The 70447-nt window shown below is 51.3% G+C and overlaps 3 protein-coding genes, 1 long non-coding RNA gene and 1 pseudogene across 5 annotated transcripts; 3 read left to right on the top strand and 2 right to left on the bottom strand.

The window, feature by feature from the left end:
* Positions 1-2510: 2510 nt before the first annotated feature.
* On the bottom strand, positions 2511-5628 carry H2AC25 (H2A clustered histone 25; the record flags this gene model as incomplete). Its single annotated transcript, XM_082724033.1, is given in 3 exon segments — positions 2511-4272; positions 4694-5257; positions 5260-5628. Coding segments are annotated over 2 exon segments (771 nt in total). The 3' UTR covers positions 2511-4272; positions 4694-4855.
* A 288-nt stretch (positions 5629-5916) lies between these two features.
* LOC309861956 (histone H2B type 1-L pseudogene) lies at positions 5917-10937 on the bottom strand (annotated as a pseudogene). The gene has a single exon. The product of its transcript is annotated as a histone H2B type 1-L pseudogene (transcript).
* LOC309861257 (histone H2B type 3-B) lies at positions 5942-8007 on the top strand (the record flags this gene model as incomplete). Its single annotated transcript, XM_082724045.1, has 1 exon — positions 5942-8007. The coding sequence occupies one exon, from the start codon at positions 5942-5944 to the stop codon at positions 6320-6322; it is 381 nt and encodes a 126-aa protein (XP_082580171.1). The 3' UTR covers positions 6323-8007.
* Positions 10938-34347: 23410 nt separating the features above from the next.
* RNF187 (ring finger protein 187) lies at positions 34348-44065 on the top strand (the record flags this gene model as incomplete). Its single annotated transcript, XM_082725225.1, has 7 exons — positions 34348-34463; positions 36080-36181; positions 40563-40737; positions 41033-41674; positions 42941-43033; positions 43194-43415; positions 43746-44065. The coding sequence occupies 7 exons, from the start codon at positions 34348-34350 to the stop codon at positions 43746-43748; spliced, it is 1353 nt and encodes a 450-aa protein (XP_082581351.1). The 3' UTR covers positions 43749-44065.
* A 4171-nt stretch (positions 44066-48236) lies between these two features.
* Positions 48237-49312, top strand: LOC309861259. Its single transcript, XR_014309829.1, has 3 exons — positions 48237-48364; positions 48551-48691; positions 49085-49312. It is a non-coding gene; the product is annotated as an uncharacterized lncRNA (long non-coding RNA).
* Positions 49313-70447: the final 21135 nt, after the last annotated feature.

Genomic DNA, 70447 nt, shown 5'->3' with positions numbered 1-70447 from the left:
CGGCCTGCGTGCAGCCCCCGGACCGTTTTGGGGCAGCGGTACCTTCAAGGGCTTTGGAACCAGGCAGCTAGGGCTCTTCCAGCCGGACAGCACCAGGCTTGCGCAGATGGCCGGGCATCCCACGCAGATGTGCACCCTGTGAATGGCACACCTATAGGGGCGCTCGTCACGCCGCGCCTCTCCACGTGCACAGGTGTCCTTGGGAATCAGGGCACCTAGGCTTTGTCCTGCCATGGCGGAGCTGTGAGAGTCCATGGTGAGGGGTAGTCGGGCTCACTTGCCTGGGGGTAGCTGGAGGCTAATGTGCTTTCCAGTTCACTGCAGATATTGGCACGGAAAGGCTTGCAGGCCCATCAGAGCACTCAAACAGGTGGATTATTAAATCCATTGAAAACTCCCAGCAGAACCACGAGCAAGAGATGGTGTCAGTGGGGAGGAAGGCTGCCCATCCCAACCCCAGGCACATCTGTCCCGTGTCCCTGTGTCCCTCCCAACCCCAGGCACACCTGTCCCGTGTCCCTCCCAACCCCAGGTACACCTGACCGTGTCCCTTCCGACCCCAGGCACGCCTGTCCCATGTCCCATCGCTCCCCACTGCCTCAGCCTTCCCGTTGATGCTGGGGCCACCACCGGATGCTGGGCCCGTGCACACAGGTGTGGTGTCTTTGCCACCCTGGACAGGCTCACCTGTGGAGAGTCCCAGAGGTGGCTGACTAAGACCTAATGGAAACTGAGTGTCTCCAGGGTGATTGCTTCATGCCTACTGCATACTTACTTATCCTATTTAGTGCCTTCTGTATACTTTACACTCACGAATACTTACTGCCCAGATGCCCCACATTGGACTACTTTGTGTTTTGGTTCTCTTGTATCTTTAAGCCCCACTCACTCTCCTCACCTTTATCTACACTCCCATCTTAGGACATTTATCCATTCCCCTACTGCACCCCAGCTGCCCACTTTTATTTCCTTGTCTTTCCCAGTAGAATGGAACATTCTAACGTCATAGAACAGGTGCTCTCCCTGGGAGGCTGCAGCCAGGCTGAGGAAATGGGAGTGCAGAGAGCGGAATGCATGGCCGAAGGGAGGCCTGGCCTGCCCAGAAGCCAAGAGTGCTTCTTCACCATGGAGTGCATGTTTGTATCTACTGCCTGATCCAGGATGACCTTCTCACCTCGAGATCTTTTCATGACACCTGCAGAGACCCTGTCCCCAAATAAGGTCACACTAACAAGTTCTGGACATTAGAATGGGGTCATATGTATTTTGGTGGTGAGGGCACTACAGGTGGGCTCCCGGACTCTCCACGGACAGGACCTGCTTTCCGACATTCCCCATGTGCTGATGATTTCCACGTGGGCGAACCTGGCTGGGGGGACCATGAAGAGGTGCAGCCATGGGGGTGTGCCTCCGGTGGAGGGTGCAGGCTGGCCGCCAGGAGAGGGGAGCACTCCCTGGTAGCAGGGTGGGAGCCTGCATCTCCAGGAAGGCAGCTGCCAGGGATGGCATTTGGGCCACACCTCTGCCCTGGCTGGAATGAGAGCAGGAGGAGAGAGGACACCTCTCGTTGAGCCCCAGGACCTGTGGTGTACGACAGCATGGCTCTCATGGACGGTGGAGATTTCTTCAAACTGGGTACTCAGCAAGCCTCAAGACTTTTTGTGAACCTCAGCATGGGCCATGAGTCCCATTGTGCAGGCTGGGCCTCAGGGGACTCTGTCCTCAGGGGACAGCGTGAGGAAGTTGAACTATCCTTGGAGAGAGCCTAGATACAGGAAGACACAAGGCCCCCAGGGTTGCAACGGGGGCTCTTTGGAGCAGAGCTTTCCTAGGAGACTTCACATCAACCACTGACCTACCAGATAAACACCCCTCCGCCTCCCCCCAAACCCCAGACCCTCCACGGCTGAAACACTCGGGGCTGTTCCATCATGCTGCAGGAGAAAACTGGCAAGACAGGATCCAAGTAGGGCTGTCCGTGGCTGGGGTGAGCTGCGGACAGGGCAGTGGGTAAGGAAAGGTGTCTTCGAGGCCTGAGGGCAGTGCTGGCAGGAGAGGTGGTCATGGGCCCCATGGTCTCAGGGGAGGAGGGGGGCACCAGGATGTGGTCTCCCCAGAGAGCTGCCTGGGATTCAGCCACCCACACGGAGGGGAGTGGGCAGAGCGGCGGATGCAATTCTAAAGGTTTTGCTGGGTGAGAACGGAGAGAAGACCAAAGTCTTGGTGAAGCTTGGTGACCAGTGCATGGAAACAGACCCTCCTGGGAGCAAGAGGTCAGTTCTGGTGACCAGGCCTGGGACCTCCATGCGCAGGAGAGCAGCATGGGGGTGGAGCAGCTGGGCTCCGCCCAGACCTGACAGCTCTCTAGCTCTCTACCAGACCTCCTCAGGGCATGTCCCCTAACACTCTAGTTCATGGGCCAAGTGAATACGTAAATTGAGGGGGTCCTTTACGCTTGTTCCCTTGAGAGTCTTTTTTAAATTTTAGAAAATTTTCATTTTTAAAAACAATTTTTTATTTTTTAAAGATTTTATTCATCCACTTGAGAGAGAGAGAGAGAGAGAGAGAGATCACATTTGGTGGGGAGAGGCAGAATCTGGGAGGAGAAGCAGCGGCCCCCCCAGCAGGGACCCCAATGAGGGACTGCTTCCCAGGACCCCGGGATCATGATCTGCGCCAAAGGCAGACATTTCACTGAATGAGCCCCCACCCCCGCCCCCCTTGAGAGATTGTTGACCACATTGGAAGTGGACAGAGCAGGGAGGAGCTACCCAATGTGGGGCAGGGGCTAGGACAGACCCATCCAGGCCCAGGAGAAGGGCAGTTTGTGTGATGGAACCTGGCCCAAGGGAGTAGAGAATTCCAGAAGCTGGGAGTACTTTCCTGGCTGTGGTTGTGAATGTTACTGCATTCTTCCTGTGGGACTTTGTACCTCCCGGGCTCACCTTTCTCAATAAACTACTCACCCCACAGGGACGTGGAGAGCATGGCAGAGGTAATCCCAGGCCGGGGGATAGGGTACATGGGAACAGGCCTCCGATCTCCAGGCTCTGTAGAGCCTAGCGGTCTGCCCCATCTCCCCTCCTTCTCCAGCGACTGGCAAGCATGGATCTCCTCCCCACCTGTATGGCCCCATCCATTCTGGCTATTTTTTAGACATGGGATCACACCCTATGTGGCCCTTTTGTCTGGCTTCCCTGGTAGACATGTTTTTGAGGCTCATTCTCATGGTAGCGCAGGCCAGTGCCACAGTGTGGTTGAATGGCGTTCCACAGTTCACTTACACATTTGTCTGTGGGGACGTTTGGGCTGTTTCTGGCTTTGGGAACATACAAGTCACTAAGTCATTGTGGGTAGCTGGGCGTGGGACTGCAGGGCCATGTGCTGCTTTCTTATGGAAGCGAGGGTCCGAGGGGCTTCCTGTTGCACAGGTGGGCAGCTCTGAGCATTTTATCACATATCTGAGCCAGGTAAGCCCTGACAGAGGATCGATCAGACACCAGACCAGAGCTGTGCAGTTGAATTTTCCATGAGGACGGTGCTGTTCTGTTCCCCTGCTGTCCAATGTGAGGCTGCTGGCCACAGGCGGCTAGGACACCTGAGAAACTGCACCCTTGTGTTCAATTTTAAATCACTGACCCCCGAACAGCTCTGGTGGCTTCTTGGTCTCTACAGGGGACAGCTCAGCCTTGGAGATGACGGACGAAGGGCTGCCTCTAAGAACAGTGTCCGCCCCCCACCACTGCACAGCCTCCCACTTCGTGTCCCACTTCTGGAATAAAAAATCGGGAGCTCCCCAGAGAGACTCGGCAAACCTCAGCCCCCTGCCCCTGAAAATTCATCATTTCTTAAATGCCACGGAGGGATTTGACGACATACAATGACCTACATCAGTATCAATGCATAAACACAAATTTCTGCTAGAGCTGAAGACGGTCACTGGACACACAATGGCCAGCTCGATTTCCAGAAGGCTCTCTAGGGTCTTGGACATCCTTGCAGCTTGTGTCCCTGACATGGGGCCTGCTGAGACACGTGCTCTGCTATGTTCCTCCGCTGCAGTGGAGTCCTATGTTCTGGTCCACGTGGATAGGTCAGCCTTGTACTCCCTGGGTGTTTATTTCTTTCACAGCAGGAGGCTATTTTCCTAAGACCAGCAGATGTGTGCTGAGCTCCAGATGGTGTCTAGGGAGCCCTGGTTGAGTAGACCTAATTTTAGGAAGTGCAAATTATATAATACTCCTGAACTGTCTCACCGGCCTGTCTTTACTGCTGTAAAAAATTAATGAAAACAATAAAGACAAAGATAGTAGAAGTAACAAGTGATCAAACTGTGCCAGATGCTGTCTTAAAAGAAATTATTACGAATCAACCAGTGAATCCCTCTGCCTCCACGACTTGGCCAGGACCCTTGGGATTGTCTAACTCCTTTATTACACCACATGGAGCTTGTGGACAGTCCCCTTCCGAAATAGCCACACCCGTATTACATGATCTGATAATACTTTACGCAGACTGAAGTCACAAACCTAGTTTTCCTGACGAAACTCAGGGGACAAATTGTCTTATTCTCTCATTTTAGCTATCAGCCTAAAGGACTCGGATTCATGTTTCACCAACTCAAACTGAACAATTTTAATTCTTTTAAGCATTCTATTTACAGTAACATTTTCTTTAAAAAGTTAACACTCACCTTAAAATTGGTTTCTTAGAAAAGATTGCAAACGCCTCTAGAACAGGAACCCTTTCCGAGACCCTTGTGTTCAGATCAGATGGGAACTCGGATGGTTTCCAAAAACTTCGAAACATCGTCCCGCTCAAGCACCTTCCCATTTTTAAATGTAAATCCTAAGGTTTACGGGGCCCCTTCTCTCGACGAAGGACGCTTCTCCAGTACCCAGCGAACCCACCGGGTTCTGCAGGCCCGGAGTGGGCAAACGGCCTCTTCCTGGCGGCTCAACGTGGCCCAGTAGCACAGGGACAGGCACCTTTCCGGCGAGCGGTAGCCTGGGGGGAGGGCAGCCACGTGTACGTGCGCACCCGCGGCGGCACACCAGCCCGGATCGTGCCTCGTGCCCGGTCCCCCGTGCGCCCGGGAGATCGCAGCCCTAAGACAAGGAACGGAATTGTGCTCAGTGCGGCTCTTTTCTTGAGGCTGGGGGTGGCTCTGAAAAGAGCCTTTGGTGTCACGGGGCCCCTGGGGCGCGCGGCCGCTATCGGCCCGCCTCCGCGGCCTCACTTGCCCTTGGCCTTGTGGTGGCTCTCGGTCTTCTTGGGCAGCAGCACGGCCTGGATGTTGGGCAGCACGCCGCCCTGCGCGATGGTGACGCGGCCCAGCAGCTTGTTGAGCTCCTCGTCGTTGCGGATGGCCAGCTGCAGGTGGCGCGGGATGATGCGCGTCTTCTTGTTGTCGCGCGCCGCGTTGCCCGCCAGCTCCAGGATCTCGGCCGTCAGGTACTCGAGCACGGCCGCCAGGTACACGGGCGCGCCCGCCCCAACCCGCTCCGAATAGTTGCCCTTGCGGAGCAGGCGGTGCACGCGGCCCACTGGGAACTGCAGGCCGGCCCGCGAAGAGCGCGACTTGGCCTTGGCACGCGCCTTGCCGCCCTGCTTGCCTCGGCCAGACATCTCCAAGTCGGGCGCGGGGAGAATAAAAACCTGAAAAAAGACGCCAGTAGCAACGACGCCGCTAGGCCCGGTGAGCCCTTATATATGGTCCAGAGGTAGCCGAGCCGGCCTCGTCCGATTGGATAGCGATATCCACCAATCAGAAGAGGAGACCGCCATCCCCTAATTTGCATGCGCCTTTTTCCAGTGGTGACGTGACGTAGCACTTGAGCCTATCAGGAACGAGGAACTCTGGATCCTTCATTTGCATACGGGACGTATAAATAGAGTTGCTCCGGCTCTCTCTTCTTTTTGTTTGGAGAGATCTGCAGCCATGCCTGATCCGTCCAAATCGGCGCCCGCGCCCAAGAAGGGCTCCAAGAAGGCCGTCACCAAGGCGCAGAAGAAGGACGGCAAGAAGCGCAAGCGCAGCCGCAAGGAGAGCTACTCCATCTACGTGTACAAGGTGCTCAAGCAGGTGCACCCCGACACTGGCATCTCGTCCAAGGCCATGGGCATCATGAACTCGTTCGTCAACGACATCTTCGAGCGCATCGCCAGCGAGGCCTCCCGCCTGGCGCACTACAACAAGCGCTCCACCATCACTTCCCGCGAGGTGCAGACGGCCGTGCGCCTGCTGCTGCCCGGCGAGCTGGCCAAGCATGCCGTGTCCGAGGGCACCAAGGCTGTCACCAAGTACACCAGCTCCAAGTGAGGCGCACCGGCCGCCCCGGAACCCAAAGGCTCTTTTCAGAGCCACCCACACAATCGAAAAAGGGTTTCGAACACGGTCAAGGATTGTTATGTGAACCAATTACGTTTTGTGCGTCCTAGCGGTTTCCTGGTGGTTGGGGATGTGTGCGTGCGCACGTTAGTGTGTGAGTGTGAGCAAGAATGTGGAGCTATTCTGTGCAGAGTTCTGGGACGGGAATCCTGGCCAGGCGTTCAAGGATCCCATGTCCACCCTCCCCTTTTCTTGGGGCTATTCATGCGTCACCAGTCGAAGTCGGAGCCTTGAGCTTCTGCGTCCTCTGGTGGCTGCAGAGTGTATCCCGGCCTTTGCGCGCGTGGAGTGCGCCTGTGGGTGAGGGGCGCGGGGCACCTCCAGGAGGCCCTCGTGTCTACCGTCCCTCCCCAGTGTCCTGATGAATGAACCCCGGAGGTGAGGACTCTGCGATTGCCTGGCCCGGGCGGTAGCGCCTGGAGCTGCTTCCTTACCCAGACCAGATCTCGTCATCTCCCCCCCTCCCCCGCCCCCCCCCCTCACCGGACCAGACCTCGTCATCCCTGCCTGGACCAGGCGTCCTCATCCTGGAGCGGTGAACGGTTCTGGGAGGGTGTTTGCGTGGCTGGATCTTGCAGCGGCAGAATATTTGGAACCGAAAGGGAAATGGAAGCGTCTCTGTGCGCGGGAGCCAGATGTAATAAGACGAAACCTGCGGGTAGCTGTAACCTATGCGGGGATGGGGCGGCATCAGCTCAAGATGTCTGTAATCCTCTGTAATTCCACCTTTTATGAACAAATTAGCTCATTTCCCTCTCAGTTACACTTTTATTTTCTGGGAAGCGTCAGTGACACAATTCCCCTTTGAATTTAGGGCATTTAATTTGGAAAGTGTCATCTTGGCTCAGAGAAAGCGCTTCAGCACAAAGAGTCTTCACTTGGGAAAAGACGTCGCTTTTCCTTTTGCTTCGCTTGGCTTTTCTTATTTGCAAATAAGAGATGCCCAACAATCGCTTTCTTTGAGCCGTTTTGAGTCTTAGATGGATAGAAAGGTAGTGTCTTCAGCTCAGGCAGGGAACACATAATACACAATGAAAGAGAACAATCGTGTTTTTCCAAATCATCTCTCCAAAGGAAGCCGGTTGGGTACCGCCTGGGGGGTGGGGGTAGGGGGTGTCTGAAGAGGGAACGTCACCCCGCCCCAGCGCTGAAGCCCAATCCACCCACTCCTTCTGCGTGGGTCCAGGCTAAAAGGATTGGAAACCTCACGCGTTTTTCGGTTGGCATCTAAAATATTTTTTTCCTTAGTTCTAATAGTTAATAAGGACGCAAATCCCAACACAGGACGTTTTAAAAAGCAAAACCAAAAATTGTAAAGAAATGTCTGAATATTTGTAAAGTTCTTGAGCTTTTATACGTTTTCAAAATCTTTTTTATTGAGGACACACGATCTTTTCAAGGTATCTATTGAAATAGCAATTAGATACCATAATTCATAAAACACATGATCAAATTCTTGGTTAACGCTGAGATAGTCTAGATGATCTTTTTTTCTCCCTGAACTCATTCCCATTGCACTTCTCGGAATTTCATCCAAATGTAAGATTTATTTTTAAGTGTTTTATCCATGACCTTTCTTTATCCAAAAAATAATAAATAAATAAGAGATATGTAAATTGTAGCTTAAAAATTTTTGTAGGTGACAAAAAGTGTTTAAAAAATCATCTGGACAGTATGCAATTGCTGAAAACATGTTTTGGTACATAGACACCAAATATAATTATAAGTAATACTCAACCAGAATATTAGTGACACCTATGTCATTCAGTGAGATTGATGGGTTCTCCCTACCTTGTGGGCTCCCTTTATGCATCCATGGGCACATACAGTATTGTCGTGGTTACAGTGACAGTGGTTACAGTGACAGTGATGTGCCTCCTCACTTTCCCTTTCCCTTTTTTTTTTTAAGCTACATGCTCTGAAACAATATTTACAAACAAAACAAAACAAAAACACCCAAACAAACCCATACATACAGAAATTTTGTCATGGCTATTTTACTCAAATCTCTCCCTCCTAGTTATAATTCCAAAATTTGAAAACGGTCGTTTGTCATCAACATCAACACTTGTTAAGAGATATCTGATTCATAACAGAATCCAGAATCCAGCCCTCCACTGTGAAGCAGGGGTGTCCTGGGGGGGTGGGGTCTGTGCCCTCAGCCCTCTACTCAGGTGGACTAGGAGTCTATCTCGAGCACTTCTGGTAACAGGAAACTAGTCTCCCAGATCCACGATTCTCTGCCTGACTTATGAGCTTAAGACATAGGTTTAATAAAATGAAACTTGTCTCCAGCAGTGTGTGATTGGGCTAGCAGTAGGCAATAAAAATAAAATAGAAGCTGAAGAAACAATTCTCAAATACAATGGTATGAAAGTGTCTTGTTCTGGATAATGCAAAATGCAGATTAATTTCTGTCTTTTCACTGCTCTAGTACGCACACTTCATTATCATGAAAAAAACAAAGAGAAAAAAAAAAAAAAGACTGCATCTGTATGCTCAACAGTAGGGTGGAGGCTACAGAGAAAGCCAGCAGCAGCCCCAGACAGAGAATGGGCCTGGTTAGGCCCTCTCCTCCCAGCGCATCTATAAAGGAAGATGCAGGGTGTTGAGAATTTATAATCAAGAAATGGAGGGAAATTGAGTACAGAGCCCACATTTGTAATAGGGCTACAGAATAGAAACAGAAATGTTATTTACATTAAGCTGGAGGTTGGAGGAAATGCTGACAATGCGGGGTACTGACAGTGCATAGGCTTGGAGAGGGAGGGCCCAAAACAGTGGTGGAATCCTCTGGGTTTGAGATCATGAAATAAACGCTCAGATCTGGAAGGCACTGGAGGAATTTCGCAAGTTTCCTGTCTGACATGCATTTAAGACCACTCCCCTCCCCCCATCTCAGCTAAAAATTCCAAGTCATATTTGCTAATTACTATGGAGTAAACCAGAGATGGAGCGGCAGGGGCTATCCCTTTAATAAAATCTACAAAAGCAATCAATCTACTGTATAAAAGGTTAAATGCTGATGGGAGCGTGGTAGTCACTGGAGATGGCCAGAGTCCCCTGGGGGAGAAGAAAGGGGGCAGTGCCCACCTGAGGGAATCAAGTGTCAATCCAAATCCTGGGAGGCCTGCTGGCTTTCAGAGACAGAATGCTCTTGGAGGTGTTCTTTGTAGTTTGGGAGTCATTAGAACAGCGGGATGTTTTTTAGGGTGAGGGCAGCTTGACCTGTCAGGCCTAGTGCTTTGGTTATGAAGGAGGCAAATTATACCTCCTTTGCATATGGTTCACCTTGTTTTGTTTTGTTCTTAAATACCTTCCTTTCATTTTCTTAAAAAGGCTCTTTCCACTGGGTGTTACATGAAACTGGTAAGTTATTAAAATCTTCATCTGACACTGATGATATACTACATATAAGTTGGCTAACTGAATTAAAATAAACTAAAATAAAAATGCTCTTTCACGGTTTACTGGGCTTCTGTTAAAAGTATACACGTTTTTCGAAAAAAGAATGAGCAATGTCCTACTAGGTGGATTTTTAGCGGACTAGGAGGGCGGAGGGCACAATCTGCCATTTTCCTTTTTTCCAGCAGAAACGCGTAGTCCGCATAAAAAACTACTTAAACCCAAGACTCTTGGTTTTGGCCAGAAGCTTCTGGGTCTAGTGAGGCAACAGGAACAGGCGCCACCGCCAAGGCTGCGCCACAACACCCAGGGCCTCACTTACGTCGCGCCCAGCGTACCTGATCTCACCCATTCAGGGACAGGGGGGTCGCTGGTGGGGAGGATGGTCCGAGGACTTCCTGGAGGTGATGCTCACCCTCACCCCACCGGGTCCCCGCCTAAAGCCAAGGCGCCCTCCCTCTTCAGTTGCTGGCTCGCTGGAGACAGACCCAAGAGGCTTTTGCAGGGTACGCGCCTTTGAAGGAGCTTGGCTTTGGCCGGGTCTTGTGCCCCAGTTCCCCCATGGAACAGCCCCTCACAGTCAGACCGGATGGCACGCTCCCTTCTGCGCCCAGAGGCCGCTCTGAAAAGAGCCTTTGGGTTCTGAGGCGGCCGGCTCGCCTCACTTGGAGCTGGTGTACTTGGTGCCCTCTGACACTGCATGCTTGGCCAGCTCGCCGGGCAGCAGCAGGCGCACGGCCGTCTGCACCTCGCGGGACGTGATGGTGGAGCACTTGTAGTGCGCCAGGCGGGAGGCCTCGCTGGCGATGCGCTCGAAGATGTCCTTGACGAACGAGTTCATGATGCCCATGGCCTTGGACGAGATGCCCGTGTGGGGGTGCACCTGCTTGAGCACCTTGTACACGTAGATGGAGTAGCTCTCCTTGCGGCTGCGCTTGCGCTTCTTGCCGTCCTTCTTCTGCGCCTTGGTGACGGCCTTCTTGGAGCCCTTCTTGGGCGCGGGCGCCGAACAAGAGGGTTCTGGCCTGGCGTGGGGGGTAGGGGTGGCGGGCCAGGCGGATGGGGACGGCAGCGGGGTAGGGTATGGATGGGGATGGCGGCGGGACGGCCGGGGCGGCCACCGAGGCAGATGGGGGCGGCTTCAGGGCAGGGGCGAAAGCAGGACTACGGGCGACTGCGGCCAGGGCGGGGACAACGGAGGCCGAGGAGGGGCGGCCGGGCCCGGAGATGCGCTCAAGCCGGAGGGACGAAGTGGAGGCCCCCACATGCGTAGGCTGGGCAGGCAGCGCTATTGATCGTCCCATATTCAAATGAAGGCTCCAAATCGCTGGAATCAGATTGGGCCGCTGGCAGCGCCCGCCGAGAAGGTTTACAAATAGAAGATGACGGCTCTTCTTTTCTACTGGACGGTAATCCAGCCAATCCGAAGACGGGGCGCCGCGCGCGGGCTGTCAGGTTGAGCTGCTTTGTTCCCGGCCAGAGGGACTTCTTTGTTTAGTCGGAGGTTCTCGATGGGACCGAAAAGGAAGGGTATACGAATAGTAAAATAAAGAAGTAAAACCCGGTCTAACCTTGCGTCTCCATCACCTCCAATCAAGGGGCAAGGGCACTTCTGAGGCCAAAGGCTGGGGAGGAGAAGCTGACCCTTACTGAGCCGAGGGGAACGGGAATAACTCAACTATTTACTTCCCACCGTTTCCTCCCCCACCCCCTCCGCGAGGCCAGTTTAAGGGCTCATGAGCAAATCCAAAGGTATTCTTAGGAAACACTTAAAATACAGTAAGGTACTTCTCTTGGAAGTGCAGCTGCAGGGCGACTTTCAGCTGGAGGGAGGAAATGAATCTGTCAAGGGAAATAGCCCTCCTTCCAGTTGCTTCTTTCAAGGCTGACTAATCCCCTCTGCAGTGACAGGTACGCGGTAAGTGCTTGATACATAGGATCTCTTCAAGTCTGCTAAAATATGCTATGCTTAGGGGCACCTGCCGGGCGCAGTGGGTTGAGCTGGATTCTTGGTTTTGGCTCAGGTGGGGATCTGGGGTCGTGATCTAGGGTCGTGATTTAGGGTCGTGATCTCTGGGTGGTGGGATCCAGGCCCTCAACTGGATGCTCAAGGGGTTGTCTGCTTGAAGATTCTTTCTCCCTGGCCCCCACTCGTGGGCACACGTCCACACGTCGGGGGGTCCACTCTCTCTCTCTCAAAGAAATAAATCTTTAAAAAATCCCACGGTCAAATGCTAGTGTTCTCTAACTAGGCTTCTCACTAGAACACAGGCTTATGGAACTGTTAAAAGATAAGCTGAGGCCTATTAAAAATGTTAATAATTTGTTTGAGCAAAAATGGGAGAGAATCAGGCAGAATCCAATTGAACAGATATAAAGGAGTTCTAAGGAGCAGCACAAAATGAAAAACATGTATAGATAGAACTCAACGTGAACAAGAAGTCACATAAAGCAAAGAAAGCATTATTGCAAGGTCAATTTCCTTTTATAGGACAGCAGGGGCCTATCATCTCACTGGCGCTGATCATGGGATTCCTGACAGGCTCCATCCTGGGAGATCTGACACTTTCAAAACACTGAGTCTTGCTTAGGTGTTGTGGCCCTTAGCATAAGGCACTCCATTTTGGACCTATTGTCTTTTTTTTTTAAATTTTTTATTGTTTATAAACATATATTTTTATACCTGGGGGGGGGGTACAGGTCTGTGAATCACCAGGTTTACACACTTCACAGCACTCACCAAAGCACATACCCTTGCCTACCTCGCCTGGTGTTGTGTTTACCTCGCCTGCAAAACTTTACAATAGGAATTAATTAAATGAGGAGACAACTCAAGAACTGGTAACTTCTGATAAAAAACAAGACAATAGTGCTCTAATTAATTCCTATTGTAAAGTTTTGCAGGCGAGGTAAACACAACACCAGGCAAGGTAGGCACAAGGCAAGATTTATTAAAGGCACTCTCCTGCAAAGGCGAAGTTTCAGGGCTCAGAAGAAGGGGAGACAGGAAAGTCACACTGGGAGGAGGTGGGCACTCTCTGGCGACGTTTGAGGTTCGGTGACTCCAGAGTGGGGAGTCAGTGAGTCAGCGAAGTTGCGCGCTGGGAGGGAGTCGCCCAGGGTCTTCTATCTGGCTAAGGCAGGGCATGGGTTCACATCCATACATGGTAAGGTATTTGGTGATCGGAGGGTATTGGGGGGGGGGCTCCTGATACTTCTGTTTCATGCATAGGTATCCGGTTACCTATGGAGCCTTGACCTAGGCAGACATTCTTCTGGTGGGAGAGTCAACGGTTAAGGAAGGGGGATGCTGGAAGTTGGCGATCCCTGCCGTCATTTCTAGTCATTTCTATTGTTCCGCCTGCATTCCAGGATCCAACACCTATATGTTTTCACATCTGAGAGACCATCAAGGAGCCAAGCACCGATGCAATCACACGAGGGTTTATTTGACAACCTTAAGCTTGGGCCCAAGTATACCTGACACAACGGAGTAGGGACTTGGACCCCAAACCAGATTACAGTCAGAGTTTTTAAAGGCAGAGTAGGGGTGGACTGGGGGTAGGTGAGGACAAAGTGGATTAAGTCTCTAAGGAATTTTGGAAGCAAGGTCTCCAGGACCTTGAGGGGCTAGCATTGTTGGGAGAAAGATTATTTATTACCAATAATAAAAATCTTCTTGTGAGACCCTTTAGATGTCTATCAGTGGGCCATATGCTTGGGAATGATTCTCGATACTATCTTGGAGGTTTAGAGAGAAAGGAATTGTTAAAGTAGACTTACGGGATCCTGGTTGGACCTGTTGGGGTATGGGGTTGGTCAGGCTAGGATTGTCCTTAGCAAAACCTCAAGGTGAGGACACTTAAGTCCCCAGGGGAGACCCACTCTGTCTGTTTCAGGGGCTTGTCAGTAATTAAGGAATTTTAATGATTTTCTTCTGCCTCTGTTTCCCACATTAGCTAAAGTTGAGGTGGGATGGCCTTAATTTTCTCGGCCTCCACACTATAACACTGAGTTAAGTTTCTCTATATGTTAAATGCCAAGAGAAAAACACAAGCTGTTAGGAATTTCACGTTTCTCACTTACTTCCACCTCATTAGCCAGAAATGCAGAATCTTGGGCCCCACATCAAAGGTATTGACTCAGAATCTGTATTTCAAACAGCTCAGATCTGGGGGGTGGTGTCACTTTCCTGGCCACTTTAATCACCCAGGGCATTCTTCAAGTAGGCCAGGAAACCTAATGGTGCCCCCCAAGATGCAATGGCTCACATCTTTAGGGCAGTTAGCAAGATTCCTTCAAGATACCAACACAAAAACCTTCCACATGCAAATATGTCCTCTGAGGTCCATGGGCCTCTTGACTTGTGGGTGCCTGAGCTGCTTTGGACATACTGAGCATTAACCATTTCATCTGTTTACCTTAAAAATATGTAGTTGATTTAGCAAGCATTTTTATAGAGCTCATGATGAGCTAGGTAACCATTTATTAAATACTTAATTCAATGTGGTGCCCATAACAAGCTTTCCAAGAGTGCACTGTCATCAACTCCATTTTATAGACGGGTAGCAGAAGGCTGAAGAAAATATGTCCCAAGTTAAAAAGCCCCTGAGGCGAGAGCTGACCCTGGAAATTAGGTTGACTGGGGCCAAGCACCAAGCTAAGTGCAACCTCGGATTTTAAATAGTTTGAATAGTGAACTTCATTTCAATTTGAAGAAGGAAGGAACGCCAGCCACTCATGATGGGGTGAGTAGAAGAAAAATCTTAAAACACAAATGCTTTGCTCTGTGTTTATGTCTCTGATCAAAAAAAGAGTCAGAGGTTTGTATAATTTCTGCTGCTATAGAAAGATGACATTATAGATGAAATTGCACCGACTTCCACAGTCACTGATTCTGTTAAAAAGATAAAGTCTTTGAATACAAGGCACTTAAGAAAATAGAGAGAGCTTGTTTCTGGATCATTTATGCAAACCACTTTGGCGGATATCAGTACTGTGTCCTCTGGGAGAGTTGCTGGGTAATGCACATATGCGATGGGTCTCACCTCCCAGCACCACTGGAAGAGGCCAGAGGCCTGACCTTCCACAGGAGGTGTGCTCCCAGCAAGAAGGGTTTTCCTTGGGACTGTGCCTTTGGCTCACACTTCTCAGACATCTTCTCACAACTTACCATTCAGAAGCTGTCCTTCCGTCTCAGTGGACACTGAGGCAGTCAGCACATTTGTGATGTCTGGGAGGAGAGAGTTTGTGCGACCAACAACCTGGTTTGGGGAGGTTGTGATATGGGTAGGGCGCAAAGCCAGGGACACCATGTACAGGAACTCATGTAAAATGAGCATCCTGGCATCTCATCCCAAGACTACTGAGACTTGCTGGATGACCAAGCAGGGCACTGACGCCAGCTCAGGGTGCTTCTTGGGGCGGCCCCGATGTGGGCCAAGCTTACAGGTCCGAGAAGCTTGTCCTGGGTGCCCCAGGCTCTATGCGGCACTTGTGGGGGGGGGGGTGATCCTAGCCATTTGCCCCCACAGTCCCCTCATCTACCCTGGGGCTGCCAGCCTTCTGAACATTGGTCCTCCACCAGGTCCTGCTGGGGTTTCTGGCGTCCCTGGGGTGTGGGGTAGGAGGGGAGCATTTCTGGGAGGGGCCTTGTGTAGGAGGCTGGGTTTCTGTGTAGCTGCTAAGATTTGCGAGTTCCTCTACCCGCACATAGAGGCTGGTGAGTGCCAGAAGGTCAGGACCAGACTCTCCTGGTTGCTACTGTGGGGGTCTCCCCCAGATTCACATGCTGAAATGTTATCCCCAGGGGTTTGGTGTCAGGATGTGGGGCCTTTAAGAGGAGAGTAGGGTTACAGGAAGTCATGGTGCTGGGGGCCCCTGTGGTGGGATTAGTGTCCCTGTAAGAAGAGGCAGGACAGCACTTGCTTCTCACTGTGTTCCATGGGAGGGCCTGGTGAGAAGGAGCCCTCTGCAAGACTTGGAGAGAGACATCACCAGGAACCCAATGTCTGGCACCCTGATCTTGGACTCCCGGCCCCTGGAACCTCGAGGAGTGAATGTCTGCTCTTCAAGTGTCCTGGTCAGTGGCATTTATCCCAGCAACCTGAGCTGACGGAGACGCTTGTCCTGGGGTCAAGGGCAACATGGTGTATTGACTGATGGAACACTGTAGGGCAAGCTGAGCTTTTCTAAGAAGGAATGGAGGGATGGGGGAGGGAGGCAGGAGGGAAGAAGGAGGAAGAGGGAGGGGGAGGAAACAGGAAGAGGGAGGAGGAGGGAGGTGGGGAAGGCAGAGGCACAAGGGAAAAGACTCTCTCCAGCCCCCACATAGCAGTCCAGTTTGGATTTCTCCCTAAGGCAGCCTGACTTTGTTCACACCGAGCATATATGGTGTACCTGCTTCATGAATGCACAGCCTAATGGGGATCTTTGCTTTCTCCTTAGGAGAGACCAGTGCCCCCAGGACCAGCATTCTTTGCCACTAACACTTGCGATTGCTTTTGCACATTAATGTCCCTGAGGATTTACACAGACATACTTCCGGCCTGCTGATTCATGGCTCTTTGCAGAGAAGCTGTGTTCCCCCATGAAGGCTGTGGGTTCCCGGAGCCCCTCCGTCCCTGTGGGTGTCCAGCAGCTGTCCTGACTTGGGTGTCATGACATTCTCTATTTCCTGGCAGAGAGAAAGGCCAACAGGAGCACAGACAGAGAAAGAAAACCAGGTAACAGTGCATGGGAGTTGGGCCACCAGAGTCATTATAAAGGGGTTTGGGGGTGCCTGGGCAGCTCGGTCGGTTCAATGTCTGATTCTTGGCTTTGGCTCAGGCCATGATCTTGGGATTGTGGGATCAAGCTCGTGTCCACTTCCGTGCTCAGGGCACAGTCTGTGTGTCCCTCTCCCTCCCTGTCTTTGTCTCTCCCCACCTCTCAGATAAATAAATAAAATCTTTAAAATAAAACATAAAGGGGTTGGGATGATAAAAAATCAAAAATTTTCTTTCCATAACGGTTCTAGTTCATAGCACCTGGCGCTGGGAGCAATTCCAACCTGTGGCATGAATCGTTGAAGGAAAGAAGCCCCTTTTACCTTTGTGTGTTGTTATTATTATTAACGTTACTACTATTATTTTTTGAGGAGGAGACAGAGGGGGGAAGACAGCCGGAGGGACAGAGGGAGAGGGCGAGAACAAATCCCAAGCAGGCTCCAAACCAGCTCAGAGCCTGATGCAGGGCTCGATCTCACGGCCCTGAGACCATGACCTGAGCCAGAATCTGGAGTCTGGCCCGTCCTGGTGGCCTGAGCACCCTGTGTTCTTCTTCTTCTTTTTTTTTTTAATAGATTTTACTTATTTATTTTACAGACAGAGATCACAAGGAGGCAGAGAGGCAGGCAGAGAGAGAGCGGAGGAAGCAGGCTCCCTGCCGAGCAGAGAGCCCGATGCGGGACTCTATCCCAGGACTCTGGGACCATGACTTGAGCCGAAAGCAGAGGCTCAACCCACTGAGCCACCCAGGTGCCCTGCACCCCGTGTTCTTATGCACGCAACCCCATCCTTTCCAGGAGAAGGATGACCTGTGGGGAGCTTTCTGCCAGCCCAGTCAAGAACGCTACTGTGCGTGGAACATTGCGATGGCAGATCCCTGCCTCTGGTGGTAAAGGGGGCTCTGTCCATCCTGGAGGAGCTCAGGCTCTTCTTGCTGCTTCTGGAGGCTTCAGAGAGGGAGGGATCTGTCCCAGCCAGTGCCCTGCAGAGGCAGACGCCCCCAGCAGGCGGGTTAAGGGTTGGGGCTGAGGCAGGTGGGTGGCTGCCAGGACAGAGCCTGGGCTGGAGCCTGGCACAGCAAAGGTAAACCATGCAACATGCATACAGGCTTGTGAGGGGGGAAGAAGCTTAGCTAGCCGGCTTTCTCCTGGAGGCAGTGACTTCCGTGCATCTGCAGACTAAGGCTCTTCTCCTGCCTCTCCCGGGGCAGGAGGCTGGGGACCCTTCCCTCCAAGGTCCTGGCCTCCTCTGCATGGGGCACTGGGGCTCCTGGGTCGACATGTGCAGGACCCCGGATGCGACAGGGGCTGCCCTGCTTTCTGTGCAAGGAGACAGGGTTTTGAGCTCATGCAGGCCACGGTTTCTTCTGTGCACATTTCACGTTATTTCCGCAGGCAGAGGGGAGTGGGTCTGCCGTGGGATCCCAGCTTCAGGTGTGGGTGACAGACAGCAGACCATGGTGGGCAGCTGAGGGGCATGGGATCCGGGAGCTGAATCTGAGAGGGAGCAGCAGGTGGCCCTACTCCAGGCCCTACTCTTCCCATCCCAGTGCCCTCACAGGCACAGCCACCCCCTGGGCAGACCCATGGGTGGCCCCAGGCTGGGGTCAGGGAACACAGACACGCCTTCTCCTACCAGCCTTTGGCTTCCCTGGTTCTTCCATGGGCCTGAGCTCCCCTCCTCATGTGGATACCGTGTATTTCTACGACATCCTCTGTACCTATGAAAATGGAAAAATCTTGCAGTGTGTCAATGGTGTGTTGAGTGGCTTGCAGCATTAGTGGAGGTGCCAGGAGTGGGGGGATCCCCCCAGGTCCCCAAACCCGACATGTTCATGACAGTTTCAGCTCTGCCAGAAATGGAATCTTACACTAATGGGTCAGGAATTAGCTGCTCAGCCCTGGTGAGCAAATTGGCCTGGCAGGCCCCTGCCATCCTCTCCCTGAAGGAAAATGACCTTGCAATAACCAGCCGCTTTTCCCTGCATGACTCCGTTCTGCCCTTCCTTTTGTCCAGCTCCTCAAATGCCATCTGGTCGGCAAGATCAGAGGCCACCTGATGTGAATCAGGTTGTGCTCAGACACACTTTAACATTGTTTACTGTGTCTAGGTTTCCCTGTTCCCAGGGCTGTTGTCAGAAGGGGAATCCCCGGAGCAGCCAGCAGCCAGGCAAGGTTGCCCCCAGAGCCCCTTCAATCCCACCACAGTCTGGCCATGGCCCCACTCATGTTCTGGGCTGAGCTAGGGTACAGTGAGCTTCCAGAACCGGAAATGGCTGAGGTCAGACTGGGTCCAGCTTACAGACCTGGCTAGGCCTGGGGTGGGAATCTGTCCGATGGAAGCTGGGCTGTGTCCTCGGTGGGGCATCAGGCGAATCAGAGTTTGCAGAAAGGCTGAACTTGCAGGTGAGCCTTACTGAAGGCCATCCTTTGTCTTTTTTAAAGTTTTTATTTTAATTCCAGTTAGTTACCACACAGTGTCGCATGAGTTTCGAGTTTGGGGACACAATACAGGGATTCATCATTTCCATACTACAACCAGTGCTCATCCTGAGTGCCCTTCTCCATCCCTGTCTCCTGTTGCCCCCAACCACCCCCACCTCCCTGCCGGACACCAGCAGCTTGTTCTGTGTAGGTAAGTCTGTTTCTGGGTTTGTCTCTCTTATTTTCCCTTTGCAACTTTGCTTTGTTTAATTTCCACATTTGTGTAAAACCATATGATAATGGACTCTCTCTGCTTGACTTACTTCACTCAGCATAATCTCCTCCAGTCCCATCCATGTTGCTACAAAAGTTGGGTATTCATCCTTTCTGATGTAGGCATAATACTCCATAGTGTATATAGACCACATCTTCTTTATCCATTCGTCCATTGAAGGGCATCTTGGTTCTTTCCACAGTTTGGTGACCGTGGCCATTGCTGCTATGAGCATTGGGATGGCCCTTCTTTTCACTACTTCTGTATCTTTGGGGTAAATACCCAGGAGTGCAATTGCAGGGTCATAGGGAAGCTCTATTTTTCATTTCTTAAGGAATCTCCACTCTGTTCTCCAAAGTGGCTGCACCAACTTGCATTCCCACCAACAGTGTAAGAGGGTTCCCCTTTCTCCACATCCTCTCCAACACACGTTGTTTCCTGTCTTGTTAATTTTGGCCATTCTAACTGCTGTAAGGTGGTGTCTCAGTGTGGTTTGGATTTGCATCTCCCTCATGCCGAGGGATGTGGAACATCTTTCCCTGGGTCTGTGGAGCACCTGGGTGTCTGGAGATAATCCTGATGCACAGTGGCCACAGTGGAGATCTTGTCCATGATGAGGGGTCCCAGAGCCAAAGGGGTCTCAGCCAAGTCCTCACCAGAACGGCTAAACAGAAAGTTATGTTTCCTCCTTTACAGTTTCTGGTGACCAGGTTGAGACTCGCTGGGACACCTTGCTCACTCCAGAACCTGCTGACAGGCAAGGTATTAGGAAAAAGGTAGAAGCCAGCACAGGCTGGGAAATCTTACCAGATCTCCACCTGCCATGCCTGCTCTCGAAAGGAAGGTAACACCTTACGTTGTCCCCTTTCTTTCCAGAGTCGGACTGGTGGGGAAAACATGCATGTAAAAATGAGATCTTGGAATGGCAACTTGTGGAGCTGCGCCCAGGGAACCCGTGGGTTGTCAGTACTTTCTTTCCCAGGAACAGCTACTGTCTTAGGTTTGCTTTGTTTTGTGTCCTGGGAACTTGGTTTGGCAGCTGTCAGGTTGGGGGCCCCAAAATATGGCTGGGCAGAAATGTAGGCTGTGTTCCATGGACAGCCAGCATCCTGCCCACTGTCACCAGCTTTAGGGAGAATTGTTCAAACCTTCCTTCTTTCGGGAGTGGCTGTGCCTCTTGGGAGGGTAGCCTTTCTTGCATGCTCTTTGGGGACCCCCCGCTTTGCATCCAAGACGTTGTTTCATATTGCCAAGAATAGCTACTGTTTGCCCCACCTGCAACCTGACAAGATATTCCTCTTTTACAAATCCCTTTCCAAAAAGGGATTTTTTGAAATGTGGCTCTAGGGTCACAGAATGAGCCAACTGGAAGCTGATATTCAGGGTCTGGTCAGGACTTGGTTTTAGGCCTTCTCTCCTGAGTTAAAACACAACTACGTACCCAGAGAGAAAGAAAATGATGCTGAAGCCTCCTGTGGAAGGATCTGCTGAAATTTTCCAGAGACACAAGGTGGTAAATCTAGAACATCAGAATCTTCTGTTTTCCACTGTGGTTGGGAATCTCCCCGATATCAAGAACCAAAGGAGGGTAATGGTCAGCACCTGATGTCACTCAGGATGTAACACCGTTCTTTGGAAGAATTAAAAGCCATTGCTCTTATCTGGCAAATCTTTGCAAAACCAGAAATTCAGTGTCTACCTCTCTTCACGGTTCCCCAGATGTCTGCTGTTCATCTCAGAATGCTTGTAGACACTGTACAAGATTAGGGCTTTGGAAACAGAACTGTCCTGCTGTAAGGAAAAATTTAAATAGTCAGTACCCTGGAGTTCTGATAATGGACAGGTGCACCCAAAACTCCTAGGGGGAAGCTTGCATTCTTTCTCTGCCCCTCGGAGACAACAATCTCACTGTGGTTTCGAAAGGGGAACACTCAGGACATGACCAAAACACAGTCCACAGATCCCTGAGATGATGTGTCGAGAGCAAATACAAATCCTAAAAGCTTCTCGCACATGTGTCAGTGCAAAGCTCTGGCAGTCTGCCATCTGAGCACGGGCACCAAGCATCCTCCAGAAACATAGTCTAGACCCACCTGTTCTTTCATAAACGAGGGAGCTTCCGTTATCCTACGCATCTCATGGTTAATATTTTAAAGTGGAAACGGTAGATCTCTTGGCCTCTGCCTGTGTGCTTCCATAGTTCTGTGTCCGCATGTGTAAATGTGTGATATTTTCTACCTCTGGGTGGTTAGGGCCAAAGTCAGTCTATAAGCCACACTATTTAACTGGCTGAAAAGGCAAACAAGCATTTATAAAGATCAATGATACTCTCAGAAACCCATTTTTCAAGTTCATGCAATTTTGGGTCATCACTGGTAAGTACAAGCTAGCTTACATTGTGGGTTTAACTAAAAGGGGCCTATCTTCAGAGCTGACAGTATTAAATATAATACTTTCACTCTGCCTGGGTTTCCTAAACAAGCTCATTTACTTCTTTTACAGAATTTAGATGATGGGTACCTGCTGAATATCTTGTAAGATTTTCCTGGCTAATCCAACCACAATTCTTGAGACCAAGTGAATTAAATAAATGCAAATAACATAAAGGTTTATAAGTGAAGTTTTCGACAATTATTATACTTTATGGTATGTCTACTTAAGAACAGCTTCCAGACTGGGACGCCTGGGTGACTCAGTAAGTTAAGAGTCTGCCTGCAGCTCAGGTCATGATCCCAGGGTCCTGAGATCGAGCCCCACATTGGGCTTCCTGCTTAGTGGAGAGTCTGTTTCTCCCTCTGCTGCTCCCCCTGCTGTGTTCCCTCTCTCTCTGTCAAATAAATGAATAAAATCTTAAAAAAAAAAAAAAAAGAATACCTTCCAAACTCTTTTTGTCTGCCTGAAAACTTACAGTCATACTGAGATAAGTCCAGTGATGGGCACTCACGAACTATCCAGATCTTTTCTAAATATGAGAAACATATTGAGAGTCATGAATGAGAGTCATGAATTCCTGAACATAGATTAACCCACTTCTGGCCTTTCTTTATGGAAATAAAGAGTATTTGGGTCTCTAAGTAAACACGTTTGCTGCCGCATTGGAAAGCTGGTAGGAAGAAGAACATACTTGGAGAAACTATGAAACATATTTATAAATGTTCCAGGGCACAGCACCTTCATTTTCACTGGAAACCGAGAATTCTGAGGGCTAACAGTAATCCACCTGATAACAGGATGCCTGGCTGGCTCAGTTGGAAGACGGTGTGACACTCGACTTCAGGGTCATGAGTTCAAGCCCCACCGTGGTGTAGAGATTACTTAAATAAATAAAACCTTAAAAATATGTAATAAAGCCACTTAGAAATAAGAAGGGAGAAAGAAAATAATATAAAAAGTATGTATGTGGGTAAAGTAAAGCGACGGGTTGCCTCGAAATGAGAAAGCGGAAAAAAAAAATAGGGTGGTATTAATGGGTGATTGAAAAAACAAACAAACAAGCAAAAACATTGTGGTCAGGACTGGAACGGACTTCCTAAAGCTGTTAGTGCATTTTTAAAAAAAGATTTTATTTATTTATTTGACAGAGAGAGATCACAAGTAGGCAGAGAAGCAGGCAGAGAGAGAGAGGAGGAAGCAGGCTCCCTGCTAAGGCAGAGAGCCTGATGCGGGGCTCGATCCCAGGACTCTAGGATCATGACCTGAGCTGAAGGCAGAGGCTTTAACCCACTGAGCCACCAGGAGCCCCTGTTAGTGCATTTTGATATCCAAAGTACAAAATGAGAATTTTGTTTTCTCCGTCAGAAGGACCAAGTTCTCTTAGACGATTGGTCTGCTTTTAACAAGAAATTACAGCCATGATGTTTTTTAAAGATTAGGTAATCTGCATAGACAGCCAAGACATTGTGTCCTACCAGCATAACTTACCTTTACATGGTCTGGTCTTTGATTCCTTACGGACCTCTGGTTCTCTCCATATTCGGAGAGCTAGGTTCTGCCCACACATCTACAACCTTTCATCTTTGCCTCTAACATCCTCGATTGCCACTTTGGCTAAATAGATGAGGAGGTATTATTTCATAATAATCCATGATCCTATGTTTTCAAATGTCCAACCCTTTTAGCATTTCCCCCAAATCAAATGTTGAATGGAGCCTTTTGACTTCAAACTAGCTTTGACATTTCCCAGTGGGATCCTGGGGTATCTCAAAGGATGTGTCTGTCCCCTTATACAAGGCAGATATCAGATGAATGGTGCTTCTTTGGTTTGCTATGTTACAGAGGATCCATGGTCCAAACATGATAGTAACCCTTAGACAGCCTCTGTGCATATATATGGCAGATACAGGTATTCCAAGAATTGTTTCCAGTCAGAGAACCATCGATACCCTCATTGTCCAACTGTCACCCTATATTGTTACATGACATGGAAATAATTGCATGATAGTTTCGTTTCCTTGTCAAAGGAACACTCACCCCATCTTCTCCCATGGCATTGGAAACAGACACTATTTTACTCTAATGCTCTTGCAAAAGCAAGATTCACCAACAGGCTCTTACCCAGTCTTCTTGACCACAGACCCCACTGCCAAACCAGCAGGTGTGGAAGCCAAGGAAGGCTCCACCTGACGTCTGGTCCTATGGAAATGCTGGGTACCACCACCGGCCATGTGTCTTAGGCCACTGCACAGGGGGGAGGTAATCCAACCTCTGACGTCTGTAGGGTTGGCCACCATGTTGGCAATCCTGAAGTTCTGCCCATCGCAAACTTCCTCCTTGATTTCCAGTGCCTCGGTTTCTCTGAACAGACTCAGCCCCATCTCTAATGGGCCAGGCTCACCTGGGGGTCCATCTAGCTGCCTCTAGGTAACAACCCCAAACCTGGGGAACCTTCCCTCCAGGATCTGGAGAAAGGGACACAAGGCAAGGATGACCAGAATCAAGCCACCTGTGTGCTCTACTGACCTCCAGGGCTATCACCTTTCCTCCCTAGAGCTGACCGGGGAGGGAGTCCTGAGCCACAGACCCAAAAGGCAATCAGGAGGAGGCATTCAGCATTCAACATTTGCTTCCTCTGGCAGATCCCTTCTCCCCTGGCTTGGAGCAGGCACAAAGGAGGTGATGACTGGGGTTGTCCCCTTAGCTCTTGAACATGTAGAATCTGCTACTGAACCAGGAGCTGCCCAACAAAGATCCCTTGACTCTCTGGCCAAACTTCTTCCTGATAATAGGAGAGCCTTTGATTCTCTTTCAGCTGAGCAAGGAGGGGTCTGCATCGTGGCCACCACTACCACTCACTGGGACCCACACTCTGGGGAAGCTGAGACTCAGCTAGCGAGATCTCTTGGTGCAAGAAAGTCTCTGAAGGGATCTTTCTTTGACTCCCTTCGTTCTGATTCCTTCAGGTCTTGGGGACCACGGCCCCAACATGCACATCACGCACTGGGAATTCTTCTGTGTATCATCATTAGAATCATCTTCCAGGTGCACAGTACACCCTCTAACACTGTAAATGCAAAATATTTTACCACAAAGTAAAGGGTCCCTCTCAGGTCAGAATGTCAGAAAAGGAAGAAAAAGGGTGACCAGTTAAAAGAATGGGAGTCCGGAACAGTGGTCTGTGAACATCACCTAGGATCAGAACAACAAACAGAATGGAAACACAAAGCACCGACCGTCCTGAGCTCCAGAGTGGTTGTTGAGACCTTTAAATCCTGATCGTGTCTCTCAGTCAGGCTTGGGGGCTGGGAAGGGGATTAAACCAAGACAGCAGGTCCCAGCCCCCCCCCCCCCCCCCCCCCCCCCCCCCCCCCCCCCCCGGCCACTGAACCCAGACCTAATGCCAGTGTCGGCTCTCTAAGAGTCGAAACTTAAACCAGTCAACAGGATCCCCCTGGCTCAGCTCTAGTGAGGAAATCTGCCTGGCAGGCCCCAGCTGTCCCCTCCCCAGAGGAACATGCCCTTGCAAACACCTGCTTTCTTCCTCTCCTGTCTGCCTCTAAGTCTCTTCATCCTCCACAGCTCCCTGGAAGGCCTGCTCTCTGTCATCCTGGAGGCTACCCGATTCCAATCAGTCTTGGTGCCAGTAAATTCTACATGTTTTCAGTAGGCCTCAGTTTATCTTTTGACAGAGGACATATGGAAAACAGAACACATGTATCAGAAAACACAAAACTTGAGATTTTTAAGAGGATAATTTTTCTATACTTCATATTTTATGTGTCTTAAGTTTTCAGGAGAGGTGGTCTGGATCTGGGAAGGGAGAACTGTGGAGAAATGAGCAGGAAGGGTTTGAGAAGGGAGATGGGGGATGGGAGAAGGGAGGGGTGGGGAGGAGACCTGTGGGAGCAGTGTGGGGATAGCTGGGGGATGGGGAGGAGGGATTTGGGAGGGGAGGGGAGTGAGTGGGAGGGGTAGAAAGGAGATGGGGTGGGAGGGGTTAGGAAGGCAGATGGGGTGGGAGGGGGGTCTTGGAGGGCAAGTAAGAGGAGTCTCAGAGGGAAGGTGGGAGAAGTCAGGAGGGTGTAGGGAGGGGGCTGAGCTGGGCTGACAGCCGCCTCACACACAGAACCATGCCTTGGGGACACCCTGGAACTACCATGGGCCTTAGTCCAAGGTTCCCTGTCTTCCTGGAGAGAGCAGCCTTATTTCCTAAGTCACCTGTGATGTAGGAAAGATGACATCAGTGTTCAAAGCCAATGGCTAAGAAAGACTTCTTGAGACACCTTTGGTGCAAAAAAGGTGGTTTTGTTAAAGTGTGGGGACAGGACCAGTCAGCAGAAAGAGCTGCACTGAGGTCATGAGGAGTGGCCCACTGTATACCCCCAGGTTGGGAGGGGGTTAGGGATAGCATGAGTCTCTAAGGAACCCTGGAAGCAAGGTTTCCAGGACCTTGAGGGGACTAGCTATTATTGGGAAAAGGTCATTTATTACCTACTGTCTAATAAGACCTGAGTCACGAGACCCTTCAGTGGGCCATATGCTTGGGGAATGATGGCCAACAGTTATCTTGGGAGGGGGGTTAGAGATAAAGAAGTTTCTAAAGCAATGCTTATACATTACAGTAGACTTCTTTTGCTGGGAGCAGTGTCTGGGCTAGGACTGCCTTTTGTCCTTAGCAAAGTGCCTGTGGAGGCCAAGAAAAACAAGGCTGTACCCACCTCGAGTCTAGACCTGACATAAGTACAGCCATTTTGACAAAGTAAAAGCTGGCACCTTGCACCCCCTCTCCACCCGCTCCCCACCCTCGATAGTATGTGTGAACAAATAGTTAACTTGCAGAGATCATAATCCTGTAAGACAGGAGTCTCCCTTAGTTTACAAATGTAAACCAAGTGCTAAATCTCACTAACAAGGATGCTTGATAGGAGGAATATGACATTCCACCAGGAAACTCCCAACTGTCTTCATGTTAGTGCCGCATTAGAGGGAAAAACTGCCTTGGCTTGATAATAACCAGGACTCCAATATCCTGACAGTCTTCTTTACCCTGATAACCCTTCTGAACACCCCCTTTGTCCTCACCCACCACCGAGTCCACCCCTACTCTGCCTTTAAAAACTGACTGTAATCTGGTTCGGAGTCCAAGTCTCTACTCCGCTGTGTCGGGTATACTTGGGCCCAAGCTTAAGCTTGTCAAATAAACCCTTGTGTGATTACATCGGTGTTGGCTCCTTGCTGGTCTCTCAGACATGAAAACTCGGGCATAACAGTGCCAACACTGAAGCCATTGAGTCCTGAGACGAAGGTCACTCTGCCTGTATGAAGGACTTTTCAATGGGCTGTAGGTAGTAAGGAAACTCAGTAATTGTCCTTCTGCCTTTGTTTTCCTCAACCTGCACGCCAGGAAATCACTGGGATATCCAAAGACAGGGGTGAAAGCATTAAGGCACAAATGTGAATACAATACAAGAGATTGCAAGGTCAGAAACCAGACTGAAGAGGTGCAGCAAAGGCATGGCATCAAGGCAAGGTTTGGAAAGTTCCAGAAGGTGCCTTTCCCATTGCATAGGATTAAGTCTGCACCAATGAGGGTGGGCTGTTGGTATAAACACCACAGGCTACTGCTCTCCCTGCTCAGTGGAGGCCTCCTGGGGCTTTGCACCTGAGGGGGACCCTGAGGGGAAAGTTCTCCACCCCTCCACCCGCCCCCTCTGAAGCCAGCACCTCCTGTGGTTCTGAGCCCCCTAGCCACGTGCAGCCTCCCACTTCTCCAGCTCCCCTTTGGGCTGCAGTTCTGAGGTCCTCCTCCCAGCTCTGAACATCTGGCATCATCTTTAGTTCTCAGCCCCTCCCCCACCTCTACGGTTCTGCGCCCCAGTGTCCCCAGGTACCCCTGCAGCCCTTATAACTTAGCAGGTGCGGCCCCAGCCCTGTGTCAGCTCGCGTCTGGCCTTCCCAGTGCTCACAACCCCACGGGGTCAGCTGGCCGGCAGTGGCTCTGCATGGTCCCCACCAGGTGCGACCTGCGTATGGCTCCTGGGGCCGGGGCGTGCTCTTCTGAGAGCCACCAGTGGGGCCAATCACGGGACTTGTGCGGTTTTCCTGATGCGCCTGGCTCTTCTTTTGCTATCTTGGGAGAGATGGAGCTTTTCAGGGGTGGGGTGGGGATGATGGGTTCGCGTCTGGAATTTTGCACGTGTCCATCCCTTGTGGACCTGGACGGGTGACCCTCGAAGGCCCCTGCCTGGCTCCCTCTGCTGTTGTTTGCAATCTCAGGCAGAGTCCCACTGCCCTGGCGAGCCCTCTGCTGAGCGCCCCCTCATTCTAACACCTGGCAGACTGCTAATGGCTCCCAGGAATTTCCCCAACGGAGAGGAGGGCTCAGGCAGCGGCCTTCCAGGGGGCCCGGAGTGCAGTGGCAGTGGGTGTGATAACTCTCTGAGTCCTTGTTCCTGATCCCACACCTGCCTGTACCCCAGCTTCTGGCACACTCTCCCCCCATGGCTGGCCTTTCCCCCTCTGGAATTCCCACCAATTCTTCCCTATTCAGTGTACAGATGTTTGGTTGGTTGGTTGGCGATTCTGGAATACAGATTTATCCAGTTTTTCCTGGGCCTCCCTTCAGGGAAAGCTCCAGGTCTCTCCCAAGGAAACCAGCCTACACTCCGTTGAATTCAGCTTCCCTCCCTGGGATGAGCTTCAGTTCACCTTCTTTCCAGGGCTTGTTTTTTCTGCACAACCAATAACTGTTTTCACAAATAAGCGGTTGTAATGCCTTTCCCAATTTCCAGGGTTTATAGAAAGGTCTGGGTGTTGCTGCTCCCAGAAAAATAGGAAAAACTCTCCTTTGGCCTCCCTACAGCCTTGCATCTGGGTACTGGAACCTTCTGGGTTTCAGCCACACCTCCCTCCTGGGCAAAGCTGGGCTATCCACATGGCCACTGACGTCCACCCATAATTCGGAGCAGGCGGCCTGGTCGTGGCCTGTTGCCTCTTACTGTGGGCCTTTCTGATCTGACTGGCATCACAGACACAGCTGTTACACTCCGTTCCCCAGAGGAAGGGCACAGGGCACCACAGATAGCCCTGTGGCCAAGCACCAAGTCTGTCAAGAGGCAGAGCCAGGGAAATGTGGTTATTAAGGCCTTTACTGTGGTTTCTGCAGGACAGGGGGAGATAGGACAGAGCTAGCAGGCTCAAGCTTGGCCCCTTTGCATATCTTTGTGGGTGGTGGGGTGCAGGGGCTGTCCCAGCTGTCTGTCACCTGCCTGGGACAAGGAGGGCAGATAGTGTGGGATGAGGCTGTCAGGGGGCATGTGGGCTCTGGGTTAGTCAGTTTGCACAGGAAAGGTGTACTCCTGGGTGGATCCATTTCCTGTCCATAGGGCTGTCTAGCCCTAAGATGGGGCAGTTCTTGCTGGGGCCAACAAGTGGCAGACATCTGGGCAACAGATTACAGAAATGGCGAAGTACAGTAACTACTAGTACTTCCTTCCAGAACTCCCGTCTCCTCCTAGCTTCCTTAGGGGGCTGCTTCTTTGGGTTCCTGGGTCTTGAGTCTCCCTCTCCTCTTCTTCATGTCCGTCCAGATGTCTCCATGCCCTGGGAAGTCAAAGCCTGTGCTAGACCATAGTGGTGGGGAAGGAACTAAATGGTCTGGAGCATGAAGCCCAGGGCCTGGCTCCTCAGGAACCTTGACAGAGGTCAGGATCGGAGCCCTGCGCCCAGACACACTGCTGATGCCCTGCTCCTCGGGTCTCTTTGTCTTGTGCTGAGCTGGCACCCTGCCTGGCCCTCAAGTGTGCTGGAGAGATGGCTGACATCCTCATGGCTCAGCACGTGCTCCTTGGAGTGGGCAGGAATCCAAATGTCCCAAACTGAATCCGGGAAGGAAGTAAGTTGGTGTTCTCACCCACCATCAGGGCTGAAGAGTGTCATGGGCTGATTTTGCTTTCCCGAAAACTCACTTTGGGGCCCCCCCACCAGGACCTTGGCGTGTGACTGTATTTGGTAACAGGATCTTGAAACATGTGATTCAGGTAAGACAAGGTCCCAAGGCAGGTCCTAATCTGGTAGGACCCGTGTCCTCATGAGAGGACAACCACATGAGGACATGGGGGAGGAGGCTTTAAGAGGAACCAGTCCTGCCCAGGCATGGACCTCAGACTTCCAGTCTCTAGGATGGCCGACACTTGAGTCTGTCTTCCTCCTACATGGGCTGTGGTATTGGCATTGGAGATGGGATTTTAAGAGCCTGAGGGAAATCCAAAGGGGAATCTTGAGTCTGAAGGATAAACAGGGTCCAAAGCAGCCCCTTTATTTTTTAAAATTTATTATTATTTTTTTATTATTTATTTCTTTTCAGTGTAACAGAATTAATTGTTTATGCACCAAACCCAGTGCTCCATGCAATACCTACCCTCCATAATACCCACCACCTGGCTCCCCCAACCTCCCTGCCCTGCCCCTTCAAAACCCTCAGATTGCTTTTCAGAGTCTACAGTCTCTCATGGTTCATCTCCCCTTTCAATTTCCCTCAACTCCCTTCTCCTCTCCATCTCCCCATGTCCTCCATGTTATTTGTTATGCTCCACAAATAAGTGAAACCATATGATAACTGACTCTCTCTGCTTGACTTATTTCACTCAGCATAATCTCTTCCAGTCCCGTCCATGTTGCTACCAAAGTTGGGTATTCATCCTTTCTGATGGAGGCATAATACTCCATAGTGTATATGGACCACATCTTCCTTATCCATTCGTCCGTTGAAGGGCATCTTGGTTCTTTCCACAGTTTGGCGACCGTGGCCATTGCTGCTATAAACACTGGGGTACAGATGGCCCTTCTTTTCACTACTTCTGTATCTTTGGGGTAAATACCCAGGAGTGCAATTGCAGGGTCATAGGGAAGCAAAGCAGCCCCTGTAGAGGTTAGGTCTATATACTCCTCAACGCCCAGTTTAGAGCAGGGAGTGACGTGCCCAGGCGGGGCATGGAAGCGTGGCAGCCCTGCCCCCCCACCTTGTCCTGTGTGTTTCGCCACCTGGAAGTCCCTGAGTCACAACCTTTTTTAAGAAACCTGTCATCTAGGGAAGGGAAGGTTTCTCTGAGCTCTGTGAGCCATTCCAACAAGTGAATGGAACCTCGGGTCTATAGCCAGTGGGTCAGAGCATGGGTGATACCTGCACTTGCAGTGGGAAGTGGGGGTGGTCTTGTGGGACTGAGCCCTAAACCTATGGGGTCCACATAAAGTGCATCACAATTGAGTTGTACAGTCAGACCCCCAGCTGGTGTTGCAGATTCGCTGGGCATGTGGGAAACCACACACGCTTGTCAAAGTGTTTGAGTGTCACAGTCGTGTGAGACTAAGGAAGAGAGCCCAGGGGAAGCCCTGTCCCAGGCCACCCTCCCTGCCTCATCTGTTTTGACATCAGACAGCTCTCTCTTTTCTGGTCTAATGGAGGTGCCGACTGGCCTCACAATGTCACAGAAATCTTCATTTCTCTGCTGACCCATGTAGGTGAGCATGCGTAACCACCTACGCCCACTTCCTTTAGGGTTTTCCAGTTGTCCATTCAGGTCATACCCTTGACTTACCCTTCCGTTGTTCTTCCTGTCTTGTTAAGTAGCAAGTTTCTGGCATTTTCTCCATGTTACTCTTTTCTTGGTTTTAGACAGTTTGCATTGTGCCTTTTATCTGTCTTCAGCTTGTCAACGTGGTCCAAACTACCCTCCACTGGATGGGCTTCACACCTTTTTGTCATTGTGGCATAATTGACAGGCAACACTGTTAGTCTGAGGGGTACGGCATTGTGGCTCCGTATTTGTATATGGTGCAAAAGGAGGACCCCAGTAAATCTAACATCCATCTCTCCAAATGGCGGCAGATTTTGTTCCTTGTGACAATGAGAACTTTCAAAGTCTGTTCTCTCAGTGACTTCCAGATATGCAATATACTATCATGGAGAGGATGGGCGTTCTTAATTCTGCTGCAGTTTGTTTCACTGCTTCTGCCTTAAATACCATGCTGCTCGAGTTTTGCTGATGCTCTTTGGGGCCTCTGGGCGACAGATGTGTGGCCCCATATTTCTGTCTGTGAACTTCGTGGTACTTGATCCCAGACTCTGAGACTGGTGACTGCCTCCTGTTGAGTGACTCCCACTCAAGTACAAGGCCTTTACAACACCGTGTCCTTCTGGATCGAAGGGCTGGCTCCATCCTTGGTGGGTAAGCACAGCTGGTGCAGAACTTTATAGAACTTTTCCTCCTGTGTTGGGTGAATAATCACAGACTTAAGAGTTTGCCTGGTAACATATTTCTCTACTTTTTTTTCTGCTTCATGATTTCTGCTTTTATGTCTGTGTTTTTTCTTCAGGTTCACTTCAATTTACTCTTCAACAGATTGAGTTCAATGGGGTCTTCAGCGTCCGCAAGAAATTCCCACAGCGTGGGCACCTGAAATAGCACACTTTTTGAGTCAGTGTTCTGGCGGCCCCAAGTCTGAGATCAAGGTGGCACTGTGGGTTCCCTGCAAGGTGCGGAGAGCTCTCCTGGTCACCGGCACTCCCAGACACTTCTTGGCTTGTAGATGCATCCCAGCGATCTCTGCCCCCATCATCATGTAGCCTTCTCTCTGGGCATGTGGTTTGAGTTCTCCTCTTATAAGGACACTGGGCATGCGCTTAGCGACACCTGCATTCAGTATGACCTCTTCTTAACTGGACCGCGTCCACAAAGATCTTCTCTCCAAACAGGTTCAGGCTGGCAGGTTCCAGGTTACCTTTTTGTTGGATGCCATCAACCCATAACAAAGGGGTAGTTCCACCCCCTACCCCCATGGGAGTTTAAAGACACATTTCCTTTCAAGGAGAGCGTATCTGGGTCCTGCACATTTTAGTGTGCTGTAACCACTGTGCAAATCACTGCTAGGTATTTCCAGGTGCTCGCATTATCTACCATGTTTTTATCTTAAGCTCTAGCGAAGAATTTAAGGTAAAACTGATTAAAAATGTCAAAGCAGGACATTATGCTCTAGCACGAGCAATGCTAGATCAATGTAATGGTTAGCACAAAGGCACCCCATTCCATCGTGAAATACACAAGCGGCTCAAAATTCACACGCAAGTGGGTAAATACATATCCCTGCAGATTTTGACACCTTTTGCTCAGACACTAGGTAATCAAGTGCAAACAAAGAGGCAGATGGAAGAGAGGGGCAACACAGCCAAGAGCCTGCAGCTTTTAGGATGGTGAGCAGCAGGCCGAGAACTCGCTGCGTTTGAGCACATGGGGCATTTACCATGTTCAGTCATGTTAGGAAAGCTCAGTAAATTCCAGACTGTCCTCTTCTGTGTCCCTTTGGTGGCAAAGGCACAAGTCATGACCCAAAGTCTGGCGGCAGATTCTATATATTGGGACACTCAGTAATGTATGACTAGATGATACATCAGTTAAAAAGGAGATCTTACAAGAAATTAAAAATATTCAGATTCTAATAAAAACAAATATTACCTACGAGAATGTACATGGTTGACTTATCTGAACTTACAAGTGAATACAGCTTTAAACACACACACAAATGCAAACAGGCTGAGAAATGATTTTACCAGCGCATGGTTGTGAACACCTAGAAAATTCGGGAGCCTAACTCCCATGGAACGACTATGTGATTACAATGTATGTTTGCTACCCACCTTTTTCTTTTCTCAGTACTTGCAATTTGTTTAATCACCAATATTCTTCTATTTTCTCCCTCTCTGATCCCAAAGTGAGACAATTTTTCTTGAAGCGGGAAAACACAAAAGGGAAATAAGGCCATCTTTATTTAAGGTGGTCTCCTGGTTTTGTGGAGGGAATCATCCTGATGGCTGTGATTTTCAGCATCTCTTATGAACCCAGGGAAACCTTTTACTTACTTACCAATTTAATATAAAAGAATAGAACTCAGGGACAGCTAGATGGAAGAAACACGCAGGAAAAGAGATTTTACCCACTTACTCGGGGCACCTGATATACCTTAGACCCTGTGACAACAAGCAGAGAAGGATATGGAGCTATAATCCCGAGAGAGCAAAGCCACAGGGAATGTCAGCCCAGCCACACAGGCGGCAGCTCCCTGCACTGAGCTCTTCTGCAGAGAGGATATAACCCAGGCACTGACAGGAGGGTGACACCGACTTCAGGGATGCAGGCAAGTAAGATGAAGCCCCAGAAAAAAGGTGGGACAGAGTGAGCGGCTCCGAATCCGTGGACAGTTAGGTCTCAGCCGTCCCTTCCGTGCTCACCCTGGGCTCCATCCCCCAGACAGTAAAGCTGTATGAGGGAGCTGTGATGTGCCCAGATCTCCTCGCTCCAGGGGTAGGCAGTGGAGAAGGGGCAACCCCAGGTCCCCTTGGCCCCAAGGGCAGCCCCCCCTCCAGTGTCCCATCTCTTTGCCCATTGGGCAGGGAGTAGATGGCTTCTCACCTTGGGGACACTCTTTTTTCCAGCATCTGGGTTTCCTGAAGTTGTGAGCAGCTCCCAGTAGCGATCATCCTCCCAGAGGACCTGGACCATGGAGGCTAAAGCGGCCAGGCTGTAGGGCAGCTGGCAACTATGCTGGTCTCTTGCCCTTCCTTTGCTCCCTTCTCTCTAGCCCTTTTGTCCACTAAACATGTGTTATGAACCACAGAAGAGGCTACCTTCAGAAGTTCAGGCAGGAGAGCTTCTGAAGCTGCCTTTGGATGTTGCCAGGGCTAATTGGGTGAGGAATCAGTTGGTCCTTTCAAGGTATTGAAAGTCGGCCAGCCTCCGATTCAGGGTCCAAGCTGGGATGGGCACTTAGAGCTTCCCTGAGCCTTTCCTGTGGTCCTTATTTACTGTGGCCATTTTGCTATAAATTATAACCCATATATTGAATTATATGGATTGAGCTCTACTCTGTTTCAAGCCTTCCAATAGTGAGATGGAATTGTGATCTTTTGCCCATCTAGAGGAAAGACAGACTGACAATCCTTTGGAGCTATAGGCGTCCCTGCCGAACCCCAAATCACCCTGGAGAGCCTGCGACCCAGATATATCCTATGAAACTCCCCACTGCTGTTTCCGCTGCAGAAAAGCATCCCTGACCCATGAACCTCTTCGGCCTGGTGAGCCTCCCCAAGAGGGACCCCCAACCACCCTCCCCCTTCACGGATGTGTGTTGTCTCGCAAGATGGGGAACTGTCTTCCCTGTTCTAAGATCATATGGAGTCTGGAAAATCAATGTTTCCTATTTCTTTCTCCTTCCCAATCTTTCCCACTAAGCCAATGATCCCATCAAAGATGGGACATCAAAGGGACAAAGGGGCCATCCCTCTCCCATGTCTCAGTGGTGAGAGGAGGAGTGGAGGGTATTTGAAAATTATGGGGTCTCCTTGCAGATGGCTTGGGAAGAAAGCATAGGAGGTACAGGAGAAATGGGGCAGGGAGCAGGAGGGCGGATAGATACAGGCAACAGATGCCTATCTCTGGAGAGCATAGAAAATTAAGGACGGGTGGAAGGTCTTTTTTTTTTTTTTTTTTTTTTTTTTAAGATTTTATTTATTTATTTGACAGAAAGAGATCACAGGTAGGCAGAGAGGCAGAGAGGCAGAGAGAGAGAGAGAGGAAGGGAAGCAGGCTTCCTGCTGAGCAGAAAACCCGATGTGGGGCTCAATCCTAGGAAGGAGCCTGGAATCTTGACCTGAGCGGAAGGCAGAGGCTTTAACCCACTGACACAAGGACTCTTTTTAAATCATGTGCCTTCTCCGGTACTGCACCCCAAAGTCCAGGTCTATTATAAAGAAATAAGTCAAGCAGAGAGAGTCAATTATCATATGGTTTCACTTATTTGTGGAGCATAACAAATAGCATGGAGGACATGGGGAGTTAGAGAGGAGAAGGGAGTTGGGGGAAATTAGAAGGGGAGGTGAATCATGAGAGACTATGGACTCTGAAAAACAACCGGAGGGTTTTGAAGTGGCAGGGGGGTGGGAGGTCGGGGTACCGGGTGGTGGGTATTATAGAGGGCACGGATTGCATGGAGCACTGGGTGTGGTGCAAAAATAATGAATACTGTTTTCCTGAAGAACAACAACAACAAAAAAGTAGGGGAACAGTGGAGGTAGAGGTAGGAGCAGAGAAATAGTGAAGGCCAGGACACACGGCACGGCCCCGCGACCCTGCCGACCCCGCGCGATCTCAAGAAAACGTACGCCTCCCGCCCCAAGAACTCTAAAAGCCAACGCCTCCCAAAAGCAGTCAGACGTTTCGTGCTCACAGTCAGCGAAAGCTCACAGGGCACAAGGGTGGAGCGGGCTACTTAGGACAGAGGGCGAGCCCCTACACCCGCACTTCTGCTTCTGTGCTTCCACTTTCCCGCCCAGCTCCCGTCCTGCCTCTCCACGGGTCCTGCTCCCGGGGGGTCTTGACCTGCCCGCAGCCAGGTCGGACCTTCCCATCAAGCACCGGGAACCCGCCATGCAAATGTATGATAATGAGGTCGCATTGGCGGTGACTGGGAGAGCGCATGCGCGGCCTGGGGGGGGCGGGCGGTCTCGCTTGTGGCGCCCTCCTGGCTGGTGGCCCTCTGCGTCCCGCTCCTGTCGTGGCAATGAAAGTTAACTATTCTGATTCATTTTCCGTGGGCCAAATGGGACCTTTGCTCCGAGTCCGATTTTTTTTTCTGAAGTGACGTCTCCCGTAGACGTGGGGTCGAACTGACGCCCCCAAGATCAAGAGCCCTGCGTCCCCAGCCAGCAGTCCATAAACTCCCTAGTGTCCTCTGCAGCAGAGCTGGCAGGGCCTGTGCCCTCCCTCTGCGCCGCCTGGTTGGCGAGAACAGAACTTAAAGGAGGGCGACCCCAAAGGCCATATAACACGTCAAACACGCGCGGGGAAGGCGGGAGAACTCTTACCGGCGTGAACAGCGTGGGGCAGGAAGAGCCTGTTTCCTCTACCCTTCTGAAGGTCGTTGGCTGGGACCCCAGAATGAGCCCAACAAAGTAAAGTAAACACCCTAAGGATCCGTACCCGTGGGGCACATCCCTTGAAGGAGACCCGGGTGATGACGAACTGGGGATTGGTTAATCCCCAATCCCAAGGGATTGTTAGGACCAGGGTGTGGGTTGGAAGGATGCCTTTGCAGAGAAGTGACAGGAGAAAAGGAAGGACGGCGAGCTGGGGCCAAGCGGACATCTGATCTGGGGACACCATATAAGGCCCAATAGTGTAGGTCCGTCTGGGGGACCCACCCCCTGTGTTCTTCAGGCCCTGGAACTGCTTGCTCATTCCTCATGAGTGTCTGCCTCTAGGCCAAGGAGGAAGCTATGGGCAGGCCTCTTCCTGCTGCTTCTGTAGCTCAAAATCCTCTTCATGCCAAAGTGGCCCCCACTGGGGGCCTGTTCTATTTACACCCTTCAGAATCCTTTCCTTATGTCCTCTTGGTCTACTGTTGGGTCAAAATCAAACTCCTTTGTCACAGTCTTACGGACAATACTCAAGAGTTTTTCATCATTGCCAGTGTAATCCCGAAACATTTTTTATGAATCCATTTAGAATAGGATCTTGAGAGAAAGGGAAGTGGGTCAGAATGCAGACAGCTGAGTCAGGAGTACCGCCCATTTGTGGGGAGGCATTCTCTTAGTTAGTGCTTTGGGATCAGTGTGGTGGGAATTCAAGACAGCCAGAGCCCGGACAGTCCTGCTGTCTTGTGCGTGTTCATGCAATGTAATTCTGAGCAGTAATCCATATCACCACCCACTCTGATTCTGCTTCAAATCTAGAAGGGACTTTTCCGTTTTCTGGGTGGTTTAGAGGGAGAGCCTATTCAGCTTCTCTGCCCTGTCCACCCAACGCGTGTCCTGAAATAGCAACCGGGAAATCTCTCACCTAGAGGGTGCAGAGGGCCGGGGTGGGGGTGGGGTTGGAGAAATGCCAGGGGATCCCTTTAAGCCTGTCTTGGGAAGTGAGGAAGCCATACAATGCAATTTGGATTCTGCTGGTCCTAAAGGGTGATGGGCTACTGTGGGGTCTTTAACCCGCAGGGGCTAACACGATCCTTGGGTAGAATTCACTGAAATTGTACAAAGCACCTGGTATCACAGAGAATGGCTTGACGGTGGGGAAAGTCCACATTAGCATTTGGCACAGATCTAGGGACTATGAGACAATATTTGCTAGTCCTTATTCCCAGAAATCTCTCTCACACATTTTCTTTCCCTTTTTAAAAATTTACTAGTTTTGGGTGCCTGGGTGGCTCAGTGGGTTAAGCCTCTGCCTTTGGCTCAGTTCATGATCTCAGGGTCCTGGGATGGAGTCCCGAATCGGGCTCTCTGCTCAGCAGGGAGCCTGCTTCCTCCATCTTCTCTCTGCCTGCTTGTGATCTCTGTCAAATAAATAAAATCATTAAAAAAATTTTACTAGTTTCAGGGGTAGAATTTAGTCATGCATCAGTTGCATTTAACACCCAGTACTCATTCCATCACATGCCTGCCTTCATGCCTATCCCCTAGCTACCCCATCCCTCCAAGCCACTCCCCTTCAACAACCCTCAGGTTTCCTACAGTTAAGAGTCTCTTTTGATGTGTCTCCCTCTATGCTTTCATCTTATTTTTTTCTATCCCTTCCCCTATGTTCATCTGTTTTGTTTCTTAAATTCCACATATAAGTGAAATTGTATGATTATTATCTTTCTCTGACTGACTTATTTGGCTTAGCATAATACCCTCTGGTTCCATCCATGTCGTTGTAAATGGCAAGACTTCATCCTTTCTGATTTCTGAGTAATATTTCATTATATATATGGGCCACATCTCTATCCATTCATCTGTTGATGGACATCTGGACTCTTCCCATAGTTTGGCTCCTGTGGACATTGCTGCTATAAACTTTGGGGTTTAACTCATGCACACATTTTCAAATGGATGGCTACAACTTCCTCATTCTCTATGAGTGGAAATTTGGAGGTCCCCCCCCAAAATAGTGATGTGACAAAATTTCTCCAAACCAAACCAAGACAAATCAGGAAAAGCTTTATTTCCATTTTGACTTATTTTAATAGAACATATTTTTAAAAAAGGATTTCCAAAGGTTTTGAGAAATCTGAAGGTCCTTACATTGCCTAATGGTCTCCCAGAAACAATACTTGCAAAATCCAGGTTTTGGGAGTCTGCTAAATTAACAGTGAAGAAAAGTCTTCTTTTATGTTTCTAGTTCTTAGTAACTAGTCAGAGTGTTTTCTTCCCCCTCACATCTGTGTTCTGAACAGAAGATTCTAAACAGCTATGTTTTGACTTCAAAAAGGATAGAAAACTCTGTTGTAATAGAAACGTAATAGAAGAAAAGAATCTATTGATGTAGATTGATGTAATAGTAGGCAACAAATGAGAATTAGGCAAGATGAGACATTTCCAACATCCAGCCTCATCAGCTGGGGGTGCCCTATGGAGACAGACAGGCTGGTATCTCAACTGAGAGGCCTGGACCCAGAGTTCTCCTCTCAGGGGAGACTTCCAGCTGACCATCCCCATAAGGGCCCTATTAATAGGGCAGATGACTGGGTCTGAAGTCAAACATCTGTTCGCCTAGGAGGAGTGAGCTGCATTTCCATGTGTTCATGTTTCTGCTGGGGTTTTAGAACATAAATGAGGTTCGGTGGGGTGAGATCTGGAGCTGATGACCCAGGAAAGAATTCTTGAGATGTCTTTGGGGCAAAATGGTGGTTTACAAAAGCATGGGACAGGACCCATGGGCAGAAAGAGCTGCTGCCCAGGGGTCTTGAGGAATGGCTGACTATATGCTTGGGAGTTGGGGGAGGTAAGGAAAAGGGAGGCTTCATGAGTATTTTTGTATATTAAAGAAGACTCACAGGATACCAGAGGCCTTGTTATTGTCAGGTTAAGGCCGTTTTCCACTCTAGCAAGGCATGAACGGTAAGACCGTTGGGAGCTTCTGGAGGGACACTACATTTTGTCCATCCGCTTCAAGTATCTGTCCATGGGCTACACTATAAAGACATTTAATTGTGTCTACATTCTCTTCTGGAAGCTAGGTTATTGATTGAAATGCTTTGTTCTTGTAGATTGCTAAGACATTTGTAAGCTGAGGGAGACTTAGGTCTTGTAGGATTGTGAGCTCTGTAACTATTTGGTTTTCCTTTAGGGCAGCCAGGATGATGTATGTAAATAACCAGGCTCCTAAGGTTATTCACACAGTCTCACAAGCAACATTCCTTAGCGTGACTGTGTGTGCACGTCCCTGTGGCTGGCTCACCTCCCACTACCTGTGGTGGGACACATCCCAGAAACATCTAGCTACACAGAACAATCTACCCAGCAACTGCTTTTTTCTGTGAACTGACAGATCCTAGGGGGATGGTGGGAAGGGTGGGTGTGTGCTGTTTCTCCATTATATTTTTCTGTACCAAATTTCAATTTTATCAAAAGCCCTCTTAGCTTTTCTCTCCCCTACGTTCTTAATTTACCGAGCAGATCGGGTATGCTGGGCTTGAAACCCTCTTCTGACCATTACTGCACAGAACCAACCTTAGTTTACTAATTACACTTCTCATTGGCTGCCTTCTTAGTTCTGTGTCAAAATCTTAAGAACATATTAAACTGGAAGCAATGAAACTCAGAAGATTTTGCATTCAAATGGAGTAACGAGTGAATCTTTTTAAAATTTAAAAATTATGTAGTGCTAAATCACAGTGAGTTTTAAATTTTAACTGTGTGCTTTGTTGTTTTCGAAATAAAAGCGAAACAGAGTTCCATTTTTAATTTTTTTTTCTTTCTCTCTAAAGGAATGCTAATAAAAGTCCCGGGCCAGTAGCTCCGGGTCTCACTGGACCTCTTCAGTCCCCGCCTCTAGACTCTTCCACCAAAACCTGCGCGAGGCGCTGGACGGGAGGCCCGTTGCCCCGGGGACAGGGCGGTGGGCCGAGCGGGCGGGTTCCCGCGAGGAGGCGTGTGCACGGCGGGTGTACGGGGACAGAGCCCACGCGAGGACGCACGTGCACGGGGAAAGGAGCCTCGCGTGGCGGCGCGTGCACAGCGGTTGCACGGGAGGAGCCCCCCTCCCCGTTTCCAGCTCCGCCCCAACCCCGCGTGGGCGGGGGGGGCTCCTCAGCTCAGGTCCTAGCAGCTTACAAAAGACTCTTTCAACGGAGCCTTCATACACTAGTAAGCCAGTTTCCCTTTCGTCCGCGAGTCACGGACGGGGTAAGTGGAGATCCTGGTAAGGTTTCAGGACGCGAAGCTGTGGGCCGGCCGCGACGGGATGTGGAGTGCTCCGCCGCCAGGACCATACGAGAAGCGCTTCCCTGCCAGGACCCGGGATAGGCGGCGCGTACCCCTGCCAGGACCTGGGGCCGGGAGCGCCGCGGCCGGGAACTCCGAGCGCCGAGTACACCGCTGCCAGGACCCGGCGCGCGGCGCCCCGCCGTCCCCGCCCCGCGCGGCCTCGTCGCCATCCTAGTGCCGGCCCTCGGCTCTCCGGCCGCGGTCTCCATCCCCGTCCCTGCAGTCCGCCGCGTCCCCGGCCTCGCCCGCCCTCCGGCCGCGCCCTCCCCGAGGGCCCCCGCCGCCGCAGCCCTGGCGCTCCCCGCGGGCCCCGCCGAGGCCTCCTGCGCCCTGTGCCAGCGCGCGCCCCGAGAGCCGGTGCGCGCCGACTGCGGCCACCGCTTCTGCCGGGCGTGCGTGGTGCGCTTCTGGGCCGAGGACGACGGGCCCTTCCCGTGCCCCGAGTGCGCGGACGACTGCTGGCAGCGCGCCGTGGAGCCAGGCCGCCCGCCGCTCAGCCGCCGGCTGCTGGCGCTCGAGGAGGCGGCCGCGGCGCCCGCGCGCGACGGCCCGGCGTCCGAGGCGGCACTGCAGCTGCTGTGCCGCGCCGACGGGGGTCCGCTGTGCGCCGCCTGCCGCATGGCCGCAGGCCCCGAGCCGCCCGAGTGGGAGCCGCGCTGGAGGAAGGCGCTGCGCGGCAAGGTGCGCGCGGCGGGCGACCTGTGCGCGGCACGTCCGCGTCCCCATCCCCATCCCCAGCGCGGGTCCCCGTCCCGGACGCGGCCCTGTGCCCCTTCCCCACCCTCCGCTGGTGTCCGGTCCCCCACCTCCAACTCGGGTTCCCGACCCCCGGGCGGTGCTCTGTCCCCCTTCCCGGCCCCAGGATGGTGCCCTCTCCCGCCCCACTCCCCGCCAAGCTGGGGTCCTGTCTCCCTTCCCCAACTCGAGTCCCCGCCCCCAGACGGTGCTCTGTACCCCTTCCCCCGCTCTTAGGGGCTGTCCCATCCCCGGACGGTGCCCTGTCACCCCCTCCCTCCAGACGGTGACGGTTTCCCCCTTCCCTACTCTGAGCTGGTGTCCTGTCAGCCACCCACAGTCATCCTCATGTACCATCTTCGGATTGTTGTACCCCTCCCCCCATCGGAAGAAAGCGTCTCTCTGCCGGCCCTGCCCCCATACCTCGCCCCCCAGCACCTCCTTGCCCTGCCTCCGGGTGTGACGTCACTCTGCCGCAGGGTTCCCACCCCCCCCCCCCCACCCCTCTGCCTGTGCCCCTTGAGATTCTGTCTGGTGGACCAGGCAGTGAGCCTGGCTGTCAGCTGCTGGGGTCCAGGGCACACACCTCCCCTCACTCAGACCGCGTTCTCCCTTGCTCTCAGCGACCCCCCCTCCCGCCCCCAAGTCTGGAAACCTTTGCTGTGCTGTGGAGAAACCGGCTGTTGGAGAGGGGGGTTGTAGCTGGGGCCCTGGACAACCCCCAGGGAGGTGGGTCACAACATTATTTTAGAGTAAAGACAGCCGGAATGTCCATACGCACAGAGACAGTGTGTGTGGTCCCGCCCACCCCGGGGAGGACAGGTGGTGGGTCCTGGGGTCCGTGTGAGCACTGGGGGTGGCCCTGGCGGGTGGCGGGCATGGGCTGCACTGGGGCTGCAGCCGGTGGACAGGTGGGCTGGAGCTGGGCTCTGCTGTTGGGGGACCCTAGGCCTGGGGTCCATGCCCCCTTGAGAGGCCACTCAGCATTGCTCCCTTGGTGACTGTAACACTGGGGACCCCAGAACGTAGTCCTCGTCCAGTTGCCTGGTTGCAGTCTTAGCAGGTGTTTCCCCACCCGAGTTTCTTCTGGAGAGAGCTTCGCAGAGCTGCTGAGTTCTCTTGTGCAGACCCTGACCGGTCTGCCCCTGGATACTGCTCGTGGGACCCTCGGGGCCTCTGACCACACCCCCAGTAACCAGCGTGTCTTTCCAGGAGAACAAGGGGTCTGTGGAGATCATGAGAAAGGACCTGAAGGACGCACGGGACCTGCACGGACAGGCGGAGTCTGCTGCCGCCGTGTGGAAGGCAAGTGGCAGAAGGCCTGCCTGCGGTCAGCCCAAGGAGGGGCCCCTGACCCCGCCAGGCAGGGATGCAGCCCCCCCCCCCCCCCAGGTGGGCAGCGGTGGGGGCGGGAGGCCCCAGGTGTCTGGCGGGGACACAGGTGAGCTCCCTTCCTGGCCTGCAGGGACACGTGATGGACCGCAGGAAGAAGGCCCTGACTGACTACAGGAAGCTGCGGGCCTTCTTTGCTGAGGAGGAGGAGCGCTTTCTGCAGGAGGCGGAGAAAGAGGATGGGTCCCTGGAGGACGAGGACGCTGACCCTGCAGACCGCTTCGGGTCGCTGCTGCAGGTGGTGTCCGAGCTGGAGAGGAGGCACCGCAGCCTGGGTCTCAGCATGCTGCTGCAGGTGGGCAGCCCGGGAGGGGGATGGCCTCACCCCAGCTGCCTGGCTCCTGCTAGGGACTGCACTGTAGGTATAATGGACCTGGGAGACCCTGGCCTCCACACACCCTCTCACCTGAGGGCAGGTCTGGCAGCACCTGTCCCTCCCTCCTCTGGTCCCCCAGGTGCCATTCTGATTCTTCAAAGGCCAAGGGAGTGTAATGGCCATGATAAGGCTCTGGCTGTGGGGAGATGTGTGGGGCTGGGGGGCCTGGCAGGGGCTGGGTCCCCTCTCATGGCCTGGGTCCTGGCACAGCAGCTGCCTCTCTCTCCAACTCCACCCTTCCCCCTGCAGTGATGTCCTGCCTCCCCGTGCTGGCTCCAGGCCCTAGAAGCTGCGTCCACCCTGGCCTGGCCCCCAGCAGCTCCTCCATCTCCGCCTTCTGGACACACAGTGTGCTCCATCCATGAGGGTCTGCACCTAGGTGCCCACGTGGGACACGGACCACCAGTGCCCGCCTCGGGTTCAAGACCATGTCCTTCAGCAGTGTCCCTGTCCCCTTCTCTGGGAGTCCATGTCCCCCAGGCTGTAAACGTTTTACCATAGAGACCTGTAACAGGGGTGTGCTCAGCCCCAATGTGTCACGATTCTGCATAAAGCTCTTGTTGCTGCCACTGAGTCTGATTGGCCTGGTGTCTCTGGGGCCCATGGTTGTCCCTGGGCAGCCTGGATCTTCCAGACCTGGTACTCACCCCCTGGAAATGCCACCCACAAAGGGGCTGCTCCAGGGGTCGTGCAGACCGTGTGTGCATCGGGCATGCCCACTAAGGGTACATTTGCGGTGTCCATGGAGACAAAGGGATGCTCACAACATCTGGGTGGGGTGAGGCGGGTAGGTAGGTCAGACCGGTTGTGGGCAGTAGCCCCCCCACAGCCTGCACATCCAGCACCAGCTCTGTCTTCAGGGTCTTTGTGGGGTCTGTGTTCAGGGGTCCATGCTCTTGAAGCTCTGTGCCCCTGTCTGTTTCCCGGTGTCTTTGCTCAGCTGTGCTGCTTTCTGTCTGCACTATCTGCCCCTCCGGTGCTGTGGTTTTTCCCAGGGACCTGCCTTAGTGTTGGCCTCCGTCCACCCCTTCTGCATGTGCACCAATGGCTGCTGACCTGAGTGTTTTTCCTGGGGAAGCAGAGGAACCATGTGGGTGTGGGTCACTCTCAGGCTGGAACACAGTGTTTTCTCTTGCTCTGCTCCTGGCTCCCTTTGCTTCACATTTCCTCCACTAGACAAGCGTTCCAAGACCATGACTTGTGGTCCCGTTGTCAGTTTGTGCAAATGATGGCAAGGAAGGCCATGGGGACTTGGGTCCCACAGTGTGAACACATGGGGCCATTAAGGATGCTTGAGGCTGAGAGTTGGAGCACGCTGTGTGGTTCAAAATCAACAGGTGCATTTCCAGAGGTCTCCCAACCCTGGTTCTGTGGGTGTGGGGATGGTGTGCCTGGCACATGGCCTGCCTCCCGGAGCCCATTCACCCCTCCCCCAAGACATCTTGCTTCAGCCGCTTTGCCTGGCATCCCTCCTCCTGTCTGCTTCGCTGCCTGGCCAGTCTCCAGAGAGACCCTGTGTCCACCCTGCAGAATAAAGGGGGCTACTGTAGATGGGACTTGTCCTGATGGGACCCATGCCTCCACTGAGTGGCATTGGGGACACTTGTCATCCTGGGGTGTCCCTGTCCTAGAGGAGTATGGGGACTGGGAGGGGCAGGCACTGGAGGAAGCCACCTGTCTGTGTCCAGCAGGCCAGGAACATCCCAGTGCGGCCTGCTGTTGATTCCAGCCAGACGCGCTGCCCCCTTGTTAGCTCCTTCATGCGCCTGGGTGAACGCTCCCCGCTGGCTGCCCTGGACGACTCCGGCGTGAGCCCCCGGTCCCTGTGGAATAGTGTTGTTCCTCCGGATGTCTGCCAGCCTGAGCAAAAGAATGAGTTACAGACAGTGGATTGTCTTTACTAGCTCCTGCCCTGGGACGCAGCTGTGCAGGGGCCTGGTGAGCGCTCCGCAGTCCCTGCTCCTCGCTGGTCCCAGGACGCTGGTCCCAGGACCCAGCGGCACAAGGGGAGGGAAGCTGGGCTGGGCTCTGCGTGGACTGGGAGCAGTAGAGGTTTGCTGCACCAATGGGGGGGGCGCGCCTCCGGTTCCTTCATTCTGAGCCCTGGGGCGTTTCCCTCCACTTCCCGTTACCCATCCAGGTGCAGTGGGGATGTCTAGCGTGTTTGCTCAGGATCCAGGGGAGCAGGGAGACGCACTGTGTGGAGGACATGAGGTGGAGTGCAGCAGCATAGGGAGGGATCCCTGCATCTTGTGGTGCTCCAGGACATCCCCGGGGAAGGGCAGTGAGGTGAGGCCCCAGCACCCGGCCTGGAAGTGAGAACCCCAGAGGACAGGAGTCAGAATGTGGTGAGGGGTGGTGGGCTGGAGCCACCGTTTGGGAGCTGGGCCTGAGTGTCAGGACACAGGAGTGTCAGGCCAGCTGGGAGGTCAGGGGGACTCTGAGCCCAAGACCCAGCCCCTGTGGCTCAGGAATGTGCCAGAGCACTCCCAGAGCTCACTGAAGGCCATCGTGCTCACCAGGACGGCATATCAGGGAGAGGAGATGGGTTACCCTGAACCAAACGAAGAGCCAGGACAGAGTTCAGGACAGGTGCCAAACACGGACATGCCAGGGCATCAGGACAGTGTGTGACCACCCCTGTGGACCGTGGCCCACTGGGAGATTCCTGATTGGGACTTTGAGAGGGCATGCTGACACCACACTGACCCCAGGAGATCCAGCTGAGGACCAAAGAAAGCCCCCACCCCACGTGACTTGGGCAGACCACCTGGGGTGGCCCCTGGTTCCGGTAGGGCACCCCAGGGGTCCAGTTTAGAGGTCCCCTCCAAGCAGCGACTACACAGTGGGCCATGTGCTACCCTGTGACACCACCTCAGCCCTGGGGCAGGCATGGTTTTGAATGATCGAATTCTGTGTGCGAGGTTGAGAGGCTGGATGGGACCCTGTCCGGGTGACTGAGGCAGCTGAAAGTCAGGAAGGGCTGGGTGTCAGCATGGGGGCTGAGCAGTGTAGCTCGTTCTGCTGAGACACTCACGCAGGGTGTCCCGACCCAATGTGGATGCCTAAGACCAGCGGAGATGTCCAGGGAGAGGCCAGTCTGTCCATGGTGTCCCCACTGCGGCCCTGCCACTGCTGCTGGCTTCTCAACCACTAGCTGTCACATATCGTGAGATTTAGGGCAGGATGACCGAGGGCCTAGTGACCCCACTTGCAGATGCTACCTTCCACAGATGTCCTCTCCAGGCCCTCAGGGTTAGGCACACGCAGACATTGGGTGCACTGTCCTTGTTGGGGGGGTGGTGGGAGCGTGCAGGCAGACTCCATTGCCCCTCACTGGGCAGGTGGGAGTTCCGCAGCCCTGGGGACACATGGGAGCTGGACATGACCTGCAATGGCTTCGGGCACCGTGCTGAGTCATGAAGAAAAAACAAGTGGAGTACAAGACCAAGTGTGATTTACCTAAGTTTCAAATGCATGCACACAGAACAATTCAAGGTTGCAAAGACACTCAGAACTCATCGGTGGCACGTGGTGCCTGTGCGGAGGGGAAGGTGGGATCCCAGAAGAGTAGAAAAGGAGCCAAGGTGGGGACCCTGGGTGGCTTCGCTGAAGACCCTGCCTTTGGCTCAGGTCGTGGTCCCGGGGTCCTGGGATTGAGGCCGCGTTGGGTTCCCTGCTTCTCCCTCCCTGGCTGCTGCTCCCCCTGCTTGTGCTCTCTTTTTTTCTTTATAAAGGAAAAGGAAGGAAAGTGACAGAGTAGGGATGGCATGTGGAGGGGAAAAGGCACGTCCCCAGCTCAGAAAGAAGGGGTCGTTCAGAATAGTTCAAGTCACTTAAGGCCAGTTTGGGATTTCTGTACCCAGTGACTATCGCTGCAAGGAGCGCCCTATCCATGTGTGTGTGTACACCTATGCACGTACCGCCTTATCCGCTTGTGTACACCTGTGCACGTGTGTGTATGTGCGTGTGCGTGCACGCGCAGGGAGCCTCTGGAAGGCGGTATGACCCTAGAGAAGGCTGGGGTCTTCCATACACGAGCACAGAACACTGATGCCCCCGTGCAAGGACGCCGGCTCAGGCCTGCAGCCTCCGCGGCACCACGTCGTGCAGCCACCACCTCGTTCCAATTACGGGGACCCCCTCTGAACTCCCCACTTTGACGCTGCCTAGGCGGCTGTGCTAGGCCGCCTTTCAGAACCGCCTTTCAGACCCGAGGCCCGGCCGCCGGTTCCGGAAGCCCTGGGCCCGGGCCCCCTGCGGCTCTCGGGAACGGCAGGAATCTAGACACAGTTCCCCGGGCACTCGCAGCCCTGCCCGGTGCACGCCCACGCGTCCTCAGCGGAGGCCCCACACAAACCAAGGCTTCCCGGAACCGAGGGCGACCAAGCCATGCGCGCCCACAAGGCTAGCCGGCCCGCGGCTCCTCCCCACTAGCGGCCCGCGAGGTCGCCGCACGCTCCGCTTGTAACTGAGGAAGCCGGAGGCACTTGACTCCCAGAGACGCACACTTCTCCTGCGCACGCGCGCCGGGAGCGCCCGGAGGAGAGGTTCTCGGGCTGTATGCAAATGAAGCTACTTCCTAGGTCTCGTCTGGCTGGACAAGCTGCGGGCCCATCGTCGCGGAGCGGCCAATGGGGCTCCCGGACGGCACGGTACCCGCACCTCATTGGTGAGCGCTGCATACCGCGGCAAGCTCCCACTATATAAGGCCTCCAGCCCGCCCGGGCTCGCGGTCGTGCGGTGTTGGAGAGCGGGGAGGGAAGGTGCAAGCCGGGAAGACGGCGTGCGTCGTCCTGCAGCGCCTGCAGCCGGCCGGCAGCAGTGTGGGGGCGTCCTGCCCGACCGATGTCCAGGCCCTGCTGCGGGTGGGTCTCTCGGCTCTCGTCCGTCCTTGTCCTTCCTTGTCTTTGTCCACCTGAAGTACCCGAGCCAGGGGTGGCCAAGAAGGCCAAGGAAAACATCAACCCCCTCGCTCACTCCCTTTGTTCCCACCTTGCGTTGGAGGCTTAACAGCCAGGAGCCCTCAGCTGGTGGCATCTTGGTCCTTCCAGGTGCCTGTGGCCGGGAATGGCTTGGCACAAGTGATTCCGGAGCGGGCACTTACTCCAGTCTCGGGCGCGCGGCCCAGTACCGCCGGTGGGGTCCGCCGTGTGCCTGGCTGGGAGAAGATGGGCGCATGAGCGCCGGGAAAGGTAAGGCCGGAAAATGTGTGGGTTTCCAGGATGGTTCCTGGTGCACAGGGGCCACAACTGTTCTTAGCAGGACACAGAAACTGCGGGCGACCTACCTCTGGACTGCTGACCTCCAGCCCCAGTCGCACAGTTCTGAGCCCTTCCAGAATCTCCCAGTCACGTGGGCCTGGTACTGACCAGTTCTGGACTAGAACAAAGTCTGAGAAGTCCATAGGTGCCTGTTAGCGGAGTTCGCTGAGAAATCTCAGCAACAGGTCACCTGCCAGCCTGCAAAAAAAACGGTTTAAAAAACAAACAAAACCCAAATAGTTGTGGGGCCTTGCACCTGCCTCCTCCTGCGGTCTCCTGAGTCCCTTTCGCTCTGGCTTCTCTGGACCCTTCTGCACTCTGCAGGCAGATCCTGGACCCAAGACTTCCTGAAGCCTTTCTGCAGACCAGTGTGTGTCTCAGCCCCTGGCCAGACGGCCCTGAGCAGGGAGGGTTTCGCTACTTGACTGTTTTCTTGCAGCAGTGGCTCCATTCTTGGCGTTTGTTCCCCAGCTGCCACTGGTCTGGCTTGTGCTGGATTTTGCCTTTGTGCCTCGTGGCGGTGTAATGAACTGTAGTTTGTTGCCGCTAGAACACTTGTGTGAGTGTTTATGCTTTGCTGAGGCACTCTGGGGTGACTCTTCCACGTGTGGTAGACGAGGCTGTCGGGGGGACACGTGAAAGCAGTGGTAGTGGCTCCACACATAAACGGAACCTGTTTGCATGGTGGGTGCAGCGCCGAGAGTTCTGGGCAGGGCCGTGTGCTCCTCACCAGCGGTGATCCCACTGGGTCCTCCAGCTGCCTTCCACACTAGGGTCTTGGGACCAGGGACTCTCGTTTATCGGAAATGGACTCGAATCCGTGTGGGAGGCTTTTTGGGAAGGAATCTGGTCTGGATGTGAGACACCAGGAGTTCCTGGTACACACCCACATGCACAGAATTCCAGAGCACCACGGCTTCTGACGCTTCAGGCCCTCGTCAGTTTGGAGTCACAGAGGCAGACAGACCTGTGATGCATTCCAAGTCCCTCTACTTGGTGGGCAAGGCTCTAAGAGGTCAGGTGGGTTGGAAAGGCCCAGGGCAGGCAGACTCAGGCCAGGAGAGTGCTGAGAGAGACAGCTCCTGCTAGTGCAACATGCAGAAATGTGCCACATGGGGGATGCAGATACCCAGTCATAGCATGTGGAAAAGCAGAACATGTGTGAGCTCAGAGCCTGAAGGCATCTACCTGGACAGAAGGAGAATTTATGGCCAGCTGACCATCCGGTAAACCTCCCTGAGTTAAACTCTGGAGTAAGGGATTGCTATTGTGTGTGTGTGTGCGTGTGTGCACACGCGCTTTAGTTGGGATGAAATTCATATGACCAAAGTTAATCATGTCACTTTTGAAGAATTTAAAGACAACCTATGGAATGGGCAAAATATTTGCAAACCATACTGATAAGGAGTTAAATATCCAAAACATACAAAAAACATACAACTCAGTAGTGGAAACAGAAACCAGTAAACAACCCCCCCTAATAACCCAATTAAAAAATGGACAGAGAACCCAAATCGATGTTTTTCAACAGAAGACATCCAAATGGCCAACAGACACTTGAAAAGTTCTCCACATCACTCGGCGTCAGGGAAATACAAACCCAACATGAGATACCACCTTGCACCAGTCAGAATGGCTAAAATTAACAAAGCAGGAAATGACAGGTATTGGCGAGGATGCAAGAAAGGGGAAACATCTTACTCTGTTGGTGGGAACGCAAGCTGGTGCAGCCACTTTGGAAAACACTATGGAAATTCCTCAAGACGTTGAAAATTGAGCTACCCTATGACCCAGGAATTACACTTCTGGGAATAGATCCAAAGGCAAGGAAAACAAACTGGAAAGGATATCGGCACCCTGCATTCATAGTAGAATTACTGAGAATAGCCGAGACATGGAAGCAGCCAAGTATCCGTGGACAGATGAATGGATAAAGACAGTGTGTATCTTTACACATACACGGTGGAATAGTGTTTCACCATAAAACCCTTGGAAGTCCCACCATCCCCAGCAGGGGTGGACCTTGGGGGCATCGTGCTAAGTGAGAGAGAGAAGTCAGACAAAGATAAAGACTGTATGATCTCACTTGTATGTGGGATGGAACAACAGGAAAGCAAAGACCCCAGCTCAGAGAGAAAGGGATGGACTTGTGGTTCCCGGGGGGTTGGCGGCAAGGAGTAGGGGGGTTGGGGGGAGGGGAAGGCAGTCAAAAGGGACAGACTTAGAGTTAGGACACAAATCAGCACTAGGGATGGGACATGCCATGTGATAAGTGTAGCTAACGCCAGTGTGGGAATATAGAGGCAAGTTAGTGGCTAATAGGGCTGCTCACCAGGAGGAACATTTTCCCTTTATTATGACTTTTTTGGCTGGATCTGTAGGAGAAGGTGTGTGTGGCTGTAGGTACTGAAATCAAGCCACCGTGCCGTGAGTCTTCAACCTACACAGGGATGGATCTTTCAGCAAAACTGGAGGAAATATTAAAATAATGAGGTGTCACAAAAGAAGAAAAGTAAGCACTTAGGGGATGGGTGGACACCAGAACCCACAGACCTTTCTGGCCAGGAGGTTCTGAAACAACCTTGCAGACCTTCCTTGTGACCTCCATGGCCTTCCATGTCCTTGCATGTTGTTATAAAGAATTCTGGGGATGGAAGCAGCACCACGTGGCCTCATATTCTGGGCCCAGGAAGGAGGCTGCAGACTGGCCATGCAGGGGTCCTGGGGATGGCTGTCCCTCACAGCATCTTGGCTCAGCCCCCTGGAGCCTTTTCAGGAGGCCCACACATTTCAAACTCCAAGAAGCTGATGGTCTGGTTCCGGCTCTGCTCTGCTATGTAGAATCCCTCTGAGGACTGCATGCTTTGTACCGTCTGTGAGCCTCCCCATGCGAAACCGTCTGTCAGGCCCCATGGCTACTTGGAAGTCTGGGTCCTTGAAATCTACAGCCCAGTGTCCTGCAGAGGAAACCCCAGGTGGAATGCTGTCTCCTCCAGCAGCTGCTTCTGAGTTATAAGACCAAGACATGTGGAGAGGCTGGGCCTTGGGGGCAGTCCCCTTCCCGGAGACCTTCCTAGGAGCCCGAGCTGCCAGGGAAGGCAGAGTAGTACACAGAAAACCCAGGGGTCCCATTGGATCCCGGGGGGTCCCCGACCACGATTTCCATCCCGCTCAGCTGTGTTCTCCTTCAGGATGGGGTGGCTTTCTGGCCCATGGCTGAGCCGTCAGTGCCAATGGGCCCCAGCAGTACCCTGATGCCCACTTGCAAGGTTGGGTACAACAACAATGGCCAAGGACTTGGGGCTCAGTGTGCGGTCTGCTGGGGGTCGTGTTGTTCCCCTTCTGGTGTTGTCCTACTCGGGTGAGATCCTGGCTTGGACTTGGGCTCAACCTCTTAACTGAGGGTCTCGTGCTAACGTTTTCCCTGAGATTAAGGGGTCAGAGACATGAGACCTGCTGACTGGGTCACTGTGGGGTCCCTAGATTGCTCCTGGCCCGTGTGATGCCGGAAGTCTGCCTGGAATTTGTGGGAAGGGAATTTGCTGTCTCCTGGCCTGAGGGAGGGAGGTCAGCCTCCGTGTGGGACACAGCTCCTTTTACCCCCGTCTGGAGAAATCCTTCAAAGCCCTCGCTAGGGGCCAGACTCCAGTATCCCGCCTTTTGTGGGACAAGCCAGCCCATCTGCAGGGACAGCAGCTGGAGGCCCCTCATGTGTTTGCTTTCAAGTCTGTCAGCCCATTTGGCATAACCGTGAACAAAGCAGTGGTGTGGATGCCCACATGACATGCACGCATGTGGGAGAACTAGAATATTGAGTCCATGAGTCTGTCAGTTTAGGAATGTGTGTGATTTTGTCACGTGGGCTTGTCCACAGCAGACTGACATCTCTTCCTCATGGTTCTGGACGCTGGAAGTCCAACATGAAGGTGCGGGCAGACTCGGGGTCTGGGGAGAACCTGCTTCCTGGCATCTTCTCACTGGGTCTCACATGGCAGGAATGTGGAGGGAGCTCTCTGGGGCCCTTGCATGGGGCTTGGCCCTTGTGACCCAGTTGCCTCCTGCAGCCCTCACTGGCCAACACCATCCAAGGGGGGTTAGGGTTCCACAGGGGGGTTTTGGGAGACAGAAATTGTGATATATATGCACATATGATATATATATATGTGATATATATGCATGTATGTATTTCTAAGTGGTCAGATGGATGCCACTAAGTGTTACTCATGGAGCCCAAGGAGGTGGCCAGGAGCATGCACAGGGGACAGGGCATGAGGGCATTGAAAATCTCCTGTGACAGAGATGGCCGAAGGGTGAGCCAGCCCCCGACACCCTGGTACCCAGAGCTGATTCAGAGCTCCAGACAGGGAGCCCCCAGGAATGATGGGTGAAGGGGCAGGAGACCCTGTGGGTCTGTGCCTCACCACCCCATGGATGCCACAGTCAGTGCTCTGACACGGGCTAGGTGTCCCACAGGTCACCTCCATTCTGCATGATCCAGACTTGGCTTCAGCCCCCTCCCTGCTTCGGGGCACAGCTCCACTCTGGACACCTGTCTCGGGGAGCAGGTCTTCAGGGGACCACAACTCTTGTCTGACTGCAAATTGGAGGTGCCCAGATTCCTGTCTGGGCCTCCATCCTTTGCTGGAGTGGCTCCCCAGATTCCAGGAGGACACTTGTGAACAGTTACCAATTTCTTAGATAAGAAAATATGTGACAGGACACGCAAGAACAGCCAGGTCGATAGGCCCATGGACTGCGTCTGGGAGCATGGTCTGCGGCCTCAGGGGGCACTCCCTCCCCACACGGGGAACTGCTTGAACCCCCCACTACTGGAGTTCCTATGGGGGCCCCAGGGGATGGGGGCAGGATGGCAAGTTCCCGGCTTCTGGTCCGGGCTCCATCTTCCGTGTGACCAGCACTCACCCAGGAGCCTGCCCAGAGTCACTGGCTTAAAACAAGGGTCGCTGCCATGACCAGGAAATTCCTGGGCATGTAGGAGCTCGGTGCCCCCACTGCCCTGTGCAGCAGACCCATGTAGCTCCTTCATGGCTAGTGTGTGATTTTATTTTTCTATTACTTGTGGTCACTGTGCCAAGGGTTCCCCAGGCCTCATGGGGCTTGGAAATAGAGCCCTGGGCACAGCAGTCTCAGCCTGTCCCAGGCAGGTCTGTGCTGTCCCAGGTCCCGTGGGACCACACAGGCAGAGGGGGCCATTGCCCAAGGGCCCCGGAGACTGTAACACATTAATGCTTAGTCTGGTGTGGGACATGCCTTTTGTCTAGAAGACTGTATTGGTCAGGGTTCTAAGAAACAGAGCCCATAGGATGTGTGTGTGTGTGTGTGTGTGTATCGTAAATATAAATATAGAAACATTATGTTTATATATACTTAAAAATAAATATATATACTATAAATGTATATAAAATATAAGAAATCTATATATAAATAGACAGATTTATTTTAAGGATTGGCAATGCAGTTGGGGACGGGCTGGCTGAAGTCTTCAGTGCAGACTCATTGGCTCGAGCCCCACGGAGGAGCTGTTATGACTTCAATCCAAAGGCCACCTGGAGGCAGAGTTCCCTCTTTCTCAGGAAACCCAAGTTTTTGTTCTCATGACCTTCAACCGATTGGGTGAGGCCCACCCACATTATGGAGGGTAATCTGCTTGACTCAGAATCTACTGATTTTGTTGTTAGTCTAAAAAAATATATATTAATGAATTTAGCAGCAATATCTAGACTGGTATTGGGCTAAATATCCAGACACCATGTCTTGGCCAAGCTGACACATAAGATTAACCATCACAAGGGGTCAGGGAGGTTAAATGACCTCAGTTGTCAGAAGGTTGGAAAGAGGACAGAAGGGGCCTCAACCAAGGTCTCTGCCCAGGCTTCCATTGTTTCTCCATTAAAACAAAGCAAACAAGTAAATTAAAAAAAAAAATGCAGAAGGAAAGACCTAGAATTGGAGAGATGAGCCTCGACGGGCCTCGGTCAGGATGGACCAGGAGCCCAGAAATGAAGCAGAGGTCTCTGGCGTGTCCCTGCGGGGGCTGTTGCTGCTCCAAGGACAGAGGTGCCTGAGTCACTTCCAGGACCCCCTCCCACGTGCCCAGGCCCACCAGACCCTGCTGTGCTCACTGGGAGGGAGGGCCAGACCCAACCTGGCATGGCAAATGGGGGGCAAGTATTCCTGGCAGGAGCCCAGGTCTGCCATTTGTCTGGAGGAGCTTTGTCCTGGAGGGGGGCACTGCCCTTCCTTCCCCTTCTCTGGTAGCCCCTACGGGGTCATTCTCCACCATGTGTGTGTATGTGTGTGTGTGTATGCAGAGCTTAGTGGAATGCAAGGTTTTCTGTCCCAGCCCCCAAACCCCATCCTGCCGTCCTGAGCTCCACCCTGCCCCACCCTGATGGTCTCCTGGAGACCCATCTGCACCCAGCATCCCTCCCCCATGCCACTCCGCAGACCAGCCACTGAGGACCTGGCCCCCAACAAGTGGCCACTCCCTACCCTGGCTTCATCCTCACCACTGTCCCAGGTGAGGGCCTCTGAGAGCCAGACTGGGGCCATCCCAGTCCTGGTGTGCCTGGCCATCTGCCCTCGAACTTCCCAGGGAGGGAGAGGGAGGATAGGAAGACTCAGAGGATGGGATACAGGTGCTCAGGCTTCTCTGGGGTCTGGGTCCCCCTCACACACCCACCTGCGCAGAGGAGCCCTCAGGCTTATGGTCAGTTAGGATGAGGGTGGGGCATTTGGTTCTTTCATGCATAGAGCCTGTCTGATTTGCCAGGAGCACGGACATGGTCAGGGGAGGCTGCAAGATTCAGGAAGGGTTATTTATAGCTGATGACTTGCCCAAGCAGTGGCAACAAGACAGCTTCTGTCAGAGCTCCTACTGGCCTACCTAAGCTCTTGCAAAGCTTTCTTATGCTCTACCCCCTCCTGGATGACTTTGGGGTCCTCTCCTTTAGGTGTGTGCCCAGGTGCCAGCAGCAAGGCCTTCCCTGACCTCCACCCTGAAAATCACCTACTCCCGCATCCACTCTGCATTTTTATAGCATTTAACACGACTAATAAATAACAAATTTAACTCAGTTATTGAAATTCCCACTTACAGACTAAGGGTAGGGCTTAAAATATTTTGTCCTGTTTTGTTTGCTGCTCTGTCCTTGAAGAGCAGCGTGCTGCCTTGAAGAGGCTTAATGCATGAATGAGTAAGACGTCAGAGCCTTAGGTGATATTGGTCACATCCACCTAGTTTACAGATGAAGACCCAGAAAGACCAAGGGGTTTTCCTGAAGTCACATTCTCAAGGTCAGCTCAGGACTCACGATTAATGAGTCCTTTTCCTCTGCAGGAAAAGACCCAGCTTCATCCCTTTGGCCACACACAGGGTGTGGACACAGACCTTCAAGATGGGGTTATCTCTGCCCAGAGCCAACCCCAAGCCCAGCCCCCATCCACCACCCTTCCAGGTCTTGGAAAAGGGACAATGCCAGCATCTTTTCTGAGTTGTACTCGAAGCTGCTTTGTGAGGACTCTGGGATGATGTTCACAGGGTGTGGCTTTGGGCCAGGTTCCCTGGGCAGGGGGCATCATAACACTCAGAGGCTGGAACCATCTGGATTGGAAATCCTGCATCTCACATTCATAGGAGGGGCTGGAGAAGGAAAACTATGCCATTGCTCGGCTTTCTGGCTAAGGATAAAAAGACAAGCTACCCATAGATAATAGACTTGTATTGGGGTAGATGAGCTAACTTTCTGTCAGGGAGAACAAAATTATTCCTAAAGGATGAACTGGACAAACCATCTTTTGTGCCTTGGTCAGCCACTTTTTGGAACCCAGGCCGGTGCCTATCTGCTCAGCTGCTCCTGCCTGAATAAATTCTCCCAGGCTCATCCAGCTGAAAACCAGCAGAGGGCAGGTTGACCGCCTCAGAGGCCACCCAATGATTGATACACACACACACACACACACACACACACACACACACACACACACTCAGCATGGTGCTCCCTTCTCTGGGACCCAAGGTTGATTTGTCTAAACAGTTTTGTTTTTAATACTAGCCATGCGCTCGTAGGAAATGCAATATCATCGAACATGACATGAACATTATTACCGTGGCTGTACAATTTACATTATGATGATGCCAACAGCGACATTAAAGCGGGACAAATGTACATAGTAGGTGTTTGAGGAATCAGGACGTGGTAGGAAGCTAGAAATACCATATCAATGTAGATATTAGTTTCAGGGCTCTGTTCTAAATAACTGGAAACCAGAAGGCAGCTTTTCATTTCCTGCCTAGAGAAGGGAATTATGCAAATCAGGTCTCATAACTAACTGAACAGGAAAACCCTACACTGAGTGTCCAGGGAGGGGGTTTTTAATTCCTGACAAGACCCTGGGGGCTGCTGGATGGGATTGTGCACAGGGCAGTGAAATGGAGCGGAAGTTCTCAAGCCAGGAAAGGTCTAAGTTCCCTCAGCCATCCTTGCCTGGGCTTTCCCTGAAGACCTTTGGGGTGGGAAGTACAGAGGCATAAATCATAATCTGCCTCCTGCTCATCTCCCAGGCAGTGGGGGCTGAGAGAGCAGGGTGTGTGAAGTCAGCCAGCAGCAGGCACTGGACAAGCAGAGTGACCCTCCACCACATGGCCTCCAATGGAGCATGCACCTGTGTCCAGAAGAGGCTGCAGGTACAGAAATATCCGGAAGGGTTTTGGTGTAGAATAAAAATAGCTACTTGTTGACAGAAGGGAAAGGGAAGGGTGTTCCAGCAAAAAAGACCAGCATGGGCATGTGTCCAAGTATTTGCTTCATAAATAGCAACACATTGGGGTCCCACCATCCAGGCACCAGGGGAACCCTACATCAGCTGCGACTCTCCCTCTGGTGATGCAAGCCCTCCTCCCATCATCCCCATTCCTGGTTACCAAGGAATGTCTGCCAGACTCCCTGCTGCGGGTCATTGGAACTCACAGGTCCTCAAGCATGCGTGCGCTGGTTAGTACACACAGCCATGCCCCACCACCCCTTGACCCTGTGAGCCAGCTATCCTAGTCTAAGACCCCTTGAAACCGCAGAGATGGCACAGATGTCCTGGCAGAGATAGCGGTGGCTCGGACTCCCTTGTCTCTCCGCACCTGGTTCAGGATGGATGCAGTCAGAATGCGCCCCAGACTTCCCCTCCAGCTTGCTGGCAGTTGGACAAACTGCAGCTTTGCTTTGATGGACCAGTCCCAAGCCTGGCCCTGCTGGACCTTGCTACCTGTTTGTAGGACCTAATGGAACCTCAAGAAGGAAGCCTGTGTGCAGGGGACTCCGGGAGGCCCAGGCGTCCTTCCTTCCCACCCAGAATTCCTTTGAGTTCTGTACTCCAAAGTCTGCGACAGGTCCCGAGTCATTGTGACTTTTGTTTGCCAGCACACCCGCACGTCCGTTTGCCAACCAGGTGGGTTGACTTTCCGGACTTGCGGCCAGGAACGCAGTCACCGTGTTGCTCCCGAGCCCATGCACTGGCTCGTCGGTGATTTGCGGCGGGGGAGGGTGATCTGCTGCGGGGCAGTCCGAGAAAGACGCGGACCCTCTGGGCGGGGGGAGGGTGATCTGCTGCGGGAAAGTCCGAGAAAGTCTCGGACCCTCTGGGCGGGGGGAGGGTGATCTGCTGCGGGAAAGTCCGAGAAAGTCGCGGACCCTCTGGGCGGGGGGAGGGTGATCTGCTGCGGGAAAGTCCGAGAAAGACGCGGATCCTCTGGGCGGGGGGTGATCTGCTGCGGGACAGTCCGAGAAAGACGCGGACCCTCTGGGCGGGGGGTGATTTGCTGCGGGACAGTCCGAGAAAGACGCGGACCCTCTGGGGCCCTTGGGAAATGAGACATCAAAATCGCAGGAGGCGGGAAGAAGGCCGACGATATCCAAGAGCGGACACCTCATGCGAGGCTCTCGACTCCAAGGAAACACCAGGGCGTGCAAGAGGGGGTAGGGGACGGGGTCGCGGGGGGACGGGCCCCGGAGGCACCGACGCGAGCGCTGGGTGTCGCAGGCAACGGACGCATCACTCCGTGTCTTGGAAAGAGTCATACACTCTGTTACGTCATTCAGACGTAAATAAAAACACTAGAATCGCCCCCAAATACACAGCAGTCCAGTTTTGCTTCTCGTGGGTTTCGGGCACCGAACAGGGCCCTGGGCTGGACCCCGCGGCCACCAGGGCCCACGACCCGCCGCAGCGCGGGCCTCTCGTTAGGCTTCGTGCATTCAGGCCCCAGCGTGGGCGCACAAGCCCGGGTGCAGACCCGTCTCCGCGTCCCCAGTCCCCTCGGCCCCTCGCCGTGTCCGCAGGGCGACCCCGGGGGCCGCTCCATACCCGCTGGTGGACGGGTCCGCCGACAGCCACCGGCCGCGGCACCGACGTGCTCGGGATGGGTATCTGTGCCCGCTTCGCACCAGGGAGCGCCTCCTGCCAACGTCCCCGGAGCCGCGGGCCTCGCAGCGCGGCCTTCTCCGGCGGCGCGCGGGCCGGGGACCCAGCCAGTCCCGCGGGGACGGATGCCCCCGGGGACCGCGGCCTCCGACGGGGACCGCTCTGGGTTTCTAGCACCGCCTGGCCGCCGAGCCCCGCGAGGACCCCTGGCGGAATGCGGTGACCGCGCCGGGGGACGGTCCCTGACGGGGAACGGCCGCGGTCGGTGGCCTCTCACCTTCTCGGAGCAGCCGACCCGGGGACAGTCCCTGAGGCGGCAGCACAACTGGGGACCTCTTCGCTTCTCTGGCCAGCCGCCCCCGGGGACGACCCTTGAGGAGGTGGGAAAGCGACCGGGGACAGCTCAGCTCCACGTCCCGCGGGTCTGAGCAACCGCGCCGCAACAGGCTCTGAGGCGGCGGTCTAGCGACCCGGACCCGGTGTCTCCCCTCCTCGCACCGCAGCCCCGCCCACAGAGAAAGACCCGCGCAGAGCTGCCGAATCCGCGCGCCTGCGCCCTCCTCCTCTTTTAGGCAGCCGTCGGACCAGATTGAAAACCCCGCCCCCAGGTCCGCGCCCGGCCGGCGGCCGCAGTAGAGTCCAGCACCCCTTGCGGAGGACTGCGGTCCTGCAGCCCGGCGTTGGCAGCTTGCTCGCGCGGCTGGTCCCCAGAGCTCCCTAGGGCAGCGAGAGGCTGCGAGACACGTCGGGTTGTGCTCCGACCTCAGAGCTGCATTTTAAATAAAAACATAAAATAGTGAGTTTTCTGTTTTGTTTTTTTCCGCCGTGGGGCATCTCTTCTTACCGAACCCACTGCTAGGGCTCAGCCGCGTTTGGGGGATGAGGTCACTTAGGGACACCTCCCGCCTTGCTCTGAGCGTCCCTGGGAGCCCGTGCGGCCCTTTGCGCGGGAGTCGGTCCAGGCTGCAGGGGAGGCGCGGCCCCACGCAGGTGGAGGGTGCAGGCTGCAGATGCAGATCTGGCCACCCCCGACTCCCGCGCGCAGGAGCCGCCCCGGAAAACTCTTCCCGGGGGCGCCCCGTGGGGCAGCCCCTGAAGTGCCCGGGGGTCGTCTCCAGGCCGCTGCACGGACCCGACGCCGCGGTCCCCCAGTGGGATGCAGGCTTCGCTGTCCTGGTAGGTGTGCACCAGCCTGCGGGCTGGGGCGGGGGTGGGGCGCACCAGGGCGCCTACCCCGCTTAAAAAACACACCAAGGGGACACGTGTTGCACGGAGCTCTGGGTCTGGTGCACAAACAATGAATTTCGGAACACTGAAAAATAAAATAAAAAGCACAAAAAACACTTGATTGTTAAAAATGCTAAGAAGTATCACCTGAACTTTCAGGGACGGGTAATCAAACATTATAGCTCACCCTAACAGATCTACTGATCGTGGAAAGGTTTGAAATATGGGCGAGAATGACCAAAATGTGACACCGATACCTGAAGTGAGCAAATGCGGTTGGAAAAATGGCCCGAGAGACTTGTTCTACGCAGGGTTGCTCAGACTTTGCTTGTACAGAACGCAGGGTCTGCAAAGCACAGCAAGAGGCAGAGCCAGTGCGCCTGCACTTGGTCAAAATGTGGAGGAGGAGTGGTGTCCAATGATTTAAAGGGTAATCTCATTTAAAAACACACTCATGGGTGTTACACACAACTAATGAATCGTGGAACACTACACCAAAAACTAATGACGGGCGATATGTTGGCTAATTGAACATAATAAAAAAATAAACACACACACTGAAGCACGCACAGCCATATTTGACCAAATTTCTGGCACCATGGCCCAGACTAAGTGACAGCAGTCAGCTGCCACACACGTGTCCTAGAGCACAGCCGTTTTCCATGCAGTGACCTCCTCTTTGCTCCCTCTTGGCTTGCCATCCCTCTGGCATCATTTCCCTTGGGGACCTCGGGCCCAGGCTGCATCATGGTGACATCCTTCCAACTTTCCCGTCCTTGGTTTAGCTCCATCCAATTAATTCACACAGCAGGGAAGGGGTTTTCTTAGAGAATGAAGACAATCCCTTTGGTGGAGAGCCCTCTCTGTACAGCTTGCTTCTGAGGCTGTGGGTTGAATCTCTGGCCACAACTGGGATGCACATGCCTCCCTCTTATGTCCTCTTGTCCTGATTCACACACTGCATTTTGTGCCTGGGTGACACCTTTCTAATCATTTTTGCTGTGGTCTGAATGTCTGGGTCCTCCAAGTTCATAAGTTGAAATCCTAACCCCCAGGGAATGGTATTAGGTGGAGGGGTCTTTGAGAGCAGACCAGGACATGAAAGTGAAGGCCTCATGAATGGCGTTGGCATTCTTTTATTAGAGAACCCAGACAGATCCCTTTTCCCTTCCGTGTGTGGACACAACAGGAAGACGGCCATCTGCTCCATGCAAGAGGGCTTCACCAGAGCCTGACTGTGCAGGGAGCTGACCTTGCATTCCCAGCCTCCAGAACTGCAGGAAATAAGCTTCTGTTGTTTATAAGTAAGCAGTCTGTATTTTCATTATATCTCATTGTAGCAGCATGAATAGGCTAAGACAATCCCCCAAAGTGACTCAAAGTTTCTGACTCAGCCAGGCCCTCCTTTTTGCCCTGAATCAGACTTGCAGTTTCTTTCACTATGGTTAGTGACTCATGCATGTCCAGGAACCTCCTGAGTGCTTGGCACTGGATGCCTGCAGGAGGCTGCACCCTTTCTCCGCCTCCCATCAAACACCCAACACCTGTGATATGACAGCCTGGGTCTGGGCATCAGAGGTGCAAAGAAAAAGAGAGGTCAGGTGGTTCTGGTGCAGGGTTCTTGTCTCACAGAGTGGAAGAACGAATCTCACAGACACAAAAGGGTGGAGTGAAGTGAACGTTTATTAAGGGAAGGCAAGAACAGAAAGCAAAGGTATAAAAAGCTCTCTGGAGTAAGAGGGATCCTGAATGGCTTGCCATGGTTGGTCTTTTAGAGGAAGCTGACCGGGGACCTTAAATCTTTTTGAGGTCACCACTGGTAGCACCATGCTTACTTCTCTTTGGAAGTTTGGTAAATTTCAGTGGTCAGTCTGTGACTTTCATGAAAATAGCTTGTCTATATCACTTAGGACAAAAAAGGTGGACACACAGGGTGGTCTGGTCTCCTATGTTAAAGGCAAGGTTGAAGACTTTGTTTTCCGCGCAGCCGCAGGGCTGAGACAGGATGTCATGGGAGTAGAGGTAGGGATAAGGGTCCAGGAACACTCTCTAGTAGACAGAGACCCCTTTCTTGACAGATCCAGGTGAACCAGGGTACAGGATTCTAGCTCAGAAAGGGGCATTGTGCAGGACACCCATCCCTCTGTGTGATGGACCCTTCAGCATTCAGCAGGTGCCTGTAGACTCCATGCTGAAAAAGCATGTTTAAATGCCCAAACTACAATTTGTAATATATTGAGAGGAATCAATTGTACTGAGATACACCCTCACTGGCAATATACTTTAAAACATTTTGTAATACTATAAGACCTTCCTTGAAGATATTGAAGATTTGGTTTCAGACCACCACAATAAAGCAAATATTGCAATAAAGAGAGTCAAATAAGTCTATGGTTTATGGTATAAATTATTCTGTTCCATGCACATGTAAAAATTATGTTTACAATATACAAAAATTATGTTTACAATATATGTATATTGAGTGAATATTGTATATTGAATGCTACTGCATTATCTTTTTTTATATTAATTTATTTATTTTCAGCATAACACTATTCATTATTTTTTCACCACACCCAGTGCTCCATGCAATCCGTGCCCTCTATAATACCCACCACCTGGTACCCCAACCTCCCACCCCCCTGCCACTTCAAACCCCTCAGATTGTTTTGCAGAGTCCATAGTCTCTCATGATTCACCTCCCCTTCTAATTTACCCCAACTCCCTTCTCCTCTCTAACACCCCTTGTCCTTCATGATATTTGTTATGCTCCACAAATAAGTGAAACCATATAGGTGACTCTCTCTGCTTGACTTATTTCACTCAGCATCATCTCTTCCAGTCCCGTCCATGCTGATACAGAAGTTGGGTATTCATCCTTTCTGATGGAGGCATAATGCTCCGTAGTGTATATGGACCACATCTTCCTTATGCATTCGTGTGTTGAAGGGCATCTTGGTTCTTTCCACAGTGCCATTACTGCTATAAACATTAGGGTACAGATGGCCCTTCTTTTCACGACATCTGTATCTTTGGGGTAAATACCCAAGAGTGCAATGACAGGGTCAGAGGGAAGTTCTATTTTTAATTTCTTGAGGAATTGCCACACTGTTCTCCAAAGAGGCTGCACCAACTTGCATTCCCACCAACAGTGTAAGAGGGTTCCCCTTTCTCCACATCCCCTCCAACACATGTTGTTTCCTGTCTTGCTAATTTTGGCCATTCTAACTGGTGTAAGGTGATATCTCAATGTAGTTTTAATTTGAATCTCCCTGACGGCTAGTGATGATGAACATTTTTTCATGTGTCTGATAGCCATTTGTATGTCTTTATTGGAGAAGTGTCTGTCCATATCTTCTGCCCATTTTTTGATATGATTGTCTGTTTTGTGTGTGTTGAGTTTGAGGAGTTCATTATAGATCCTGGATATCAACCTTTTGTCTGTACTGTCATTTGCAAATATCTTCTCCCATTCCGTGGGTTGCCTCTTTGTGTTTTTGATTGTTTCCTTTGCTGTGCAGAAGCTTTTGATTTTGATGAAGTCTCAAAAATTTATTTTCGCTTTTGTTTCCTTTGCCTTTGGAGACATATCTTGAAAGAAGTTGCTGTGGCTGATATCGAAGAGATTACTGCCTATGTTCTCCTCTAGGATTCTGATGGATTCCTGTCTCATGTTGAGGTCTTTTATCCATTTTGAATTTATCTTTGTGTATGGTGTAAGAGAATGGTATAGTTTCATTCTTCTACATATAGCTGCCCAGTTTTCCCAACACCATTTATTGAAGAGACTGTCTTTTTTCCACTGTAGATTTTTTCTTGTTTTGTCGAAGATTAATTGACCATACAGTTGAGGGTCCATATCTGGGCTCTCTACTCTGTTCCACTGGTCTATGTGTCTGTTTTTATGCCAGTACCATGCTGTCTTGGTGATCACAGCTTTGTAATAAAGCTTGAAATTAGGTAACGTGATGCCCCCAGCTTTATTTTTGTTTTTCAACATTTCCTTAGCGATTCGGGTCTCTTCTGATTCCATACAAATTTTTGGATTACTTGCTCCAGCTCTTTGAAGAATACTGGTGTAATTTTGAGTGGAATAGAATTAAAAGTATAGATTTCTCTAGGCAGTATAGACGTTTTAACAATGTTTATTCTTCCGATCCAAGAGTATGGAATGGTCTTCCATCTTTTTGTGTCTTCTTCAATTTCTTTCATGAGTGTTCTGTAGTTCCTCAAGTACAGATCCTTTACCTCTTTGGCTAGGTTTATTCCCAGGTAGCTTATGGTTCTTGGTGCTATAGTAAATAGAATCGATTCTCTAATTTCCCTTTCTGTATTTTCATTGTTAGTGTATAAGAAAGCCACTGATTTCTGTACATTGACTTTGTATCCTGCCACGTTGCTGAATTGCTGTATGAGTTCTAATAGTTTGGGGGTGGAGTCTTTTGGGTTTTCCATCTAAAGAATCATGTCATCTGCAAAGAGAGAGAGTTTGACTTCTTCATTGCCAATTTGGATACCTTTTATTTCTCTTTGTTGTCTGATTGCTGTTGCTAGGACTTCTAATACTATGTTGAACAAGAGTGGTGAAAGTGGGCATCCTTGTCTTGTTCCTGATCTCAACGGGAAGGCTCCAAGCTTTTTCCCATTGTGGATGATATTTGCTGTAGGTCTTTTATAGATAGATTTGATGAGGTTCAGGAATGTTTCCTCTATCCCTATACTTTGAAGTATTTTAATCAGGAACGGATGCTGGATTTTGTCAAATGCTTTTTCTGCATCAATTGAGAGGACCATGTGATTCTTCTCTCTTCTCTTATTAATTTGTTCTATTACTTTGACTGATTTGCGAATGTTGAACCATCCTTGTAGCCCAGGGATGAATCCCACCTGGTCATGGTGGATGATATTTTTAATGTGCTGTTGGATCCTGTTTGCTAGGATCTTGTTGAGAATCTTAGCATCCATATTCATTGGTGATATTGGTCTGAAATTCTCCTTTTTAGTAGGGTCTTTGTCTGGTTTGGGGATCAGGGTAATGCTGGCTTCATAGAAAGAGTCTGGAAGTTTTCCTTCTGCTTCAATTTTTTGAACCAGCTTCAGGAGAATAGGTGTTATTTCTTCTTTGAAAGTTTGGTAGAATTCCCCAGGGAATCCATCAGGTCCTGGGCTCTTGTTTTTTCAGAAGTTTTTGATCACCGCTTCAGTCTCGTTACTAGATATTGGTCTGTTCAGGTTGTCGATTTCTTCGTGGTTCAATTTTGGGAGTTTATAGTTTTCCAGGAATGCACCCATTTCATCTTGGTTGCTTAGTTTTTTGGCATATAACTGTTGATAATCACTTCTGATGATTGTTTCTACTTCCTTGGTGTTCGTTGTTATCTCTCCCTTTTCATTCATAATTTTATGTATTTGAGCTTTCTTTTCTTTTGGATTAGTGTCACCAATGGTTTATTGATCTTATTGATTCTTTCAAAAAACCTACTGCATTATCTTTAAAAAAGGATATGTACCTTAATTAAGAGCACTCCCCCCACCCACATAATGTGAGAGAGAGAGAGAGAGAGGGATGGATGGGTAGGGGCAGAGGGAGAGGGAGAGAGAGAATCTCAAGCAAGTTCCATGCTTAGTTCAGAGCCTGATGTGGGACTTGATCCCAAGACCCTGAGATCATGACCTGAGCCAAAATCGAGAGCAGAGTCTTAACTGACTGAGCCACCCAGGTGCCCCTAACAGATTTTTTAAGTGAACAATCAACTGTGTTAATTATATCATTAGCTGTGGCCATTGGACCCCAGTCCTTGGGAAGCTGGGGCTCATCTGGAGTAGCTAAAACTTTACGGTCCTCAAACAATGACTCCTCACCTTCCTCTCACCCTCCAGTAACCACTATTCTGTTGTGTGCGTCTGCATGTTCCACTGTCAGAGGCCTCATTTAAAAAGAATCATGCACTCTTTGACCTTCTGTGTCTGCCTTACGTCACTTAGCCTAATGTCCTCCAGGACCATCTTTGTTACCACAAATGTTAGAATTTTCCTTCTTTTTAAGGGCTGCATAACAAACCAATAGCAAAAAACTAAGGAGACAATTTTTAAAAAATGGGCAGAAGACATGACGTGGCATTTCTCCAAAGAAGACATCCATGTGGCCAATAGACACGTGAGTAGATGCTCAACGTCACTCGTCAGTGGGGAAATGCAAGTCAAAACCATGATGAGATACCACCTCACACCTGCCAAAATGACTAAAATTAACAACATGAGAAACAAGTGTTGGTGAGCTGTGGAGAAAGGGGAACCCTCCTACACTGTCAGTGGGGATGCAACTTGGTGTGGCCACTGTGGAAAACAGTATGGATTGTCCTCAGAAGGTTGAGAATATGATTCAGCAATGCTATTTCTGAGTATATGTCCCAAGGAAATGAAATCACTATCTTTTTTCCTCTTTTTTTTTTGGCCAACAGGATTTAACTTTTTTGGCTTAGAGAGTTAAAGCACAGGGATAATGATAGCTTCTAAAAATCAGCAGTGTAGTCATAAAAAAACTATTTCTTTTTAAAATTGAACTTGTAATATAACCAGTAACTGCAGACCTTTTTATACAATATTCCTTTTTATCTCTTTTGGAATTAAATTCTTTTTTTTTTTAAAGTAGAACTTTCTTTTTATTATGTTATGTTAGTCACCATACAGTGCATTATTAGATTTTGACACAGAGTTCAACAATTCATCAGTTGCATATCACACCCAGAGCTCATCACAACACAGGCCCTCCTTAAGACCCATCACCTGGCTACTCCATCCCCCACCCCTCCCTTCTAAAACCCTCAGTTTGTTTCCTGAGTCCAGAGTCTCTTATGGTTTGTCTCCCTCTCGGATTTCTTCCCATTCAGTTTTCCCTCCCTTCCCCCGTGGTCCTCTCATTCCACACATGAGTGAAACCATATGATAACTAACTCTGCTTGACTTATTTCACTCAGCATAATCTCATCTAGTCCCATCCATGTTGATACAAAAGTTGGGTATTAATCTTTTCTGATGGCTGGGTAATACTCTGTTGTATATATGGACCCCATCTTCTTTATCCATTCATCTATTGAAGGGCATCTTGGCTCCTTCCACTGTTTGGTGATTGTGGCCATTGCCACTATGGACACTGGGGTGCATATGGCCCTTCTTTTCACTATATATGTATTTTTGGGGTAGATACCCATTAGTGCAATTTCTGGGTCACTGGGTAGCTCTATTGTTAACTTGAAGAACCTCTTTACTGTCTTCCAGAGTGGCTGTACCCACTTGCATTCCCACCAACAGTGTAAGAGGGTTCCTTTTTCTTCACATCCTCTCCAACACTTGTTGTTTCCTGTCTTGTTGATGTTGGCTATTCTAATCTGTGTATGCTGGTATCTCAATGTGGTTTTGATTTGTATTTCCCTGATGACAAGGGATCTGGAGCAGTTTTTCATGTGTCTGTTGGTCATTTGGATGTCTTCTTTGGAGAAATGTCTGTTCATGTCTTCTGCCCATTTCTTGACTGGATTATTTGTTTTCTGGGTTCTGGTTTGAGAAGTTCTTTATAGATCTTGGATATCAGCCCTTTATCTGAAATGTCATTTTCAAATATCTTCTTCCATTCCGTGGGCTGCCTTTTAGTTTAGCTGACTGCTGTGCAGAAGCTTTTTTATCTTGAAGAAGTCCCAATAGTTCATGTTTTTGCTTTGTTTCCCTTGCCTTTGGAGACAAGTCTAGCAAGAACTTGCTGTGGCCAAGGTCAAAGAGGTTATTTCCTGTGTTCCCCTCTAGGATTTTCTTAAAAAGGTTTTCTTTATTTATTTGGAAGAGAGAGACAGCGAGAGTGGGAACACAAGAAGGAGGAGTGGGGAAGAGAAAAACAGGCTTCCTGCTGAGCAGGGATCCTGATGTGGGTCTTGATCACAGGACACCGGGATCATGGCCTGAGTTGAAGGCAGACGCTTAACAACTGAGCCACCCTCCGGGGTGGCAACCCTCCACTCTAGGATTTTGGTAGATTCCTGTCTCACATTGAAGTCTTTCATCCATTTTGAGTTTATCTTTGTGTATGGTTTAAGAGAATGGTCCCGTTGCATCCTTTGCTTCTGACTATCCAATTTCCCTGACACCATTTATTGAAGAGACTATCTTTTTATTTTTTTTATATATATAGAATTGGATATTCTTCCCTGCTTTGTTGAAGATTAGTTGAGCATAGAGTTGAGGGTCCATTTTTGGCATCTTTATTCTGTTCCATCTATGTGCTTTTTTTGGTGCCAGGACCATGTTGTTTTGGTGATTACACCTTAATAATAGAGCTTGAAGTCTGGAATTGTGATGCCATCCTCTTTGGTTTTCTTTTTCAACATTGCCTGGGAAATTTGGGGTCTTCCTGGTTCCATACATATTTTATGATTGTTTGTTCCAGCTCTGTGAAAATGTCAGTGGTATTTTTATAGGGATTTAATTGAACGTGTAGATTGCTTTGAGTAGCATAGACAATATTTCTTCTTCCAATCATTGATCATGGAATATTTTTCCATCTCTTTGTGTCTTCCTCAATTTCTCTTGTAAGTGTTCTGTAGTTTATAGAGTACTGATCTTTTACATCATTGATCAGGTTTATTTTCCTAGGTATCTTATGGTTTTTGGTGCAATTGTAAATGGGTTTGTTTCCATAATTTCTCTTTCTTCAGTTACATTGTTAGTGTATAGAAAAGCAACTGATTTCTGTTCATTGATCTTGTATCCTGCCATATTGCTGATTTCCTGCACGAGTTCTAGCAATTTTGGGGTGGAGTCTTTTGGGTTTTCCACATAAAGTATCATGTCATCTGTGAAGAGAGAGAGTTTGACTTCTTCATTGCCAATTCAAATGCCTTTTATTTCTTTTTTGTTTTCTGTTTAATGAGGCTAGGACTTTTAATACTATGTTGAACAATAGTGGCAAGAGAGGGCATCCCTGTCATGGTCCTGACCTTAAGGAAAAATCTCCCAGGGCACCTGGGTTTCTCAGTGGGTTAGGCTGCTGCTTTCGTCTCGGGTCATGATCTCAGGGTCCTGGGATCGAGTCCCGCATCGGGCTCTCTGCTCAGTGGGGAGCCTGCTTCCTCCTCTTTCTGTCTGCCTCTCTGCCTACTTGTGATCTCTCTCTGTCAAATAAATAAATAAAATCTTAATCTCACAAAACAAACTGAGGGTTGCTGGGGGGAGGGGGTTTGGGAGAAGGGGGTGGTATTATGGACATTGGGGAGGGTATGTGTTTTGGTGAGTGCTGTGAAGTGTGTAAACATGGTGATTCACAGACCTGTACCCCTGGGGATAAAAATATATGTTTATAAAAAATAAAAAATTATATTAAAAAAAATAAATAAAATCTTTAAAAAAGGGAAAAAAAAGCTCCCAGTTTTTTCCTCATTGAGAAGGATGTTTGCTGTGGGCTTTTTGTAGATGGCCTTTATGATATTGAGGTATGTCCCCTCTATCCCTACATGGTGGAGAATTTTAATTGAGAAAGGATGCTGTATTTTGTCAAATGCTTTTTATGCATCAATTGAGAGGATCATATGGTTCTTGTCCTTCCTTTTATTAATGTGATCTACTACATTGATTGATTTGTGGGTGTTGAACCACTCTTGTATCCCAGGAATAAATCCCAGTTGGTCATGGTGAATAATCATTTTAAAGTATTGTTGGATCCTATTGGCTAAGATCTTAGTAACTAGGGATATTGATCTGTCATTCTCCTTTTTGGTGGGGTCTTTAGTTTTGGGATCAAGGTAATGCTGGTCTCATACAATGAGTTTGGAAGTTTCCCTTCCATTTCTTCTTTCTTCTTCCATCTGGCCCTGGACTCTTGTTTTTTGGGAGGTTTTGGATTACTGTTTCAATTTCCTTGCTGGTTTTGGTCTGTCCAGGTTCCATTTCTTCTGGTTTCAGTCTTGGAAGTTTATAAGTTTCCAGGAAGGCATCCATTTCTTCCAGATTGCCTAATTTCTTGGCATATCTTGCTCAATA

Source organism: Mustela nivalis (genome assembly GCF_964662115.1).
Source record: "Mustela nivalis genome assembly, chromosome: 3".
Classification (NCBI taxonomy): domain Eukaryota; kingdom Metazoa; phylum Chordata; class Mammalia; order Carnivora; family Mustelidae; genus Mustela; species Mustela nivalis.
Note: the sequence above shows the minus strand (reverse complement) of the source record. Positions and strands in the feature narration are given on the sequence as shown.